Here is a 72,089-nt window from a genome sequence, read left to right on the forward strand (position 1 = left end):
GTAGGAAGAAACGGGAGGTAAAACGGATAAAAATTGAGCGAGTTATGATTAACTTTGTGAAAAATGGTTGTGCTGTGAACAATGTTGTAGAAGGCGCTAGGCGCTAGTCGGGCGGTGAGGTACCGCCTAGGGATTAATGGGGATTAATCTGAATGGGATTTGTATATGTATTTAACTATTTTTCCAAAATTATATATATATACCCAATAATATAAAAATAATACTTCAAAATTCACATAAATACTTCAAGTTTCAGATAGTATGGTTCGATTTTGACCGATTTTGACCAATTTTGACCGCCTTGTACCGCCTAGGACCGATTTTGACCGATTAATCCGATTTTTGACCGCCTAGGTACCGCCTTTGACCGACTTTGACCATGGCCGATTAATTGACCGACTAGCTCAAAATTAGGCAGTAAGTGGCCGCCTAGCACCTAGGCGCCGATTAATCGGCCGCCTAGGCCAATTTCTGCAACCATGGCTGTGAATATGCAGCTCCAGAAACCGAACCTTCTGTGAAAAGTGGGCCGTCGTGCCCCGTGACCGGTGAAGTCTTTTGGCGTCGCGCAACGCAACGGGCTTCGCGCCCCGCGAGAGTTAAGCTTAAATCCTGTCGCGGCCCACGACAGGCTAAAAAGCTGGCGAAAGCTTGTTTGTTGCTTGTTTTGTCTTACAGTCTTTTTTAGACATGTTATAAACTCCGTATAACTAACGCATTTCATGATTTATGAAATGTAGGTATATCTTGAAATGCCAGATGACGATCATACTCAATGAAGGACCTAACACGATGAAAGATTTAAGCTTCCGCATTACGTTTCATCGTTACACGATTAAATGTCGACTTAAAGTTGAAATGTTTTAAATTTCAAGAAGTTTTAAGAAACTCGTATTTTCAAATGTACGTGTATTTGTGTATATATATTTAGAAGCGAAACTTACATGAAAGTTTTGATAAATAAACTAAGGGTCTTGTCAACTTTCTTGTAGGTAGTCTATAGAATGTGCAGATGGCTGCTAGTTATAATGGTAATCTATAATGTGCAGATTTCAATTCAGTTTTTTTTTTTGGTAATCTGTAATGCACATGGCTACTAGTTACAATGGGTTATGTGTCAACTGCACATGGGTGCTGGTTGTAATAAACAATTGGTTCAAATGATTATAATGGGTCAACTGCTAAAGTGGGTGTGGTTTTGATGTGTGTATAGATGTATAAGACTAACAACACTGTATACAACTATACATGTATAAGGTTGTTTATTTTGTTATGCACATGGTGTTCTGCCTTTTAATGTTGGTAACAACAGCGTATCAGACTAACAACAGAGTATAGGCTAAAATAATGACAACATATTTGACTTTTTTAAGTCAAACTTGAAGTTACAGACTAACAGCAGCATAGCAGAAACAATTTGACTTTTTGAAGTCAAACTTGAAGCTACATAAGTCATTACGTTATTGAGTCTTGAAGTGTATAAGACTAACAACAGCGTGTACATGTGTATAGGATTTCTAAGCCAAGTTAAGTTTTATCGGCCCGTTTGAATAGATGTGATAAACCAAGTGTATAAGACTAACAACCACCTTTTTGTCGACCCGTTTGAATAGGTGTTATAAGCCAAGTTAAGTTTTGTCAACCCGTTCGAATAGGTGTATAAGCTAAGTTCCTCTTTGTCGACCCGTTCGAATAGGTGTTATAAATAAATAAATATGTGTGTCTCGCAATAGTTGACGAAAAAGGGCATACACAACATTACCGGGTAAAAGAATAGTGCACTAAATTCCAAACGGGTAAAAGAATAGTGCACTAAATTCCAAACGGGTCAGACGGTTATAATTATTGAATTAAGATAAGACACGTCAAACCAGGTAAAAAATAGTACTTAAAAATGAAATGGGCCAAACATGCCAAAATGCGGTCAGTTAATGTTAAGTGTGTCAAATGATAGCAATGTAAAAAGAAACAAGTCAAACATACCAAAATATGGTGAATTACATTTAAACGGGTCAAAAAATAGCAATGTAAAAAGAACTGGGTCAAACGTGCAAAAATATGGTGAATTAAAGTTAAACGGTAAAAAAATAGCAATGTAAAAAAAATAGCAATGTAAAAACAACAGGTTAAATGTCCCAAAACATGGTGAATTGAAGCTAAATGTGTCAAAAAATAGCAATGTAAAAGAAACAGGTCAAAGACGCCAAAATACGGTGAATTAAAGTTAAACGGGTAAAAATATTGCACCGTAAAAAAAACGGGTCAAATATGCCAAAATGTGGCGAATTAAAGTTAAACCAGTCAAAATAGAGCAATGTAAAGCGAAACGGGTCAAACGTGGCAATATGAGTCGAAAGAAAACTAAACTGGTTAAAACAGAGATGTAAAAATTTATATTATACAAGCATTTATATTATATAAGATATACCCACATATGTCTGAGAACAACTAATCAACCAACTAAACAACTAAAAATAATGGACTTTTTGTGGTCCAGTCTATATACATCGATTTAGGAGGTATGATTGTCACGAGACTTTTAGGAGCTTCTAGCTTTAAGCTTTTAAGAAAAAACTCCTATTCAATAAAAAGCCTTCTTTGGTTGAATGAGCTTGAAGCTTTTAGGTTAGGAGCTTGAAACTTTTGGTTGAACGCTCCTACCAGTAGCGTTTAGAATGAGCTACAAGCTTTTAGGGAAAAATGATTATTTTAACCTTTAAAGATAATGAACTTTTTAATGCACAAACTTTTTAAATTTTTAGTTATGTTCATTTTGATCATTTTATACATTTTATTAAGGGTTATTGGATTTTAATAATCCTAAGTTTCACCATTTGGCCGATAATAATCTCAACTTTAAAAATTCCCTCCAATAATCCCAACTTGTAAAAGTTTGGCCGCCATTGATCCTTTTCTAACATAGGTGCACTTAAATCAATTAACGAGTCTCTAGGTGTAATTGAATATATTGAGGAGACCAAATTCTTATATGTTTGAAAAGGATTAATGGCGACCAAACTTTTACAAGTTGGGATTATTGGAGGGAATTTTTAAAGTTGGGATTATTATCGGCCAACTGGTGAAACTTATGATTATTAAAATCCAATAACCCTTTTATTAAAAGCTCCAGCTACTCTACCAAACACCAAATATATCTAAAAAGCTACAGCTAGCTACCAACTAACAGCTTCCAACCACCAGCCATCAGTTACTTTTGCCAAACATACCCTTAATGTTTCTCTCATTCAAATGGGCTTCAAGTGTAGCAACTTTATAATCCATGAAACAAGGGCATCATTCAAGAAAATGTAGCAAAAAATCCATAATCGAACTTCAGTGGCTGCAACAAAAAAAAATACAATGAAACACGACAATGGATTACAAAGTATAGTACAAGAGTCACTAGCAACATTTACAAGAAAGGGTAAAAGTAACTGTAACTAAAAGTGTAAAATGACATAAAAGGGCACACACAACATTACCCCTTTTTCTAAAGCAACTTTGAGTAGCTTGTTTTTCCAAATTAAAAGGCCAAAGCTCTATCATTCAAACATACCATTTAAATTTGTAGAATTGCAGTCCATAAAGATGCAAAGTTTTGGTATATACGTTTTCGACCCTCACCGGGTCGGAAAGCTCAAGCTTCGCCAAGGAGTAATACAACCTCAAATGACAAGGGGTACAATGGTGAGGCTTGTAGGAGCATATGTAATGGTATTATCAATAAGCTTTCTTGCCTTGATCGCGTGCCATCGATGTAAGTTCTCGTTATCTAACCATTTTTATCATTTCTTACTTTCTAATAAACAATTTTATAACTCCTCCCACAAATTATTCTCCCTATTAATTAGGCAAAAGCATTTTATCATATACATTACGAAATTTATCCTACACATATCAATATTTATCCTAGACATATCGAAATTTATCATACACATATTGAAAATTATGATAATGTTTATTAGAAAGTAAGAAATGATAAAAAAAATGGTTAGATAACAAGAACTTACAACGATGACACGCGAACAATGCAAAAAAGCTTACTGATAATACCTTTACATGTGCTCCTACGAGCCTCACCGTTGTACTACTTGTCATTTGAGGTTGTATTACTCCTTTTAAATATAAAGAAAGATGAAGAGAACTTGTGTTATTTGTAATTTAGATCCAACTCTATTTTTATGCATATTTTGATAGCATGAATTATGTATGTATAAAAAAACAATGGCGTGTACGTTTATACCCACATGCATGTGGTGCTTATCTAGAATATATATATAAAAAACAACTCTATTTCAACAAAAAGGTTTAGATTTAAGGATATTGGATTTAAATAAGTTCAACTTTCACCATTTGTCCGATAACACTCTCAACTTACGAATTGTATCATGTCACTCTCAGCTTTCAACTTATTTTCCTCTGACACTTCAAAGCTAACTGAACCCTAATCCAATTAGCTGAAATCAAGTACAACATCACTAAACAAGTGCCACATCAGATGCCACATTAGCAAAAAACTGAGATAGGGTTCAATTATTTGTGAGTGCTAGAGGAAAATGAGTTGAAAGTTAGGAGTGACGTGGTATAATTTGTAAGTTAGAAGTGTTATCGATCAAATAGTGAAAGTTGAGGTTATTTAAATCCAATATTCTTTGGATTTAAACCAAACATTTGACTCACCTTTATTTTTTTATTAGTTAATGCAATTTTAATTTTCCTTTATTTATATTATGCCTTATATGTTTTAAAATTATCAATCCTTGTATTACATGAGTAACTAACCTAAGGCCAGGCGAGGCGGTCCGTGATGGACGCCCGGCCACGAGTGATGGTATCACGAACACCGCCGCCCCCATGTTGATAACGCATTATTTTTGAAACGCGTTGAAACCTTCACGCGTTGAAAAGTTTGAAAAATTCGAACGTTGCTTGCTTTTTGACCGTTATTCAACTGTTAAATTCAATAAAAAACCCTTTAAACCCTTTTATCTATTTATATATCCATTTTAAACCATTTTACACACACTAATCTACATCTTTAAACCATTTTAAATCCATTTCACACAATCTACATCTTTCTCGAATGGATTTCCCTACGGATTCGACGTTTCCGATGTCTAGTGATAGCGATACCGAGTCGTCTTCCGACAATGAGACGCTAAAATATTTTGTGTCGGTGTATAACGAACTTGATGCCGAGTCGTCCCGCTCAAAGTAGAAGATGGTAGACCGTGATCGTATACGTGCCAAAGAAGTGTTGATGAACGATTATTTTGTGGAAAATCCGCTCTACAATGCCGAAACGTTTAGAGATCAGTTTCGTTTACCCAAAGAATTATTTTTAAAGATTGTTATAGACATCGAAGCAAGCGAGGAATGGTTTCAAGAAGGTTACGATGCGAGAGGCAAACCAAGTTTCACGCCGATACAAAAATGCACGTCCGCCATTCGCCAACTAGCGACAGGTAACCCTCCCGATCAATATGATGAATACCTAGCTATGTCGGCCAGAACTTCACGTGAATGTTTGCAATTTTTTTGCAACGCGGTCATTAAGTTGTATGCTAAAGAGTTTTTACGTAAACCGACGAGCCACGACATCTCACGTATTTACGCCGCACATGATGCTAGATGACATTTTCCCGGGATGCTCGGTAGCATCGATTGTACACATATCGAGTGGAAAAATTTTCCAAGAGAGTTGCGAGGAGCGTATGTTATGGGAGACATCAAAAGACCAACCATCATACTAGAAGCGGTGGCGTCGAATGATTTATGGATTTGGCATTCGTATTTTGGTGTTCCAGGTTCAAACAACGACATCAATGTGTTGCACACGTCGCCGTTGTTTCAAACCGTAACAGATGGTACCGCACCTTCCTCTTCTTTCTATGTTAACGGGCGACATTACAAACGAGGCTTTTTTCTTGTGGATTGTATCTACCCGTCATGGTCTGTTTTTGTGAAAGCTCCCTCATTTCCTGTCGAGCTTAAAGAAATCGTGTTCAAAAAATTGCAAGAATCAGCAAGAAAAGATGTTGAGAGGGCATTTGGTGTTTTAAAGGGTAGATGGGGTATACTACACCGACCAGTTCGTGCGACGAACAAGAAAGCAATACATTACATAGTGTATGCATGTATCATATTGCACAATATGATAATCAAAGAAGACGGACGTGCAATATCCCCGGATTGAGTGCTGGATCCTCGTACACAAGTTCAAGTTTCACAAAATATCCATCTAGAATTGTGTAATGAAGAAACTCACTTTCGGTTGAGATACGATTTAATCGAACTAGTTGGTTCCCTAGGTTTGGAGTTTCATGAGTCGGACGAGGAGTAGGTTTTTTTTAATTTGTAGCCTAAAATATTTCTAGTATGTTAAATTGAAGTAGTATGTTTTAATTTAATGGAAATTTATAATTTTAGTGTTTTATTGTTAATTTCTAATTTAAAATAAAAAAATAAAAAAATTTGTGAGTGATGGAATTCTATCACTAGTGACCACCCCCGCTACATTTCTATCACTAGTGATAGAATATTGGGTGATGACATGACATGAGTTGATTGGATATTGGGAGTGATAGAATTCTATCACTAGTGACCACCCCCTCCCCTAATCTATACTATATTAAAATACATGAGGGAAGTATTCCCAAAAGTTAAGAACTTCTTCCCCCATTATTTATAAATAAACCCCTAGAATGAGGGTAAAGTGGTCTTTTAAACCATAATTATTTTTTAGTCTCTCAATCTATTACATTTAAATCCTTGACATTTAACATAATTATGGGTAATTAGTTACACTCCCCCCCCCCACTTTAATTCTTTAATGTATTCCTGCGACATCTTACAACCCGTAATGTTTTAAAAAAAAAATCTGAAGGAACCATGACGATCGGCACATTTTTTTTGACGTTTCGATAGTTGTCTTTTTTAGTTTCGTCGTGCGTTCATAAAGTACAAATAGCCGATGCGTAAATGTACAATTGATTAAAGCCAACATTTGTTTTTTACCCAAGCCAGCTTTGACCATTACCTAGCTACCGTGCATTAACATTTGTTTTTTACCCAAGTTTTTTTTTTTTTGAACGACATTAATAAACTAAAATATTCCCTAATTTTACTTGTACAGAGTGAGTTTGTTGTGACATGTTTAATATAGTAAGTATAGATAAAACTCACAACAAACTTCCTATTAAACATGCCACAACAAACTAAACAGGATATGTGCATCTTATTTTAAAAACGTAAAACTCACAACAAACTTCCTAAATAAATGAATGACCAATCTAAAACTAAACACTAATGGACTACTATAAATACATAGCAAACACTCACAATTCTACATTTCTGTTACTAAACAGATTTAAAATATGGAGCCAGTTCTGAATTCACTTGATGCGAAAAAACAAGCATGCGATATTGAAAAATCTAAGGTCGGTTCTATGATAAGTTTTGTTATATCGCAGTAATGAATAATTGTTTTCTTTTATTTACTTTTATGTGAATACTAACTTATTTGATTTTTCAGATTCAACACACCAATTTAAACACCCCAGTTGTCGAACAAGCTTTTGTTAGTTTTACGTAATATTTTCGCTTATAATCTTTCATATTAACAAGTTCGTTATGTTATTATTTGGTGTTTTATTGTAGGATGAAGGTGAAAATAGTGTTGAAATTATTTCTTATGGTGCAATGTTCAGTCATACAAGTCTAAGCTTCAACGTCAATTTAGTGAAGAGGTAATTTTAAAATTTATTTAATCTTTTTAAAAATTTTTTATTCAATATTTGTTCTTTTTTTAAATTTATTTAATCATTTTTTAACTTTTTTATTAAATTTTTGTTTTTTAAGGATCAGAAGTATGAGAATCAAAAGAAAAGATCTAAGAGACTCTCTGAATGGAAATGGATCGAGGTTATAAATTTAGATGATTCTGAGGACGATGAGAAAGAAGATGAATTAGATGATACTGCTGATTCGAGCACAAACAAGAAAAACAGATCAAAAAAGAAGAGATTTTAGATGAAATATATCAAGTGTTTTTATGTTTTTTTTTCATTTTCAGTTGTTTTTGTTTGATATAGACTATCCCATGAATAATAAAGTTTATTTTATATTTGAAGTTTATGTTTTGTGTTATTTTATTGCACTTATAATTTACATCTCGAATGAACTAATATACTTTAGTACTTAATCATGTTCGTATTATATAATTTACATGTTCGTACTTGATCATTTCCAAAGAGATAAATTCGATTACCAAGAATGGCCAACACATGAAAACTACCTCTTGGTTTGGAGTAAATTCAAGATTGTATTTACAAAGCACACTAAACTTATTCAATTTAACAGTCATGTTCCACGAGGATTTCGTATATATCCATTAGTGCCTTCTATAAAAAAAACTGGTGGACGACACGAGATATGAAAATATAATTATATAATATTATAGATTTTTCGAATAATTTGTATTTCTTAAACAAAAAGATAAAGTTAATAAAGATATAAACTTTTACATCCTATTTTTTTTTTATAAAAACTGTTTTATAAAAATATGATTTTTTAAATATTTATAAAAATGAAATTTAACATTAGTTAAAGGTGTTTAAAACGTACCTACAAGTCACCTACTATTTTTTACTTTTTACTTTTTCAAAAACGAAAATTTTAAAATTAAAGTTTATTGGATGAGTATGAATGTATGATGTGGATATTTAAAAAAGTTATGGACTTTAAACAATAAAATTATAAACTTTATCATTTCACCAACAAAATAAACTTACTTTATAACGATAGCAACTTATTTTTTATTTTTTGTCATTTGTTTAGTATTTTTTATTAACAAACGAATCTTTACATGTTTAAAACAGTTTTTCTATACTTTATTTATTATTAATTTTTATAACAAAACAAAACTTTGATATTTAGTAGATAGAAGATAAACTATGTTCCAAATTTTTAGGAATTATTTAATACTAATTTACGGATTAGTAGATAGATAGTAAACTATATCCCAAAATTTTAGGATTTATTTAATTCTAATTTACAATATTTAGTAGATAAATATTAAACTATGTCCCAAAATTTTAGGAATTATAAGTCAACTAATAAAAAAAATAATTATTGCAGTTATTCTTGGATATTAATCTAATAATTTGCATTTTTTAATTAAAAAGTAATAAAGTAATAAACTTTAAAGCTAAACTAAAAAACTGAACTTACTATGATATAAAGTTAATAAAAAAATAATTATTTTATAAACATTTTTATAACAAGTAATATAAATAAAATACTCCAGAAATTTACAATCTTTACTAGATAAATTCTAAATTGGGTTCCAAATTTTTAGAAATTATAAGTTCAACTATATTGTTATAGATAATATTAGTTAGTTCTAAAATAATTATTTACCAACTTGACTAGATACATAGTAGTAGATCGTGTTGCATATTTTTAGGAATTATTAGTTAAAAGTAGACTCATATAGATAAGATTAGTTAGGAACTAAAAATTTGAACTTAGTATGATATAAAGTTAATAAAGATATAAACTCTTATCATCCTATTTTTTATAAAAACAGTTTATGAAATCTTATAAAAATATAAATTTTTTATATTTGTAAAAACCCGAAATTTAACAATTTAAGTTAAAGCTCTAAAATGTACTTACGAGTCAAATACTATTTTTTGTTTTTATAAAAACGAAAATTTTAAACTTAAAGTTTATTGGATGAGTACTATGTGGATATTTATAAAAAGTTATGAACTTTAAAGAATAAAATTATACTTTATAGTTTAACCAATAAAATAAACAAACTTTACAATTATAACAACTTATCTTTTATTTTTTGTCTTTTGATTATTATTTTTTATAAAAAAACAATATTTTTTGTCTTTTGGTTATTATTTTTTATAAAGGAACAAAACTTTTACATATGTGTAAACTTATGACATATATCCACCACAATAATGTTATCATAAATATTATACGAATAAGAAAACTAACAGAAACGAGTGTTGCAATGCAAAGTGTCACCCCCGCCGCATCGCGCGGGCACCCTACTAGTTATAATACATGAGGGAAGGATTCCCAAAAGTTAAGAACTTCTTCCCCCATTATTTATAAATAAACCCCTAGAATGAGGGTAAAGTGGTCTTTTAAACCATAATTATTTTTTAGTCCCTCAATCTATTACATTTAAATCCTTGACATTTAACATAATTATGGGTAATTAGTTACACTCCTCCCCCCCCCCCTCTTTAATTCTTTAATTTATTCCTGCGATATCTTACAACCCGTAATGTTTTAAAAAAATCCAAAGGTACCATGACGATCGGCACATTTTTAAACGTTTCGAGAGTTGTCTTTTTTAGTTTCGTCGTGCGTTCATAAAGTACAAATAGCCGATGCATAAATGTACAATTGATTAAAGCCAACATTTGTTTTCTACCCAAGCCAGCTTTGACCATTATCTAGCCACCGTACATTAACATTTGTTTTTTACCCAAGTTTTTTATTTTGAAGTGCATTAATAAACTAAAATATTCCCTAATTTTACTTGTACAGAGTCAGTTTGTTGTGGCATGTTTAATATAGTAAGTATAGATAAAACTCACAACAAACTTTCTATTAAACATGCCACAACAAACTAAACAGGATATGTGCATCTTATTTTAAAAACTTAAAACTCACAACAAACTTCCTAAATAAATGGATGACCAATCTAAAACTAAACCCTAATGGACTACTATAAATACATAGCAAACACTCACAATTCTACATTTCTATTGCTAAACAGATTTAAAATATGGAGCCAGTTCTGAATTCACTTGATGCGAAAAAACAAGCATGCGATATTGAAAAATCTAAGGTCGGTTCTATGATAAGTTTTGTTATATCGCAGTAATGAATAATTGTTTTCTTTTATTTACTTTTATGTGAATACTAACTTATTTGATTTTTCAGATTCAACACACCAATTTAAACACCCCAGTTGTCGAACAAGCTTTTGTTAGTTTTTACGTAATATTTTCGCTTATAATCTTTCATATTAACAAGTTCGTTATATTATTATTTGGTGTTTTATTGTAGGATGATAGTGATAATAGTGTTGAAATTATTTCTTATGGTGCAATGTTTAGTCCATACAAGTCTAAGCTTCAACGTCAATTTAGTGAAGAGGTAATTTTAAATTTATTTAATCTTTTTTAAATTTTTTTATTCTATATTTGTTCTTTTTTTAGATTTATTTAATCATTTTTTAAATTTTTTATTAAATTTTTGTTTTTTAAGGATCGGAAATATGAGAATCAAAAGAAAAGATCTAAGAGACTCTCTGAATGGAAATGGGTCGAGGTTATAAATTTAGATGATTCTGAGGACGATGAGAAAGAAGATGAATTAGATGATACTGGTGATTCGAGCACAAACAAGAAAAACGGATCAAAAAAGTAGAGATTTTAGATGAAATATATCAAGTGTTTTTATGTTTTTTTTTTCATTTTCAGTTGTTTTTGTTTGATATAAACTATCACATGAATAATAAAGTTTATTTTATATTTGAAGTTTATGTTTTGTGTTATTTTATTGCACTTATAATTTACATCTCGATTGAACTAATATACTTTAGTACTTAATCATGTTCGTATTATATAATTTACATGTTCGTACTTGATCATTTCCAAAGAGATAAATTCGATTACCAAGAATGGCCAAAACATGAAAACTACCTCTTGGTTTGGAGTAAATTCAAGATTGTATTTACAAAGCACACTAAACTTATTCAATTTAACAGTCATGTTCCACGAGGATTTCGTATATATCCATTAGTGCCTTCTATAAAAAAAACCTATTGGACGACACGAGATATGAAAAAATAATTATATAATATTATAGATTTTTCGAATAATTTGTATTTCTTAAATAAAAAGATAAAGTTAACAAAGATATAAACTTTTACATCCTATTTTTTATAAAAACTGTTTTATAAAAATATGATTTTTTAAATATTTATAAAAATGAAATTTAACATTAGTTAAAGGTGTTTAAAACGTACCTACAATTCACCTACTATTTTTGACTTTTTACTTCTTCAAAAACGAAAATTTTAAAATTAAAGTTTATTGGATGAGTATGATGTGGATATTTAAAAAAGTTATGGACTTTAAACAATAAAATTATAAACTTTATCATTCCACCAACAAAATAAACTTACTTTATAACGATAGCAACTTATTTTTTATTTTTTGTCATTTGTTTAGTATTTTTTATTAACAAACGAATCTTTACATGTTTAAAACAGTTTTTCTATACTTTATTTATTATTAACTTTTATAACAAAACAAAACTTTGATATTTAGTAGATAGAAGATAAACTATGTTCCAAAATTTTAGGAATTATTTAATACTAATTTACGGATTAGTAGATAGATAGTAAACTATATCCCAAAATTTTAGGAATTATTTAATACTAATTACGATATTTAGTAGATAAATAGTAAACTATGTCCCAAAACTTTAGGAATTATAAGTCAACTAATAAAAAAATAATTATTGCAGTTATTCTTGAATATTAATCTAATAATTCGCATTTTTTAATTAAAAAGTAATAAAGTAATAAACTTTAAAGCTAAACTAAAAAACTGAACTTACTATGATATAAAGTTAATAAAAAATAATTATTTTATAAACATTTTTATAACAAGTAATATAAATAAAATACTCCAGAAATTTACAATCTTTACTAGATAAATTCTAAACTGGGTTCCAAATTTTTAGGAATTATAAATTCAACTATATTGTTATGGATAATATTAGTCAGTTCTAAAATAATTATTTACCAACTTGACTAGATACATAATAGTAGATTGTGTTGCATATTTTTAGGGATTATTAGTTAAAAGTAGACTCATATAGATAATATTAGTTAGGAACTAAAAATTTGAACTTAGTATGATATAAAGTTAATAAAGATATAAACTCTTATCATCCTATTTTTTTATAAAAATAGTTTATGAAATCTTATAAAAATATAAATTTTTTATATTTGTAAAAACCCGAAATTTAACAATTTAAGTTAAAGCTCTAAAATGTACTTACGAGTCAAATACTATTTTTTGTTTTTATAAAAACGAAAATTTTAAACTTAAAGTTTATTGGATGAGTACTATGTGGATATTTATAAAAAGTTATGAACTTTAAAGAATAAAATTATACTTTATAGTTTAACCAATAAAATAAACAAACTTTACAATTATAACAACTTATCTTTTATTTTTTATCTTTTAATTATTATTTTTTATAAAAAAAAAAACAATATTTTTTGTCTTTTGGTTATTATTTTTTATAAAGGAACAAAACTTTTACATATGTGTAAACTTATGACATATATCCACCACAATAATGTTATCATAAATATTATACGAATAAGAAAACTAACAGAAACGAGTGTTGCAATGCAAAGTGTCACCCCCGCCGCATCGCGCGGGCACCCTACTAGTTATAATACATGAGGGAAGGATTCCCAAAAGTTAAGAACTTCTTCCCCCATTATTTATAAATAAACCCCTAGAATGATGGTAAAGTGGTCTTTTAAACCATAATTATTTTTTAGTCCCTCAATCTATTACATTTAAATCCTTGACATTTAACATAATTATGGGTAATTAGTTACACTCCTCCCCCCCCTCTTTAATTCTTTAATTTATTCTTGCGATATCTTACAACCCGTAATGTTTTAAAAAAAAATCCAAAGGTACCATGACGATCGGCACATTTTTAAACGTTTCGATAGTTGTCTTTTTTAGTTTCGTCGTGCGTTCATAAAGTACAAATAGCCGATGCATAAATGTACAATTGATTAAAGCCAACATTTGTTTTCTACCCAAGCCAGCTTTGACCATTACCTAGCCACCGTACATTAACATTTGTTTTTTACCCAAGTTTTTTATTTTGAAGTGCATTAATAAACTAAAATATTCCCTAATTTTACTTGTACAGAGTCAGTTTGTTGTGGCATGTTTAATATAGTAAGTATAGATAAAACTCACAACAAACTTTCTATTAAACATGCCACAACAAACTAAACAGGATATGTGCATCTTATTTTAAAAACTTAAAACTCACAACAAACTTCCTAAATAAATGGATGACCAATCTAAAACTAAACCCTAATGGACTACTATAAATACATAGCAAACACTCACAATTCTACATTTCTATTGCTAAACAGATTTAAAATATGGAGCCAGTTCTGAATTCACTTGATGCGAAAAAACAAGCATGCGATATTGAAAAATCTAAGGTCGGTTCTATGATAAGTTTTGTTATATCGCAGTAATGAATAATTGTTTTCTTTTATTTACTTTTATGTGAATACTAACTTATTTGATTTTTCAGATTCAACACACCAATTTAAACACCCCAGTTGTCGAACAAGCTTTTGTTAGTTTTTACGTAATATTTTCGCTTATAATCTTTCATATTAACAAGTTCGTTATATTATTATTTGGTGTTTTATTGTAGGATGATGGTGATAATAGTGTTGAAATTATTTCTTATGGTGCAATGTTTAGTCCATACAAGTCTAAGCTTCAACGTCAATTTAGTGAAGAGGTAATTTTAAATTTATTTAATCTTTTTTAAATTTTTTTTATTCTATATCTGTTCTTTTTTTAAATTTATTTAATCATTTTTAAAATTTTTTATTAAATTTTTGTTTTTTAAGGATCGGAAGTATGAGAATCAAAAGAAAAGATCTAAGAGACTCTCTGAATGGAAATGGGTCGAGGTTATAAATTTAGATGATTCTGAGGACGATGAGAAAGAAGATGAATTAGATGATACTGGTGATTCGAGCACAAACAAGAAAAACGGATCAAAAAAGTAGAGATTTTAGATGAAATATATCAAGTGTTTTTATGTTTTTTTTTTTCATTTTCAGTTGTTTTTGTTTTATATAAACTATCACATGAATAATAAAGTTTATTTTATATTTGAAGTTTATGTTTTGTGTTATTTTATTGCACTTATAATTTAAATCTCGATTGAACTAATATACTTTAGTACTTAATCATGTTCGTATTATATAATTTACATGTTCGTACTTGATCATTTCCAAAGAGATAAATTCGATTACCAAGAATGGCCAAAACATGAAAACTACCTCTTGGTTTGGAGTAAATTCAAGATTGTATTTACAAAGCACACTAAACTTATTCAATTTAACAGTCATGTTCCACGAGGATTTCGTATATATCCATTAGTGCCTTCTATAAAAAAAAACCTATTGGACGACACGAGATATGAAAAAATAATTATATAATATTATAGATTTTTCGAATAATTTGTATTTCTTAAATAAAAAGATAAAGTTAACAAAGATATAAACTTTTACATCCTATTTTTTATAAAAACTGTTTTATAAAAATATGATTTTTTAAATATTTATAAAAATGAAATTTAACATTAGTTAAAGGTGTTTAAAACGTACCTACAATTCACCTACTATTTTTGACTTTTTACTTCTTCAAAAACGAAAATTTTAAAATTAAAGTTTATTGGATGAGTATGATGTGGATATTTAAAAAAGTTATGGACTTTAAACAATAAAATTATAAACTTTATCATTCCACCAACAAAATAAACTTACTTTATAACGATAGCAACTTATTTTTTATTTTTTGTCATTTGTTTAGTATTTTTTATTAACAAACGAATCTTTACATGTTTAAAACAGTTTTTCTATACTTTATTTATTATTAACTTTTATAACAAAACAAAACTTTGATATTTAGTAGATAGAAGATAAACTATGTTCCAAATTTTTAGGAATTATTTAATACTAATTTACGGATTAGTAGATAGATAGTAAACTATATCCCAAAATTTTAGGAATTATTTAATACTAATTACGATATTTAGTAGATAAATAGTAAACTATGTCCCAAAACTTTAGGAATTATAAGTCAACTAATAAAAAAATAATTATTGCAGTTATTCTTGAATATTAATCTAATAATTCGCATTTTTTAATTAAAAAGTAATAAAGTAATAAACTTTAAAGCTAAACTAAAAAACTGAACTTACTATGATATAAAGTTAATAAAAAATAATTATTTTATAAACATTTTTATAACAAGTAATATAAATAAAATACTCCAGAAATTTACAATCTTTACTAGATAAATTCTAAACTGGGTTCCAAATTTTTAGGAATTATAAATTCAACTATATTGTTATGGATAATATTAGTCAGTTCTAAAATAATTATTTACCAACTTGACTAGATACATAATAGTAGATTGTGTTGCATATTTTTAGGGATTATTAGTTAAAAGTAGACTCATATAGATAATATTAGTTAGGAACTAAAAATTTGAACTTTGTATGATATAAAGTTAATAAAGATATAAACTCTTATCATCCTATTTTTTTATAAAAACAGTTTATGAAATCTTATAAAAGTATAAATTTTTTATATTTGTAAAAACCCGAAATTTAACAATTTAAATTAAAGCTCTAAAACGTACTTACGAGTCAAATACTATTTTTTATTTTTATAAAAACGAAAATTTTAAACTTAAAGTTTATTGGATGAGTACTATGTGGATATTTATAAAAAGTTATGAACTTTAAATAATAAAATTATACTTTATAATTTAACCAATAAAATAAACAAACTTTACAATTATAACAACTTATCTTTTATTTTTTGTCTTTTGATTATTAATTTTTATACAAAAAGCCTATATTTTTTGTCTTTTGGTTATTATTTTTTATAAAAGAACAAAACTTTTACATATGTGTAAATTTAGGACATATATCCACCACAATAATGTTATCATAAATATTATACGAATAAGAAAACTACCAGAAACGAGTTTTGCAATGCAAAGTGTCGCCTCCGCCGCATCGCGCGGGCACCCTACTAGTAGCTATATAGATATAGATAACTTTCAAACAACTTTCAAACAAAGACAAGATTTACATAATTACAAAATACAACCACAGACCCTAATTTAATCTACTCGATGAGATGATCACACGGGACCTAACGGAACTTTTAACATTAACCTCAAAATATTGTAAGATAGGATTAGGACAACCAAGGAAAACCCACTAGTGCATGAAAATTACAATTTTATCCATCACATCTGTTGCATGTGAGAAGCATTTAACAGAGATATGGGTGGCTACTGATCAGTGGACTAAAATCACAACCAATATAAACCGGTGTGTGTTTTTATATATTTTTCAAATTTGTAAAATACTACAATCAGGTATAAACCAAAGTGACCAAAATTGCAATTAACTCTATTTATTAATTATTAACAAGTTGTAAGAACAATCACTAGAATGGTATACGTATTATATTAGGAAACATATGAAAAAATTATACAAACATTTTCATTTTGTCCAAGTAAATTTAAAACATATGTTTCATAAACAAGAGATAAGTGTTTACCTGGGTTTAATAAAGAAAATAAAGTAAAAAATTTTGGAAGATTGAAATAAAAAGAGATAGCCAACATGGACATTGGATACAGTTCTACTAAGACTCGTGTAATTAGGCCGGAGGGTGTGGGGGCGGCACCCTCGCCAAGTCATCAACTATAGCGCCTCAAGGCGCTATACTTCCAGAACCGAGAATTCAAGAGGGGGAGCCGTTGATGGGGCTCCATCATGATAATGAGGGAGAAGGGCTTTATCAGGTGGGGCCCACTTGATTTTAACCAATGAATTTTTTTTTTAATTTTTTTTTAATAGAGGGCTTCATCCACACCATGCATATTAAAGGGGGCGTGATAAAGCCCCATTGCTAAGGTGGATCCTAGGTGGCGCTGACGTGGCCTGATAAAACCCCTATGGGAGTTCAACTACACCCTCCAGCCTTATAAGTAGAGAACCTCGAAAACAGTATAATGCATATGTACAAAGTGTTTAGTAAATATAACGGAAAGAGCCGTTCAAAATATATATATATATATATATATATATATATATATATATATATATATATATATATATATATATATATATATAACGGAAAGAGTATGGTAAGCGATTACATAACCATTAAACAAATTTTACAAAGTATTTACTACCTCCGTCCCATTAAAAGTGGCATATTTTGAATTTTCAAAGTCTTTATTTATAAACTTTAACTTTAATTATATATTTTTTGTGTTATATAAAACTTGATGAAAATAAACCCGATAAAAACACTTGTAAAACATACTCAAATCATATAACTTTCATCACATATTATCTAACACAAACAAAATTATTTAAGATCAAAGTTTATAAATAAAGACTTTGAAAATTCAAAATAGGACACTTTTAATGGGACGTAGGGGGTATATATTCATTTCACTATAAGTATTTAGATCGACACGATAACTTCTAGGCCGACGACGGTTGTAGATCGACAATAGATCGGCAATGGCAACCCCTAAGCCGGTCTGGTAATGATGGTGTTGAGTGGTTATGGACTAAGCAGGGCGTCAGAGAGGGTTTTCGGTCGAGTTGAACTTCCGACGACCAAACATAGGGTTCCGGCAAAGTTCCGATGAACCTCCACCAACCGGCGAACCTACACTTCTCCGCGAACAGAATGCATCTGTATAGTCATATCTTATATTTTTTTATCGCTTTGCCTCATTAAGCTTCTTCAAGTTTCGTTTTGCATTTCTCAGTTTCATTTTTAATTTCAGTGATGTTATTTGTGAGTTTGTGCCCAATTTTGAATATGGATTTATTGCCTATTATAGTCTAGATTACTATCACAATGGATTCAATGTAAGCATGCAACTATCTTTATGTTCTTTACATTACGATGAATCAAGTAACAAGCTTTGAATTTAGTGTGTTTGCATTATGATCCACTAATGTTTTAATATATTGTTGGAATTGTATTTTACACTCCAGGCAGTGTTTCATACATTTAAATAGTGTCATTCTGCAGATTAGCTACCGGATGATTAGCTCATTTGTGTATATTTAGGGTGATTTGGGCTACCGAGCACTTTCTGCAGTCTTTGGCGGTGGGGTGACCTTTGGCCATTGGGTTACCAGGTAGCCGGGAGTTTAATCGTTGGCCGTTCAAAAAATACATGGAATGCTTTTATATATTCATAAATTGCTAGAAGTATGTTCGTTCTTAAAGTTAATGTTGTTGATGCTTGAATTGCTTACTAATGAAATCTGCATGTATCTACACTTTGATTTCCACATTACACCATCACTATACCCTTTGTAATTTCTTTTTAACAACTACAATTACATGCGGATATATATGAAGGGGTATGTCCCGATGGTTTATAGTGATTACTTGAAGAACATGGTCGAGTAACACTCCATCGTTACAGTATGCTGTGCTTCATCGGAGCAACAAATCGTAATACCCGCCGCAACGCGGCGGGGTGCTACTTCTAGTTACTTCATCATTTACAAATCTAGTGTACGGTGATGCCCAGTACACATCTACCCATAATTGTCAAAGGCGCAAAGGGTAAGCCTTGGGCCTCAATTCAAGGCGCTTAAAAAGCGAAGGCTTTTTTAGGCGAGTCGTTTAGCATAAAGTACAATTTTTAGGGATTTTAGACATGTTTTAGGCTTCTTTAAGGCTAGTTTAAGTTGTTTTAGGTTGTTTCCAACCAACTGGGGTTGCCCAGTTGGCCACTGACAGCCACCTCTTCCCAGAGGTATCGGGTTCGAGTCTTGGGAGTGGCACATGTCGCCCAGGGTAAGAACTCGGCATGGGGAAGTCACCGCGGAGCTAGCTTGGTCGGGTAGCGGCTCCCGGAGTGAGATCACTCTGGCGGTTGGGAGGACCGTGCACTATCCCCCCCCTCTTGTTTAGGGTCCTTATGTTTAAACCTGTTCAAACGATTTTGGACCGGAGTTTCGCTAGAATTTGGCCTGAAAATGCGCCTGGGGCCCTGAAAGTTGCGCTTTTGAAGCGAAGCGAGAAGGCTGTGATGGGCCTGAAAAGTGGGTCTAGGCACACACCTGGGTGAGCCTTGACAAGAGAGCATCTACCAAAGCCCATGTTTGAAAAATCCGTGTAAGTATGCAATGATGTCGTTGTTATTGCGGAGTCAAAAAACCACCCAAGAATTTCAAATTTTACATATTGAGAAACTAGGGTGAAGAAACAGTGATGCAATGATGCAATGATGTCGACTAAGAAAACCAAATTAGAAAATATCATAAGGGTGTTCACGTGATGCGGTAAAGAATATATACATTGATAATCACATAATATGTTAGTTTTCCAAATTAAAAAAAAAACTATAGTAATATCATACTCAAATTAAAGAGAATAAAATACTCGTTTTATGGTGTGATTTTTTTCACAAAAATATTAACGTATGAAAAAGTCTTGATCTTTTAGAAATCGTAGGAATTAAAGGATTATAAAAAATATTTTAAAAGTAGTACTAGTTAAAATCTTAAAATTTTGTTAAATTATATTTTTGTCCTTCTTATATGCATTATTACATGGTATAGATAAGTGAGTCGAAATACTTAAATCGATTAATAAATTAATGGTTCGATTATGATTATTTTGAAAATGATTTCTAGAGTTCGGTTATGGTTATATGTGTATATATATATAGCTGACTAATCAAGCCGAAACAACATTAAAACCAAGTTTTTCTTTCTTTTAAGAATTAATATGTTATATGTTGGAAAAACATTGTTACAATTTTTATTAAAACTGTTAGTTACCATTTCCTCTTTTATTGTAAACTCCCAAACTTTAAAAGTAATGAGTTAATTACACAAATGGGTCCTGTGGTTTATACATAATTTCGTCTTAGGGTACTAACTTATTTTTTTAACAGGTTTAGGTTCTATGGTTTCAATTTTGTAACACCTTTGGGTACTAACACCAAAATTAGTTAATTAATGACTAAAATACCCTTGCATTTTTTTAAGTTTATCAATGTAACACATTTGGGTACTAACTCCTAATTTTATTTAAGTTTAAATCAATTTTACAAAATCTATTTATTTTTTTATTTTCATTATTTTATTATATCTCTTAATTAACATAAACTCTATTTATTTTTTTTATTTTCATATTTTTATTAAATTTCTTATTTAACATAAATCTACTTGTTACACCAGTATTTTTTTAAATAGATTTTTTAAATAAAATCTACTAGCTATATAGTTTTATGTAAATTAAATTTTCATTTTCAATTTTGGATTGAAATGATTGATAATAATAAATATCTTTCATGTAAAAAAATTAAGCCTTTTTTTAACTCGTTTTTTTGTTCATTTACATTTTACTATTTTAGAAAGATATTTAATTTACATAAAACTACATAGCTAGGTATTTTAGATAAAACTATATAGCTAGGTATTTTAGATAAAACTAAAAAAAATTAAGCCTTTTTTTAACTCGTTTTTTTTTTTTTTTTTTGTAAAATAGATTTTTAATTTACATAAAACTATATAGCTAGTAGATTTTACTGGCGCAACTAGTAGATTTTATGTAAATTAAATATTTTCTAAAATAGTAAAATGTAAATGAACAAAAAACGAGTTAAAAATGGCTTAATTTTTTTACATGAAAAATATTTATTATTATCAATCATTTCAATCCAAAACTGAAAATTAAAATTTAATTTACATAAAACTATATAGCTAGTAGATTTTATTTAAAAAAATCTATTTAAAAAAAATACTGGTGTAACAAGTAGATTTTATGTTAAATAAGAAATTTAATAAAAATATGAAAATAAAAAAAATAAATAGAGTTTATGTTAATTAAGAGATATAATAAAATAATGAAAATAAAAAAATAAATAGATTTTGTAAAATTGATTTAAACTTAAATAAAATTAGGTGTTAGTACCCCAAATGTGTTACATTGATAAACTTAAAAAATTGCAAGGGTATTTTAGTCATTAATTAACTAATTTTGGTATTAGTACCCAAAGGTGTTACAAAATTGAAACCATAGAACCTAAACCTGTTAAAAAAATAAGTTAGTACCCAAAGGCGAAATTATGTATAAACCACATGACCCATTTTTGTAATTAACTCAAAAGTAATATACACATATAAGACCTTTGACATTTAAGAAAAAAATGTTCAAACTAAACGTAGGGTTGTTTAGAATTTGATGTTGGGATTTGAAAATTTTGAAATTCGACTTAACTCAATTCAATTATCAAGAACTCGTTTTGATTATCAAGAATTTGAAGTCGACTTAATTCAAGTCCAATAAATCGAATACGAATTTATAATTTTAAATCTGATTTGATTCGAAATTCTTGAATTCGAATAATATATAATTATTTATTATATTTATATATAATACACGCATATAACTTTAATTGGGCTATAGTATAAATCAATCTATAAGTTTAAATTTATCTTCAATATATTAGTGCTAGCCTAATTTATTTGCATCAGTCACCACCATAACTTAACCTACTAAGACAACGACACCACCATCACCCGTCGGCCATAAAGCCGCTGCCCAGCGACCATTCCCCGTCTCCCATCACCGCACCAGCCATCATTCCGCATCCCTCATCAGCGCACCGGCCACCAACCCCATCGTCGCACCAGCCACTATCACTTATCGCCACACCAATTTTGAACTTTTTAATGTGATATTGTGATTTGTGGCTACTTCAAAATCTATATTTGATGTTAAAGTTATGATTTTGGTAGTTTTTATGTATTTTTAATAAATTTGATTTAAAACGAATTTATCTGAATTCAATTCTTATTTGAATTTTTAATCGAATACGAAACCTGGTCTTCTTGAGATGATAGCAGGTTGTGAAGGAGTCTCAAAGTTAAATAGTATGTTATGTTGTTTTTTAAAGGATAAAAAAATGTTTCATTTTGCTACCCATATAAAACTGGACGTATATGAGATAACACAACTCTAAATCTTATAGTCTAGAAATCATATTTCTCCAATAATAATATTTTCCTGGTAACCGTTTCAATCCGTACATCAAAAACTTATTGGCCCAATCCATGCCAACTGAAACAGTTAGGGATCCGGTTCCATATCCAACCCGCTCGATTAAAAAATCAAAAGAACCATTGATTTTAGCTTGTGGGCAACGACCCCTCGTTTGTACCAAAAACGAGTTGTCCCGGTCAAAAGAACCTTTGGATACCTCAAGATTAAAAAATCATTAGAAAAAAAAAATCCAAAAAGAATGTTTTTTTTCTAAAAAATGTTTTTTTTTTAATTTATACTATTTATGTCCACAAGCCATAACAAAAAAACAACTTTACATGGAAGACGCATTGTTTATACTTTCATTTGATCTTGTAGTATAACTTAAGTGTTGTTTATAGAATCAACAGGGACGGACTTGGCGGTATCCATGTGATTCAACCGACATGTACCAAGAAGGGACTCGGGTAGTTCGTCTTGTGTGTTAGCCTGAAAAAGTTGCAAGTGAATGAAGGGTTTACACGCGTCAAAAGTATAAGTATTCGCATCGTATAGTACAAGAACATGAAGCTTACTTGTATCAAGAAGGCCATCTCTACAATCAAATTGTTCAAGTAACCAAGAACAAGATTGACCACACCTCGTGCCACAGTGGATGAACCCACATCAATGTCAAGCTCCAAGTAGTTCTCTCCACGAGAGTAATTGACTTCAAGTGCTTGACCAACCAAACACGCTTTCTTTCCAACACTTTGCTTTACCAACCATGATCCCTGGAAGACATAACCACCAGACACTAATTATGTATTCACGTTATTTAAAAAGACTGAGGGGTTCTTTGGCAACTTCTGAATGAGTAAATGTTGAACTAGTAAGAGGTCTGAATCATGTATAATGCTTAACCATTCAGAAAACAAATGTCTGAATCATTCAAACATCTGCTCGCGGAACAAATAGTGTGAACCATTAAGTTACCTTAGATATGTATGGTATGAGCTTAAATCTTGAGTTTCTAAAAGCATCGTCACCGTTGACAAACCGTTCTAGTGAAGGAGATTCTTTCAAAGGAGTTCTCGTCATGTAATAAAGAACAAGATTAGATGCAGTGGAACCCGGAACCTAACCCAACCACCATTATTAGTTTAGTTAGAAATCTCCAATAGTTTAGTCAACATCAATAAAAACACAAACTCAAACCTGTATGTTGATCACAACGAAAAACTCAGGTCCGCCTTGTGCTGCATATTTCTGAAAAAAAAAAAATAACAGCCTAATATTAAGCGTTCTTTATCTTTGGGGTTAATGGAACCTAATTGTTTTATTTTTTTTTTTATAATTTCTGTTAGTTACTTTCTTTAAAAAAAATACGTATTATGGTTCTTTTAGAAACGGACAGACTCGGTGCCCACCGAATAAACTTGTTAATCTTTTCACAAAAACCAAATACGTTGCCGACCGCCAGGGCTGGTTTTGGGCCTGTGCAAATCGGGCAATGGTACGAGGCCCAAATTTTCAGGGGACCGATGTTTTTTGAAATTTTTTATTATATATATATATATAGAGGTCAATTATTGTACAAATAGCGTACGAGATTCAGTATCAACATGCGAAAATTGGTTTATAACATGCGAGTTTCGTTTTTCGAACATGTGATTTTTGTTGTTTTTTATAACATGCGATTTTTATTTAACATGCGAACTTTTGTTTTTACAACATGCGACTTTTTGTTATAACGTGCGAATTTGACATTGTGTACGCTCGTACGTTAAGGCAAAATGTACGATACACTTTCACTATATATATATACTAGGTTATTGCCCCGTGTAATACACGGGGTGAATCATAATTATAATGTAAAAAAATATGTTCATAATATGATCTAAGTATATATAATATAGAGTAATATGCAGATCAGATACGAAATAAATATTGAAGTTTGTATAGCCATTCATAATAATATGATCTGTTATTTGTTTTAGTATTCGTCATAGGAACTTAAAATTTTGTACCATTACTAATATTTATTGTGACATTTTCTTGTTCAAAGGTAACGTGTCTGATTTTATCTGATAATAGATTATTCTGACGGGTTAATGTTGGCATAATATTATATTTTCTACCATCCAAATATAGTTTCCTCACTTTGGCTATCATTAACATTAATATAAGTATGCTCATATTCAAAGCTATAAACCAATATGAAATATACGAAATAATTACTTTTATCACAATTAGTAAGGAAACCAATAAAAACTATTGATAATGTAATATGTCTTATACCATTTGAAAGGTCTGAAAAGAGACTTCTAGACAGATAAAAGTAATGTAAATGAATAGACAAGAATGGAATCAATAAAACCAATTAACTATAGTTGAGAAAATATTATGTATAGTGTAATACTTTACATGAAGTAAATAAATAAAAATAAAGACATGAAACACCATACGACAACCAAGGGCATAGCTTTCAAGGGGCCGGGAGAGGCGCCCGACCTTCCGAACTTTTCGCTCAATTGTGTTATGTATGTACGTTTCGTGTAAAATTTTTCAGGTTTATACGTTTTTGACCCCCCCGGTTTTATAATTTTTTTACTTATATAGAATTTTTAGGTTCGGTGAATTGCGACCCCCCGGTGGAAATTTTTTCAAGCTTCGCCACTAACGACAACTAAGTAAATCTAAATTAAAAAAAAGTTATGACATTCTGAATGTGAAGATACTTTTCACAGACCTCTACATCTTGGTTACAATAGGAAAAAATATGTATGTTAACAGTTTACCTTGTTTTAAAACACATATATCTAACTTATCTAAAAATACATGATGTTTTCTATGTGACATAGATAATATGCATATTACTTATTTGACATGGTAAACTTATCTAAAAAAACATGATGTTTTTTATGTGACACAGATAATATGCATAGCATATGAAAAGTAAAAAAACATACCTAGTATTTAGAATGAAGTGGAGTTTAATTCTAAACATTTGATGTAATATATTGAATATTAAATAATGATTTTTTATATTCTTGACAAAACTTTAATTATCACAAAAATCTAATTTGATTCTAGAAGGGAAAGTAAAACTTACGAAATTGATTAAATGGTTACTAATTTTATGGGTTTTTGTTTAATAATTTCAAATCAAAATTAAATCCATAAATTATAGATTAGATTTAAAACACACTTTAGACTTTAGATTTACAATCAAAATAAAATTCTAATATAATATTTAAATCTTTTTAATTTAAAACTTAAAATTTATCAATAAATTATTGATGCCCTCATTGAACGACATATGTCCCAAATTAGGTTTCTTTTATTATATAGTATAGATATAGATACGTTCATTACAGAATAATTTTTTACCAGAGAGCTCAGGAATTCGAGAACCATGTCAACTTTAATGTATGCTTAACGGATATAATAAGATTTAGAGAGTATAAAATCCGATTCCATAATAGTAAGTTTTATTCGTTACATCTATCTATTTATCTATACGGCATACCTAAGTAAATTAAAAGCATTTTTGAATTAGTCACGTATCATATGAGTCTAAGTTTCTTTTGTGCACTTATTTTATTTTTCTTCTTGGTATTATATTTCTTAGTTTAATTAGATAATTATTTAGTTTCGATCGTATCTTATCTTATAATATTGTTTAATAAATTATTAAATTTTTATTTACCTTAGTGTAAAATAGAATACTTTAATTATTCTCGCAGTTATCAAATTAAAAGCATCTTTGAATGATTTTATATATGTTAACGTCAAAATGGAGTAGTTAGAAGTTGGGATTAATACATCATCTCGAAGAAAATATAGCTACAGGTTTAACTATTCTTTATTCTTGCCGTTATGGGTTTTTTAATAATTTCAAATCAAAATTAAATCTATAAATTATAGATTAGATTTAAAATATATTTTAGACTTTAGATTTACAATCAAAATAAAACTCTAATATAATATTTAAATCTTTTTAATTTAAAATTTAAAATTTATCAATAAATTATTGATGCTCTCATTGAATGACATGTGTCCCAAATCAGGTTTCTTTTATTATATAGTATAGATATATATAAAGAGAAACCTATATATTTACATTTATAAACACAAAAAAGCCCAAGTTTTAAACCTTTTTACCCAAATCAGATTTGAAACTGGATAGCCCAAAAGAAAACCATATAACTTCCCGAATCAGATTTGGGCCCCAATGCCAAAGGCCCAGAAACCTTATAATTGCCCAAATCAGATTTGTTTAATTTATTTTATAACGATTAACGAATCATGGTCGTATTGTGATTTTTGGATATATTATCGATAACTTTATACTATAGAGGGGGGGGGGGGGGGATTTAATCATTTCGCATGAGGCTCAAAAGTTTTTTTATCATTCTTGGGGATGGCACTGCCGACCACAACTGCAAGCGTCGGTAATGGTGGTTATTGCAGGTTGGTAATCTCTGGCATGTCGGGTCGCAACATCACGTCATAGGTACCGCGTTACCAATTTTTCTTCTATTTATTACATTTTATTTCATTTTTAGTTGTTTTATACATATTTATATATTACAGCTTAGCTTCATTCATACTAGGTTTGTTTTTTCGTTTAGTTCGTACATGGATTCCGCGATTATACCTGAACAATGCCACCTGGACGGCTTGCAAGATCATCTTCCCGCGTATCAGATTGTAACCAGTCAGCACCAACCATTTCCATCATGGTTCCTTTCGCCTTGTTCTGTAACATTTACACTGTCGTAAATTCATAATCACACGCGACATACACATTATTCGTTTAAAAACAGAAAAATAAGGTAACCTTTTGATTATCTTCGAGATAATTTGATCCTCGAATAAGGAATAAAGAAGGATCAGAAGCTGCCCAAGTGCAAGGCATGTTACACGTCGAATCTTTTGGCAAAGTTGACCCATAACAAAGTTGATCCTTCTTTTGATATGTAAGATCATGCAACTTTTTCACAAAGTTAGCAGCTGTTGATAATGCAGGCTGCAGAAAAAAAAAAAACAATTTAAATTCTTAAAAGCTAAAGAAATATACAGTTTATTGAATATTATATGAACTTAAGAAGGAATACCACAGGAGTTTGTTGTGGTTGTTCGTCTTGTGAGTTTGTATCTCGTTTCTCTTCGGAAGGTTCTGGGAAGTCGTAGAATTCATCAGAGTTGTCGTTTAATCCAATGAGACTGGATGAAGTAGAAACGGGTGCATCATTCGCGTCTTCCATTTTATCTTCTTCCGCTTGCGTGAAATCGCCTTCTTGTTTGATTTGTTCTTCACTTGTTTGAATGGATTCAACTTCTCCGGTTAAAAATTCGGAAGGAAATTGGTCTCCCCCTTTTGCTTTAAATAGTTCTTTCAGTGCTGAATAACACAAAAAGAACATGTAATTTTTTTTACATTTTTAGTTGAATGTTGATGATTTTACAATATTTTTACTACCTGAAACTCGGCCCAACATACGAATAGTCATGGATCGAGCGGGTGTTTTTGGTAAATATGTTCTCCATAACTTCCAATCAATCGAAAGCATGTGTTTCACCACGCATTCTTTTCCTTCGTTCAAAGGACTCATCACAAAACCGCCACCTGAAAAATAATAATAATTGTAAAACACATTATGATGACGAATAAAAACTTGTGTTAATTAAAATCATGCATTACTTAGAAGACAAGCTCGAACATATCCCTGTTGCGGCGGACACTTGCTATGGATCACAGAATGGCATAGTATTACTAAAGGAAAAAAAAAAACAGTTCAGATTAAATTGAGAAAATGGCGAAATTTAGATCAAGATTTACCATAAGTCCCATCATCTTCCCTTCTCCAGTATCGTCTCAAAACTAAATCTCTTCGACTCATTCCCCTAATAACAATGAGTCAGCAAGGTATCTACGTACATATGTATGGATGCATGTAATTCAGTGGCGGATCTAGAAAAAAAGTTCAGGGGTAGCTTAAAAAAAAAATTGGACTTAGGGGTATCCTAGTATTTGCTAAGAAGTATCCAAATACATAAAGCGGTTTTTTTACAATAATTTTACACTTCGCCAACAAAGTTGAGGGGTAGTGCATGACTGCATGCTAGCCCTGCGTTTAAGCTAGATCCGCCCTTGCATGTATATAGGGATGTTCAATACGTAACCACTTTTATATTAAAAAGAACATCTGTTTATGTTCAATATCTCTTCTGGAAATACAATATGTACCATGGTAGCCAGTCCCGACATAGCTGAATGTGTATGATGTCGGTATGACCATCAAGGTGCTCAACGACGCTGCCATTATGAAAACAGAAATCCCATCTGCATTTCGACTATTTGTTAAATGACTAAAATACCGTTCAATAATAACAAATGATAAAGATTCTTGTGTATCTTACTCGGATCTAGAGAGGCCAAGTGACATGAAAGTTCTGAAAACAGCCTCACAAGTCCCCTCAATTACACCGACTGCCATTATAGCCGGATAATCACTCGAAGTCTGTTAACGGCAACTTAAAAAGTTCAAAAAACTATGTTTTAGCAAGCAATAAAAGTGTAAAATGTACCGGTACCCGTTCACTTGAACTACAATCTTTCGCTTCTTTGAATAGCCTCAACCCTGCAAGAAAAATGTCATTAAATTCGCGAGTAGCGAAGGATATTTTAGACATTTGATGAATCGTTTATACCATTTTTGCAACCGAAAATCTTCCATTGCGAAGGTGCAATCACATCAGATGTCATAGCATCGACATGCATGTTTGCAGATGATGTCCAATCCACAGAATGTTTGCGAGTAACACTCTTTGAGTCATTTAATCTGTCAAACAAATTCTTTTATTTTAATTAGATTCAAATTACGAAACATTTACTTATAACATATTATCCACCTTGGCTACCTATACGGCTGCCATCTTCGTTTTGAATTCGATCCTGATCCTGCTTCCACCGCAACGTCCTGCAAAGAATGTATCCACCTTGCAGCTTCTTCGGGGTTGCTTGCTCCCAACTGTGAAATCAAAATCTTAAGATATGATCATGACACAAAAAGAGTTCAAAATCGGATAAAACTCTTTGCAAGAATATTCGTGTACCTTAAGACAATCATTGTGATTTGAAGCATTATAAAGGGAGAAAATGAAGAACACCTGCTTATTGTAAACAATAACATAAAAAACAATTGCAAATATGATTAATAACAAAAGAAAACGTTAAACGCGTAGGATCATACTTTTCTACTGAAGCTCTCTCTTCCATTGTCTGTAACTCGAATGCAAGAATCTATGACCGCGCTTCTTAGCGGCTCCTGAAGACAATTCAGAGCTTTGTATAATAAGTTATTAACAAGTTAATCTTCTTCCTTATAACTTTGTCATGCATTTTGATGAGATATCCTCATAATTGGACCAAAGCCAACATGTCAGGCCCAAATTTAGTAAGCCCAAGTCAAGTCTGGCCTGTTACGGTTAAAGCCCAATAGCCTTCTATAAATAGTAGACTCACCCACAAGTCCAAAACAATAAGAAGGTTGTTCTCTCTTTCTCTAAAGTCTCCCTCTTTTTACATATAATTATTACATACATATGATTTTACAAGGGGGGCTCGACTGAGTTGAGCGTCAGGGTGCCCATGAAGCTTCAAGCCCATGGGCCCTCTAACAGGTTTCTTGCGGTTGTAACTTGCATTGTGACCCGACAAAAAGAGAAAAAAACATACACATCATCCAAAAGGCGGATATCAGCAAAAGGAGAAAAAACATATCACATCATCTAACACATTTCAAGAAAAACAAAAGAAATTAATGTTTAGTGAATCTTAGCATTTTGAGTTCTTAAATTTTCTATATGAATGCATTGAAATCAAGATAAAACACCAAGTTATTATACAGTTACAAACAAATTTTGGTCCCAAATGCAAATAAAAAAAATATCAAAAGCAATAATATATGATGCAAAACTTTCCAATTGTGACCAAAAAAAAAAACAACTGAAAGAATTAACAAACCTCTGAAACTGATGAGGGTTGTGATTTAAAGCTCTTGAGGCAACTTTGTTCAAGAATAAAATACCGTTTTCGAGCGTATTGTAAGCCGAAGCGGTTAGATCGTATGAGATACAACCATCCCTCCATTCTTCCATGAGATTTTTCCATATCCATTTGTCTAGTTTCCATTTTAATCTTAATGCCTATATATAACTAACGCCTAAAACTATTATAATTTGCATGCAAACCACTTGAATCGAATGATTACTAATATTATTATTATGATGATCCTCTGATTCCACAAACGGGAATCAGAGAAATGAAAAACTCAAACAACGGATCAAAACCAGTTGTTAGAGGTTCCAGCAAATTGACAAAAAAAAAATCTATTTTGAATATGTTCCCTCTTATTATTGATATACTATCCAATCGTACATTACGTATGTGTGTATAGGTGCATATATATATGAGGACAATAACCGTTGATGAGTATTTATAACAAAAATATCGGGATGCTAAATAACTGTCTAGTCACCACAGTTGCTGATGGTTTGACGATGAGGATGTATAAATAATTAAATTAGATATAACAATTTTCAGGAAAAGAGGTTTTAAATGAAAAAGAAAAATATTACGCCATCCGTGGGACTCGAACCCACGACCACGTGGTTAAAAGCCACGCGCTCTACCAACTGAGCTAGAACGGCTTTTTGTCTCTTTATAGACAAAGGATTTTATAAAACATTTCAAGAATAACATTCTGTCACCTTCGACTGTAAGAAAAGTCATTTATGCAGCATTATGCTTATGTTATGTAGTCTTAGATGTGTTCAAAGTTTAATTTTGATGGTTTGTAGGTTAAAATGTTGGTGGTAACGATTTAATTGATTGTAAATCAGACCGGTTTTGTGTTTTGTTTTTTCAAGTTTTTCAACTCTTATAATTTTATAGTTTTGCAAGCTCAAACGAGCTAAAAGCTCGGTTCGAACTCGCTTCAACATCGTTTAAGCGAGCCAAAACTCGGCTCGAGCTCGGCTCACCAATGTTGTCATCATTATTATTATATTACATATAAAAAACTAAAATTTTGTTTCGGCTCGTTTAGGCTCGCGAGCCTAAACGAGCTTTGTATTTCAGGCTCAAGCTCGGCCTCGCTAAGGCTCGGCTCGTTTGAGCTTTTAACTGAGTCAATCACAAATAGCTCTCGAGCCTTTGGGCTTGTTTACACCCCTAGAATATTCTTAAACATATGCCACTCTTTCTTAAACTTCTTGTGCGACAACCTAGCGTGCTTGTTTATGAAAGTATGGTTTAGCAAAATCTTACTAGTAGTTACGTTTAACCATCGTCGTGGACAATGGCTGGGTACATCAAAGGTGGCCGACACCATTCTTTTCCGCAATTTGATAAAGAACGTATAAGAAAACTTTGAGCAACCACAATGTTTTTTTTTTTTGCTTTTCTACTACTGGCCTCCGAGGAAAAAATTAAACATTTGAAACCATTTGTTACGTGTCTTATTTTTATTTTCTATTGTCAAGGGATTAGGATGCTATTTTGGTTTAGTGGGGGTGTCTTATGTAAGTTTTTTATCTATTTATGTGGATGTTACCTATCGAATGAGAATAAGCAGAATTTGAGTCAAGATTATTCCCTATCTCTTAGCTTCTTTCTCTACAATTTAGTTATATCCCTATCAAGGGTATCAGAGCTCCAGTCGATTCCTCATCGGAATTCCTTGCCGCCGCCATGACTAACACCCGCAATAATGAAATCGACAACACCCTCAAGTCCCATGGTAAGGCAATCAGCGACATCCAAACTGCGTTAGCGGCCCTGATGAAGCAACAGGAACAATCTTCGAAGCAGCAGGAAGAGATTTTGAAGGCGGTGCGTGATAAAGCCGTGCAGTCGTCGGGTAGTTCCTTCGGGTCCTTCTCCGGCCCAGATGGTGATTCACGACATCCAAACCATTCCGTATCGGTAAGATCGACTTCCCTAAATTTTCAAGGGACGATGTTGAGGGGTGGGTCTATCGCTGCGAACATTTTTTTTCGATGGATGACACTCCTGATGACTCAAAATTACGTTGTGCTGCGGTTCACTTGGAAGGTGATGCCCTCCAATGGCACCGTGCCTACTTGAAGACCCGTAATGCCGCCGAGGTCCCATGGGCGGACTATGTTCGTTCGATCTCTGCCCGTTTTTCTGATGCAATGTTTGAAGACCCTATGAAAGAGATTGCTTCTCTCGTTCAACTTACTGATGACGCCAAGGGTCTACAAGAATATAATTCAGGTTTCGATCGTTTGCTTAACAAGGTTACCGTTAGCGAACTTTATGTCGTTAGCCTATATTTGAAGGGTTTGAAGCCGGAAATAAAAGGGCCGGTAAAGATGTTCAAGCCTCAAACACTACGTGAGGCGTATGGGTTAGCAAGAATTCAAACTATGAACAACACATGCTTGATGAAGCGTTTCAACGCTGTGGAGGATGGGCTGCAACCCGAAGATGTCAAAATAACACCTCCCGTTAATGGTTCAAAACTACCCTTGCTGCCAAGTCCAACAACCGAGCCATCAAGTTCTACACCAGGAATCCTTAGATCGAGGCGTTTGACGAGTGATGAACTTGAGCAAAAAAAGGGCAAAGGGGGAATGTTTCTGGTGTACCGAAAGGTTCGTTCCGAGGCACAAGTGTAAGAAAAAACAACTCTACATACTTGAAGTGGTAGATGATGAAAAACAAGCAACGGAAGAGGATGAAGACAAGGTTTCTTGAAATACTTTTTGAGGGCAAAAAGTAGGTTAAGGGGGGAGTATTGTTACGTGTCTTATTTTTATTTTCTATTGTCAAGGGATTAGGATGCTATTTTGGCTTAGTGGGGGGGGGGGGGTGTCTTATGTAAGTTTTTTATCTATTTATGTGGATGTTACGTATGGAATGAGAATAAGCAGAATTTGAGTCAAGATTATTCCCTATCTCTTAGCTTCTTTCTCTACAATTTAGTTATATCCCTATCACCATTCCACAGTTATATGAAAAATTTAGATGCCTTTAACCAAAATTAAAAAAAATAATAATAAAAAAAACTATAATTTAGTAATGAGTAAAATGCCAAAATCGTCCCTGAGGTTTGTTCACTTTTGTCACTTTAGTCCAAAAATGAAACTTTTTGTAACTGGACCCCGAGGTTCCATTTTTGTTGTCATTCCCATCCAAATCACCAATTCCGTTAAAACATATCGTCAACTCCCATGGATGATTTTGACAATTCTTAAACCTCAGGTACGATTTTGGCACTTTCCCATTTATTCTTTTGTTTTTTAGTTTTATAAATTCTATATTTATCTTTAAGTAAAAAACAATAAAAATAATTATAATTAGTGTATTTGTGAACTGAATGAACAAATCCTAACCATTGATTTACATCATCAAATCGTAAAACACACTAGTGTATTTTCATTATCAAATCCTGACCATTGATTTACACTTGTGTATTGATAATCAAGAGCTAGGATTAGTTCACTAGTGTTCACAATCAAGCATGTTGTTCACTAATAAACCTAACCCTGTATAAACATTTATGTACTTGTTTTCTTTTAATTTTTTTATTTACCTTTAAACAAAATATAATAATAATAATAAATTTATGATGTTTTGTATGACTGGAGAGATGAGTGGTACTTATATTTGCTACGATGGGTCGACGAGGGGAGAAAAGGTGCGAGTGCCAAAATCGACAGGGTGGTTGTGGCAGCAACATAGGTGGTGGTGATGGAGGTGAAGAAGAGAAAATAATAGAAAATAAATAGTGTATGGTGTTTGTATACAATGGCGGAGCTTGAACGAAAAACCAGTGAGGATCACTCTCAAAATCTAAATCAATGGGGCCAGACTCTTATAAACAAAATCTAATATCTTACACTACAAAAAAGAAATTCAGAAATTTTTGGTAAGATTATCAATACGAGCAAATGTTTCATTTTTTGGTCTAAAGTGACCAAACCTCAGAGACGATTTTAACATTTTTACAGTAATTAAACTAAATTTCCTAATCTCAATTTAAACATAGCCCATTAAATAGAAAAAAGAAGGCCAACGATTTGAATTAAACGAGGGGAGGCAGTTTAAAACATACAAACGAGAATTTGACTTTCCAAGTAGCATAATTAAACAAACACCAAAAGTAAAACAAATCCATGGTAACAGGAATAGTATTTCATACATTGTAATCTATCCCATTATCCTCCACCAAATGCAGTCACCTGCACAAGAAAAAAGTCAACTCATCATCATGGGTTGACTAAAAACGATCCACAAGCTCGCGTGTTGTGATCGACAGTTACACATACCCGGGATTATACTGATTAAAGAAAAGATAGATCACTTGTCATCTTCTTTCGGCGCTTTCTCATCATCATCTTTCTTCTGATCAGATTGATGAAAAGAAAAAACTCAAAAACTATCCTTCTTGGGAAAAGATAAGAATACTAAGCTGACCTCAGGCTGATTTTGCATAGACGCAAGCAAATCTTTGACCGATGGATCATTCGGGTCAACTCCAGGGAGCTGAAAAACAAACAATTGACAGGAATGAAATTCTAGAAAGATTGATTATATCGTGATTCGTTTTAAATAAAGTAAAATGAAGATGAAAGAGACGTACGGAAGTAAGAATTGATGACACGAATGATTGATCTGCCAACAGTTTGCCCATATCCGATTGATCTTTTGCACCTTCTTGCATAGAATATTGTAGAGCTGCCGAAAAATACAAAATAAACAACACAAAAAGATCCCAATTTTCAACACGCGAGCGGTAACTTACCGAGAGCCAAGTCTTGATCATCGGCAGCCGCCTCTGACATATCAGTGTCCCTTGTTGTAACGGTGGCAGAAGGGTCATCCATTGACATGGCAAGAGCCTGCTGTAGCAGCGCATTCTCGTCATCCTGGTAGGAACATACAAGAAAGATATTGTGGTAATTAAGGGTACACTGCCTAAATAACCATTGAGCACAAGTCATAAGTGTTACAGAATTTCTAATTGGTTGCATTGTCGGTCTTTTTTATAGATGACATCTTGTGCCATCGGCTCTAAACAATCTTCTTTCTTAATATACAAAGAAAACGAATGAATATAGATGACATCTTGTGCAATTGGCTCTAAACAATCTTCTTTCTCAAAAGAAGAAGCCAGTGTGATTGTCAGGTATACTAGGCATACTAAAGGATTTTTATAAAGAACAGATTCATAAACAAATTGAAGTTGGACACAAACGGCAAGTGAAACCACACCTGGTGAATATTGGAACGACTGTATGCTTGGTGAACGTACAAACTATGCAGTTAATATCGGTGATATATCGGTCATAGGTCCCCATGTAAAATATTGGTCTGAATATCGGTACCGATATCATCACCGATTTTCCCGATCATAGTTATCGATAGCGAATAGCGACAACGTACCTATATGCTACGTAGCGATAGCGATGAAATGGCGCCCGCTATTTCGTGTTTAGCGATAAGGTAGTTAAAAATTTAAGAAATAAAAAATAGCTATCTACATAACTTTTTTTATATATATAACGTTAGTTTTATACCTTTTATGTATAAATTTATAAGTTTAAGGACCAAATAATGTTAAAATACACAACTAATTTTACACTTTTTATGTAAATTTTACAAGTTTTAATGACTAAATGTAACCTATTGAAAAATAAAGGGGTTAAATGTTAAAATCCACAAACTTAATTAACCCTAGAAAGGCTCAGCCGCAACAAAAACAGAAAAGGCAGCCGCTCTTCTCTTCTTCTTCTTCTTCTTCATAGCTTCCAGCAAGTTTCCGGCAGAAATTGCAGGTTTCTGGCCGGAGCAACAAAAACAAAAATGCAGCCGCTCTTCTCTCCTTCTTCATAGTTTCCAGCAAGTTTCCAGCAGGTTTCCGGCAGAAATTGCAGGTTTCCGACCGCTATTTTCATGCTATTCAGCGCTATACACCATATAGCGACCATGTCTCGCCTCGCCACGCTACTCGCAATAGCGGTCGCTATGGCCGCTATCGATAACTATGTTCCCGATATCAGTACCGTTCTTAGTTCTACCATTCGTCTTTCTTCTTATTGCTGCTATTAGTGTTTTAAGTCTTAACCAGTTCCTACGTGCTACAATTGTTAGTGTTTTGCAAGTTGCAAAAGGTTAATTTGTTAATGGTAGGAGAGTGTACTGAATTGTTAGTGTTAAATTGCTATATATATAAATTCTGCATGAAATTAAAATTACCGATATCCCACTGCGATAACCTATATTCCAAATGTCGGTCCTTGACCAGTATCCGGTTTCTTTACCACATTAACCGCATAGTGTAAAAATTCCTTTGGAAGAATAGTTATCAATTTACAAATATAACATGAATATTTTGACAACTAACCGCATCACAGATTACAAAAAAGTTGTACAAGGAAATAGAGGCATATACAGGCGAAAAAAGGATGCATGCAAGATGGCTAATAAAAGAGAAAAAAGAGCGCATGATAATTCAGTGCATCAAAAAAGAAACTGAAGATGTAAAAGTAAAATGAAACTCACCATTAAATCATCCTTTTTATTCTCAGATTCAGAAACCGAAGTCCCGACATTTTCCGACATAGTTGCATCTTGTGAAGTCGACTCCCCTTCTTTCCCTTGCTTTGAAGAATCGTCCGCAGCCTTTTTCGCAGCCGCTTCTTGCCTCGCTCTCTCTTCCTCCATTGAAACCCGAAGCGCAAGTGCAAGTTCAGGATCCAGATTCGGGTCAACACCAAAATCAAAACCGGATACACCGCCAGCTGCAGCCGCTGCAGCCGCCGCTGCAAAACCACTTCCACCTTCTCCATCACCAGTAAAGATAGGAGTACTAACAGCAAACAATAAAAAAATCAGCCACAACAATAGCATTATATATATATATTAAGAGGTGTGGATTTATGAATATTAAATAGCATCCACACTTTTTTTTACCCTCAACTTTCAATATTGACACTTACACCCCCCTTCACTTTCTAAAAGCTTTATAATATGTCGTTTTGACCCCCCTTGAGTTTCTAAAGTTTCAAGTTTACCTACCCCCTGTACTTTCATTCTTTGACTTAAAAACTACACTATTTTCTTGCGTGCTTACTTTATGTATGTGTCAATATAATTCCAAGTTGGCTTATGTTTTAATGTAGAAAAAATTTGGAGACGAGTCAGGTCGAATATCATACTTTCTTATGCTTATTTTTATGCACGTACGTATTTTTTTGGAAAACGAGGCGGGTTAAATATAATACATTTTCATGCTTATTTTTATGTACGTTTTTAGTTCGTCTACTTTTTGACGTAAATTTTGTTCGGAAAGAAGTCTGGTCAAATATAATACGTTTTCAGCCTACGGTAATTCGAGTTATTATACGCTTTAACGCCGCAACGCACGACAGTTAAAGTTACTAGTTTAATATAAACGAGCCCATAAACAAACAGTATGAACCTCAAAAGGACGTCAGAGAGTGCATTTGCTCCAGCTGGAACATGAACAATGTGACTGCTGTCGTTATTGTTTACAGCCGCAACAAGAGCCTCGAGCTTTTCTGTCTTCGATTCATCTTCTTCACCAAAGTTCACAACGTCAAGAGCGACACTGTTCTTTTTTAACTTCTTCCCGATCATCTCCAATACTTTCTTATCATATTTTACAGGACTGAAAGCCGAAAAAAAGATCATAAAAACAAACAAATCAAATTATACTAGAAGCTTCAGATAATATAAGAGTACATAACTACATACCCTCCAGCAAACACAATTATTCTCTGTTGCTGCTTTTTGTTTTGACGATGCTTCAATGCCAACTGAGCAACTTGAATCCCGGCTGCCAAGTTCATCTCACCGCCTATTTCTAAACCTGCGTAACCGTAAAATAAATTTCAACGCTTCATAATCTATACGAAGTGACACGTTAAAAACTTTTCGATATGTAGAGTCAATTAAAAACGCTAACCATGCATGCAAGCTAGGATCTTGCCAAGATCGCTAGTAGGAGTGACAAGAACACGAACACCTTTGCCGGCCATTGTCAATACGCCCACAGTATTCTCCGGATTAGACTGTAACAAAGAACCAACAACAATATATCAACTTCGATATTAGCATACATAAATATATAATGTATACAATAGAACCCACACTAAACACATCATCATGAACCATCAACGTGCACCTTTAAACTTTAAAGTGCCCAAGACTACTACTCGTACTAACTAAACAAAAAAACACATCATGTTTACTGCCACCTAACAACACTGTAACATCCGGCCTCTCCTACCACCAATATTGTCTGTTGTGCCCACAAGGAGCTCACGAGTTTGTTTTTGGTTGCGCTAGTGGCATAGTTGTCAATAGTGATCGTAGCGATCGCTATAGCGCGCTACATAGCGTATAGGAATAGTGGCGCTATCAGGGTTGTAGGGATAGATAGATAGCGATAATAGCGACAATTTTTTTAATATAAATAGCTATAAAATAGCTGGATTTTAGGTTTTTGTTAAATATACATGTAAAATAGCATATATACCTGTTGGGCGAATTGGTTTGGGGATCAAGTTTCCTAACCCTAGATTAGTCTATATATTGATATCATTGTACTTGTAATATCTTGAGCACCTATAAAGAAACCCTAGTTGCAGCCATAGTTATTAAAGGCGCTAGGCGTGCTCAAGGCACATAGGCCTCGCCTGGGGCCTAGGCGCAAAGCGCAAAAAAAGCAAGGGCTGAGAAAAATAAAGCGCATAATGAAAAAAATTAAAAATATATTATGTATTAGAAAAAGAATACTATTCTTTAAATAAAATAAACAAAATCTATTATGTAACACTTTATATCATTTAATTAGTACTAAAAGTTCTAAAATATTAGTATATTAGTGTAGAAAAGTAGTTTTCCTTAGATAAAAGTACGGATCTGGCTAAAATCTTGCCGGAATTTAGAAAATTTGGCCGGAAACTCTCCGGAATCTAGGAATCTTGTCGGAATGTGCACCTGAACCATCACCTGGAGAATTAAAGCGCAATTTCCTCGACTTAAGGCGCAACTGCCTCGCCTCGCCTGAAAAATGGGCCTAGGCGCAAGAGGCGATGGCTTTTAACAACTATGGTTGCAGCACAGTGGAGGTAGGTCAGCTGACCGAACCGAACCACTTTAAATTTTCGTGTCGTTTATTGCTTTCGTGTGTGTGTGTGTTCAGTGTCATGTGTTTGGTCAATCCTAACGATCCTAACAATACCAGGTATTTTGATATAATATACATATCAATTTTTTTAAAAAATCTAGTGCATCGCTATTTATAAAATAGCCGCCCGCTATTTATCGCTATTCGCTATGTAACATATAGGATTATAGGTACCTTATCGCTATTTGTCGTTATTCGCCATTAACAATAACAACTATGGCTAGTGGAGACTTCCCAGGATGTTACCCATCCTAGTACTACCCCAACTTGAGCACGCTTAACTAGTGGAGTTCTCTCATCCCCTATCATTAAGCACAAAACGCACCGGTGATATTTGAGGCGGACATATCTTATGAACCAAGAAACTCTCCTGGCCAAAGCCAATTATGGGATTTGCCTAGAGTGTCACAAACACCAACTCAACAAATCCTCCAATGCTCCATAGTCTCATGCATATCGTCAACGGTGCTCTAATAGCGGCCACGTACAAAGACTATTCATTTTACGACCCACCCCGAAAAAAACCAACTAATTTTGCACTAATCATTCTACTACAATCTAATCTACTGAACTTATAATCATCAATTAAGCAAACTACAACTCAAACTTTCCACAATTAATAAAATTACATCTCCATATAGAACTTGCGTGAATAAATATATACATGCCTATCAAATTACCTGAGTTTTAGCGCCACAAATCAGATTAACAGCGTCGGCTTGAGCCTGAAACCTAGTAGGTGAATAATCACCGTTTCGCATCCATTCTGAATTGTCGATGCAGATCATGGTAGCCTGATTTCAGATAATAACATTAAACCCTAGATTTCGAATATTAGGGGTAAATGTATAAGTGAGAATTGATAGAAGATTGAAAAACGTACCTCGAGCACCATTGTTGACGATTAAAGAAGAACGGGTGTGAATCGTACGAGCGATTACAGAGTTTTGAAGATGAATGGGGGGTTTTCTTGCTCACGACGATAACTGTTTGGTATTTGATGGCTAGATCACTTGAACACATAAAAGCCCCTTAGGTTTGTGAAAGTAAACAAACTATATTTTTCATTTTTATTTTTAGAGTAAAATGCAATTTGCGTTTTTGTGGTTTGATGACCGGGGATTATTGATCGATTATCCAATCAAAGTCTCTGTGGTTAATCAATTTTTTTCTTTGCATCTCGCGTTTTCTCTCTGTTAAATGAATGTTGAATAACACTTAAAATTACAACTTTACCCAAGGTAAATTGCAACCGTATAATAAATTTCAAACACCATAATAACAACAAACACATCATTACGTACAAACTACCAATTAGGCAATTATAACCACAGAACAGATTCGGCAACTCGAAGCAGATGCGTCATTTTTAACCTGAAATTGTTCAAAATTTTCTCAAAATTGAGGGTTCAATCTAAAAATGCATGTACTTCAAAAGGTGAATCTCAAATAGATTGATCAAAACTTGAATTTGTTAAAAACTGCAAGATTAATCAACATGTATGTCTACTTCAAGCGGTGGATTTCAAATCGATTGAATCACAACTCGAAATTATATAAAAAAAACCCGTGAGATTAATCGACTAATGAGTCTGCTTCAAGAAGTGTGTTTCAAATGAGTTGAATCACAAAAGTTTGAGCGTCGTTTTGAACGTGATATCGTTGAAAAAACTGTGAGTTTAATCTGCATATGTGCTTTCTTCAAGAGGTGGATTGCAATTTGAAGATGAAGAAAACCAGATTTGTCGAGTGATTTGGGGGATTTTGAGTGCAAATGAAAAGCATGAGAGTTTTTACGTAGTGAATGTTTGGGTGGTGAGATTACATATCAACACGATTGCAATTTGCGTCCTTGGTGGTAAAATTGTAATTTCATATGTTGTTTAACATTCATTAAGCAAAGAGATAACGGGAGGCACGCAAAAAAGTTGGTAAACCCCACATGGACTTAGATTATGAAAAACAAAAGGGAGGTATGAATAGTGATCTCCCCACTAAATCACAGAAACACAAATTGCAGTTTAGTCGTTATTTAATCAAGAGGTTTTTTAATGGCACATAAGAATTTAATAATCTATTGACTTTTAGTTTTTCTTTTCTTTTTTTAAATATTAACAACAATTTTTAACACATAAATACCACATAATATTATACTTGCAAAATTTTGAACACACATCACTCACCACTCATGTATACCACAATACCAGTTGACACTTTTAAGTTTTAACTTTTATTTTCATTATCAAAACAATCTTTCTCTAACGGAGAAGCAATTTCACCACATCGGGTTCCAATAATCTCTAATGGAGAAGCAATTTCACCACATCAGTTAGGGTTCCAATAAGCAATGTATTGTTGCAAAGTCTAGTACAAAGACAGAACTGGATTATGTCTCTTTTGTCCGAGTTATGTTTCATCCACTAATCTACACTCATTGGTGTGAAAACCTTGCTGCTACTTATGTGGTGTTTGCATCAACAAACCGTGAAACATCCAAAACTAGAGCATTCGTTATATCCGTGATATGGTGCTAGCTAAGAGTCTTTGAGTTCTTAATATTTCAACTACTATATCTCTTGCAGGGCTGGCCTGGAGGGGGTGCGGGGTGGGCCACCGCTCAAAGACCAAACTTGTTTTTTTAATTAGTGTGTTTATAAACATTATGTTTCAAGTTTGTTACAATTAGAAACTTGCACCGGTGGTCTATGTGGTCCACTTAAAAGAGTCGTATCAATTTGCTCAAGTTCGATTATTGCATAACGCATTTCAGTCTATTTTATTTCTTTTTTCAATTTTATTTCTTTTTTCTTCCCATTTCTTTCCCACCTAATATTTTCGTTTTTCTTTTTGTTTTTTTTTACTGTTTTTTCGTTTTCTTACTGTATTTTTGTTTTCTCCCTGTTTCAAATCTAGATTTTCTTTTTCAATTAGAAACTGAAATCTTTTGTTTATTATTAACAAATTAACAAAGTATAAATAAACAATGTTTCTATGCATATAGGTGTTTACTTTCGCTTAGGGTGATTTTCAAAAAAAAAAAATGATGTTTCATTTTTAACCCAAAGCTATTTGTTTTTCTACTTATAACACAAAAAGTTTTCATCTCTTACAATTCAACCGTACAACTTTTGTACTTTCAACTTTGGTCCCCACACTTTTCATATTTCGCCGATTTTTCGTTTTAAATTTTGCGAGTTAACACGACGTAACGTGTGTGTGGTTCAACGTTTTAACATTTCGTTTTACGCTTCTTATTAGATTTTGCGAATTAACACGACTCAACGTGCGTGTGTGGTTCAATGTTTATACGTCGTCTATCTTTTCCCTGTTTGACAGGTTTGTTTCAACATGTGGGGTCCTAAATCGACTTAATTATTATTTTCTATGTTTTACGTTGCAGTCTAATTTCTTTACATTAATACACCGTAACTTTAGTATTGGTTGTTGTTGGCGGTGGTGTGGTATTGGTGCTATTCGGCACGGTTTTATGCCCCCGCCGCATTGCGGCGAGTGATAAATCTAGTTTAAATTAAACACAACTAAACAATTTTTTAAATGATTTTTTCTTTTTATTTTACAAAAACTAATAAAGCGAACACGTATTATGATTAATTTTTTTTTGGATTTTTTATTTTGTTTGTTATAACGAGGGTAAAAAAACATACAAAGTTTTCCCCTTGTGCAACGTGCAGGTTTGATCCCACTAACTTTATACATATACATACTTTTTTTAAAAAGAAATTATATTTTTGCGGCCATTTTTTTATTTATTCTTTTGTTTTCTAGTATATACATATTTACTGATTCACTTATATATTTATCTTCTCTTTATACATATGTACTAATTCAATTATATATTTATCTTCTCTTTTTAAATCTGAGTTATTGACTTTATATTATAAGGGCCCGCTTTCTTCTATTCGCACAGGGTCATAAATTTTTTACGGATTTTCGGAGACGGCCCTTATATCTTGTGATATGTTGACAAATATATTGTTTTACAGTAGGTTTGGCATTCTTCGATTTAAGCTTCCAGGTTATTTCACTTAATTATCTTTCATATACTTTGCATATATTGTGTTCTTTTAACATTCACTTAGTTAATAATCTTTCATATACCTTGTATATAATAGGGAACTCGCACGTTGTAGTTGAGTCGACAATATAGGCCGAGAACATAATTCACATCTGAAAATGTTAAAAGATCGTATACACGTTGTATGTGTGTATATATAAAAGCACTTGCGTTTCGCAGTTGCAACGCATGAGAAACCCTTATGATAAACATTATATAGTATACTGCAACATTTTTTATTAGAGGGAAACTCGCGTGTTGCAGCTGAGTCGACAATTTACATCTAAATTTTTAACTAACTTCGCTAAAATTACAAAACACATTTTATGTTAATTTTTTTTTTATTATTTTTGGTTCACTGATTAGTCCTTTAGTCCAAATACACAAATAGAATAGAATGTATTTTTGAATATATGTTTTTTATGAATGTAATGAGTTTATTATCCATAAGCTTATTTTTTATTATTTATAACTAATCTAATATATAGTATAGATTTATTAGACATAAATGTCATTATCAAGAGAAGAGGGATATGAATGAAAGAAAATGACAAAAAATAGACATTTTAACTTGACCTTCATATGTCATCTTAAAATTTGATAAGAATTTATAGAAAACGTGAAAATGCTTTATAGAGTAACTAGGTTAGAACCCCGTGTATTACACGGGTTAAATAAATGTAATTTTATATATTAAATAATAAAAACTTATATCTTTATGAACCTTATATATTGTACGGGTTAAATAAATGTAATTTTATATATCAAATAATCAAAAAGTTATATCCTAAATAAATGTAATTTTGTATATTAAATACTAAAAACGTCGTATCTTTAAAAAAAATCCGTGTATAGTCGGGTTGAAAAATCTACCAAATAATAAAAAATTATATCGGCCTTAAAAACCTCGTGTTTTACACGAGTTTAATAAACATAATTTTGTATACTTAATAATAAAAAAAAGTTATGTTTTTAAATAATTAGGATAACATTTAATATTAATTTATTATTTATATATTTAACATAAGATAAGTAGATAAGAGAGGTATTTGTTTTAAAAATATATATTAAATTAACAATTTAGATTTGAGGATAATATTTTATTAAAGTATGATAAGATTTAATATTAATTTATTATTTATTTAGATAAATATAAATTTGAGGATACCCTCAATGAATGACACGTGTCCAAAAGTTAGTTTCTTTTATTATATTAGTTAGATTATATTATATTATATTATAAAAGTTTATGATATATATTAGTAAAAATGATGATATTAATTTATTATTTATTATTTATATATTAAATAATAAAAACTTATATCTTTATGAACCTTGTATATTGTACGGGTTAAATAAATGTAATTTTATATATCAAATAATCAAAAAGTTATATCCTAAATAAATGTAATTTTGTATATTAAATACTAAAAACGTCGTATCTTTAAAAAAAAAATCCGTGTATAGTCGGGTTGAAAAATCTACCAAATAATAAAAAAATTATATCCTTAAAAACCTCGCGTTTTACTCGAGTTTAATAAACATAATTTTGTATACTTAATAATAAAAAAAGTTATGTTTTTAAGTAATTAGGATAACATTTAATATTAATTTATTATTTATATATTTAACATAAGATAAGTAGATAAGAGAGGTATTTGTTTTAAAAATATATATTAAATTAACAATTTAGATTTGAGGATAATATTTTATTAAAGTATGATAAGATTTAATATTAATTTATTATTTATTTAGATAAATATAAATTTGAGGATACCCTCAATAAATGACACGTGTCCAAATGTTAGTTTCTTTTATTATAGTAGTTAGATTAGATAATATAAGTATATAACATAATATAGATATTGTAGTCTTTTAACATACGTTAGTAACCTATAGATGAGTAAAGAGAGACTTAGGCATCATTTGGAGAGGCAACTACACTGATTCATCTTTAACAAGCTTATATTTGGTAAAATCAAATAATTGGTCGCCCAAAAACACTACAAAAGAATACAAAAATACATCATGTTGACTATACCACCCCCCTTTGACTCCGACATCATAGAAAAACAAACATCAAGTCATGTCTCTCTCCATCGAAGTTCAACATGGACCAAACCGTTCCTAGAATCTATGAGATGATACTTATTATTAATCCGCCCATTGTGCACTACATCACCAAGGTTAATGTCCACATGACCTAGTGATTCCTGCACATTTTACAAAACCGTAACTCAATCAGCGGCGGATCTTGAACTTTTAAATAGGGGGGCCGAAAGCTTTGTAGAACAAAAATTAATAATTTCTTTTTTTTTTTTTGGGGGGGGGGGGTCGATACTTGTAAACTTTCCGGGAATTCTCAGTAAAATTTACACTTCGAAGCGAAAAAACAGGGGCCCCAACTAAGATCATCCCCTGAACTCGATGTACCCGCAATAGGGTCTTTCGAGGGGATCGACAAACTCGAAATTCAATTCGATTCAAATTCAGTTTTTGAATTTTCGAATTCAGATATCGATATTCGACTGGATTCGAAATTCGAATTTGAGTTATGCATATAACTTATTTTATTTTATTTTTAGAGTAAGTTACTTTTTGAGTCTCTGTGTTTTAGTGGTTTTGACCACTGGAGTCCAAAATCAAAAAGTTTAACGCCCGGAGTCCCTAACCACTCATTTTATAACGTTTTGAGTCCAATTTATAACACTTGTACTTTTTATTTTGGACTCAAGTGGTTAAAAGCACTAAAACACAGAGACTCAAAACGTTATAAAATGAGCGGTTAGGGACTCAGGGCGTTAAACTTTTTAATTTTGGACTCAACTGCTTGAATTTCGAAGTTGATATGAATTCGAATCTCACATTTAACTCACCATATTCGAATCTAATTCGAATTTGAATCGAACTCGAATTCAGCTTCAAAATTTGAATAACTTGGTTGGATTAACTCCCTACTTAAAAACCATATAATAAATGCATGAAAAGATCAAAACAACAACCTTTGAGTAGAAGCTCATGTGCATTCTCCTGCTCATAATCTGGATGTGTATCTTATCTTGTATCGGTGGTTCCTCAAGCATGAACTGGAATTCTTCATTCCACTTGGGATCTCGAGTTCGTTTAATAACCTGTTGACAAAAGTTGAAGATCACGAGCCCCAAGAAACCGATATCAAATATGAATTTGACCCGAAAAGTCAAAGGTCTCACCTTTGTTCTCTTTGTTTCTCCTCTAAATATTACCATGGCATATGGATTATTGTGATGATCCCCCTCTACATCCTCAGCCCCTTGAACAGTCACCAAAAGCACACCGGCCCCACTTGGGGTTCCGCCTCCGGGCCCCACGTCATGTTCTCCGTTAACAACAGACGAAAGGGGCCCGCTTAAAACATCATTATCCTCCTTGAATGGTGCGTAAGTCATCTCCAACATAATCTGCCCTCTTTGCTGCTTCTTATGAGGGTCGGCTATGTTGGTGTTCTTTAGCAAATCAAGCCTTAGTTCTTTAGTCTCATTTGGTTGTAACAGTTTCAACGGCACCATTTGCATCCCGAGCCGGTCATGGCTCCCTACCTAACAAAGAACAAGGTATTGATGGGGTCCCGTGAGTTTTACAGTAACGGGGTCTCATGGTTACCAACCAATAAAAGAATCATATATCTATCTACCCAAGGGTATTTTGGTCATTTACCTTGTCCCAATCGTAGACATTAACTAGAAGAGTTTGAGCTTGAGGGTCCTTAACGACAAGCTTGAAGGTTTCATTCCACACGGGATTTAAAGTCTTTTTCTTGATTGTTGTTTTCTTTGAAGGCAACATCTCTCCACTTAGTTTAAGTTTAACATACGGGTCGGATAATCCCAAAAGGTCCATTTTCATGAGCTTTGTTGCTTGTACAACCTTCACGTGTAGTACTCCAACGGGCTTCTTCACAACACAACTGGCGAGAAAATATTGTAAAAAAAAATAGTTTTTAAAAAGATGTCTATGTACAAAACACACTTACAGGGAAGAATCAAGAATGGGTATTTCAAGAGTTTGTGGCCAAAGGTAAAGTTTCGAAACTTCTTTTATAATGATATCCTGCAAAAAAAAAAAAAAAAAAAAAGAAGACGATTTCATTTTCCCTCCGCGTATTTGCAAATAAAAGAATTCAAAATCTTTTAAAAGACCCGAAAAATATGAACCTGCACTAGTCGATAAAGTCCAGGAATGGACATAACATCACCACCAAGTATTTTTAGCCCAAAGTCCACATAAGGCTATAAAAAAAAGTTAAACAAAAGAATTACAAACATATAATTAAAAAAATGTAACAACCAACAATTTAGCGGTAATGGGTACCTTCTCCATCAAAGATACAACGACATTCGAAAAACATGGAAAAGCCGGTACAAGAGGCTTTAGTGTTATCCTTGGAACAGCAAACACTTGTAAATCCACCAACTGCATATAAAAAAACACCTTTTTTAATAATCGTGAGAACACGTCAACAAAAACCCATGTCACCCCACCGATACCCTGCTAACCAATGGGACCATGTAAAACGCAAACGCAACTTACCTGAATCTTGATACGCAAAGACCATATTTTCACAGCTATGACTATATTTGGATTTCCGGCCCATTTAACTGGCGATTCCATCACTAGCTCGTTCTCATTGGTCTCGTAGACTTTTACGCCTGCCAATCAATTGTCCGAGAAGCACTACTTAGCTCACATTAAGATTTAAAAATGACGAAAGTACCCAAGCTACACTAACCTTGAAATGTAGGTGGAAGGGTCCCAAGGCTCAATGTCTCAAAAGTGATGGCTTCTATAGGCCGGTGCCCAACTCCGATATAATCAGCAAACATCGGTTCGGTTGTCTGCTTTATTGCAGCACAAATTGCCTGTACATTCAAGTTGATGCGGGTCAAGTTCCACAGCGTTGACCGTTTCCTCCCAAAAATGAAAAAATATAAAATGACTCGGTTTCTTACAATGTACCTTGTCGAGATAAGGCCACATGTTTAAAACAAATGTGTTTAGCCAGTCAAGCTGTAACAGGATAATAAACGAGAATACGAGTTAAAGAATTCTACAGGAAACGTTTGTTTTTATGGAATGTTACAACGGAAATACATACACGATCATGATCAGGATTCTTTAACCAAAGTGGAATCTCGGGTATTAGATCGTGTAGACTCGCTTTTTCAAGCTCAGAAATCGGCCTTACAACTGGCTCCTGAAGTAGCATACATATGCATTAGCCTTCGATTAAATCAACAATATATATATATATATATATCTATATAGGGGAGGGTTATCTTGAGAACGCTAAATATTGCGAGAACCGTGAGAACGAATGGAAAAAGCAATCAAAACCAATTTTTTTAATACAAACCTCATTGTAATTAAGATAAATCATCAAAACAAGAATTTATAACATCAAATAATTCATTTCTCCTTTCAAAATCACTCTTTTTAGATTTTTTACACATGTGTAAATATAACAGATTTACACATGTGTAAATGGCAAACTTACACATGTGTAAATTTTCTTTATTTACGAATTCACGTAAATTTAAACGTGTAAATTGAATTTCTAACATTGTATTCGAATAATAATGATAAGTGTAGAAAAAAAATTTGAATTTGAATTGTTTTTGACCAAGTTCTCATGGTTTTTTTATTTGTTCTCACGGTTCTCACAATATTTAGCGTTCTCATTTAAATCCTCCCCTATATATATATATATATATATATATATATATATATATATATATATATATATATATATAGGGTAAGGTTCATGCGAGAACCACCTTTATTGCGAGAACCGCGAGAACCAATGTGAACACAAGCTAAAATAGCTAAAAAAACCTAAAAAAACCCTAAAAAAACCTAACCCCCACCCCCCAAAAACCTAAACCCCCCACCCCCCCCCCCCAAAAAAAAACCTAACCCCCCCCCCCCCCCCAAAAAACCTACCCCCCCCCCCCGAAGCTAAATGCTAAAAACTAAAACCCTCAAAAAACCTAAAAAAAACCTAACCCCCACCCCCCCACCCCCCAAAAACCTAAACCCCCCACCCCCCCCCCCAAAAAAAAAAACCTAACCCCCCCCCCCCCCAAGCTAAATGCTAAAAACTAAAACCCTCAAAAAAACCTAAAAAAAACCTAACCCCCCCCCACCCCACCCCACCCCCAAAAACCTAAACCCCCCTCCCCCACCCCCCAAAAACCTAAACCCTCCCCCCCCCCAAGCTAAAATGCTAAAAACTAAACCCCCAAAAAACCTAAAAAATCTAAAAAAATCAAAAAAAAATCTAAATTTTTTTTTTTATTTTTTTACTATTTTTTATGTTCAAATCGCTACTTTTTGTAGCCAAAAAAAAAAATTTTTTTTTTTTTAAAAAAAAAATTTTTAAAAAAAAAAATTTTTTTTTTTTTGGATACTAAAAGTAGCGATTTTTATATAAAAAATAGTAAAAAAATAAAAAAAATTTTTTTTGGGTGTTTTTTAGATTTTTTAGCTATTACTGTTTGTGTTCACACTGGTTCTCGCGGTTCTCGCAATAAAGGGTGGTTCCTAACGGATCTTTGTCCTATATATATATATATATATATATATATATATATATATGTATATATATATATTAAATTAAAAAAGAAACAAAAATTTATACTAGGTACTATTAAGTATTGAATTGAATCTCCAGAATGTAAATTCAACAAAAAAAAACCCATAAAAATCAACATATTAAAATTAAAAAAAAACTACTCTATGCACAGTTGAATTGAATGTCCAGATTGCAAATTTAACAAAAAAAAAAAAAATCCCATAAAAATCAAGATATTAAAATTAAAAAAAAAAAAAAAAACTCTATGCACAGTTGAATTGAATGTCCAGACTGCAAATTTAACAAAAAAAAACCCATAAAATCAACATATTAAAATTAAAAAAAAAAAAAACTCTATGCACAGTTGAATTGAATGTCCAGACTGCAAATTTAACAAAAAAAAACCCATAAAAATCAACATATTAAAATTTAAAAAAAAAACTCTATGCACAGTTGAATTGAATGTCCAGGCTGCAAATTTAACAAAAAAAAAAAAAAAACCCATAAAAATCAACATATTAAAATTAAAAAATAAATAAATAAACTCTATGCACAGTTGAATTGAATGTCCAGACTGCAAATTTAACAAAAAAAAAACCCATAAAAATCAACATATTAAAAAAAAAAAAAAAACTCTATGCACAGTTGAATTGAATTCCAGACTGCAAATTTAACAAAAAAAAAAAACCAAAAAAATCAACATATTAAATTTAAAAAAAAATCAACAACAACAACAGAAAAAAAAACATAGCATATAATCAATTATATATAAACTTGCATGTTGATGAAATCATAGCAGAAACAATCAAGAACAAACTATCATCACAACCTAAATTACAAAACCAAACGGATTCATCTTTAAGTATCAAAATCACCCAAATCGCCCAAATCCATAATTCTTTTAAAACATTCAGCAGTTGATACCCACATGCAGGCGCCAAAACTGAACAAATTTCAGATTAAAGATTACCTTAAAGTCTTCAAAATTGGGGTCAGAATAGATGAAGAAGTAAAACCCAAGACAAACACCAAGAAATAACCCAATTCCAAGACCAATGAATCCAAGAAAAATGCCAAGAAACCCCATTCAGGTGAAGTAAAACAGAGGAAATACAGAAACAGAATGTTTAAAGAATCAAAAAGGAAGATTCTTGGTAATCGAATGGGTGATAAAACCTGCAAAATATTAAAGATTACTCAAGAACCTTACGAACGAAAGAGATGAAACCCACTTTAAAAATTTGTATATACACGCACACAGACAACTTGGGAAAAGGACGAATGGGGGGGGGGGGGGGTAGGGTAGGGGGGTTTTGAGGTGGGAGTGATATCTTCCAATTGTTGAATGTTTATTACTTGTACAAAACGGAAAAGAAAAATCAAATTTGCATTTGCCACGCATTTGGTGTTGGTTTAAATATAAGTTACCATCCAAGACCCTTGGGTTTAGCATAATGACAACAAGCTCCTTTAAGTAAGAAGTTGTGTATTTTAAAATCCAAATGAAGGATGGATAATTAATGAGTCCAGCGGTTTATAAGCTCAAATTGAGCTAAGCTTAAACGAGATCGAGTCTAGTCCCAAGCTTCACTAATTGAAGTCGAGCTAGTTTGTGAGTTTAAACTAACTTATTATTGATATAAGTTTTATTAATGTATGAAATGTCTTTAAAAATAAAAATTATAATAAGTATTATTGTAATATTTAAAACTTTACAATAAAACAACTAAATAATATATATATATATATAGGGTCGGGATTTAGAGAAAACGGTAGAAAGTGTGAGAACGGTGAGAACGTTTATCGATCGTCAGATCAAAACAATTTATGTACTAGATTGGTGCGGTGGCATTTTCGTAAATAACATCAATTTTATTACGTGGACGCGCTTCATTAAGGGTAAAAGCGTCTTTTGACTACTCCAAACAAAACGCCATCTCATGAAAATAAAACGCCAAAACAAAAATCACACAATATTCTACTAAAAACACCATTAGATATAAAACGCCAAACTTAATTATAGTAAAATCCCGCCTAAAAAAACCGCCAAAAAAATCCTATATATACAACAACTCAGATCTTAATTAAAAAACACAAACAAAAACCCCAAACGTCATATTTAATATATACCATTCGACTGATAAACGCCAGAAAACCCAAACATCAAATATATTGCTGTCAATAAAGTGTAGCTGTATGGTGTGGACAACACTGTCAGTTATCTTTCTTAACTGAGGATTAACAATGTTATCCAACACCATACAACACCACTTTATTGATTTTAGCATGATCAAATTTACAGTTTTAAGATTGTTTATTTTGTGGCGTTCTTTTTCTCGGTAAAACGCCAAAAAAGATAACATTTTGGCTGAAAGGGTGTAAAGTCAATAACATTTTGCTGCATGAGATAGACAAAAATTATAGAAAAAGAGGCTGATTTCATATGAAAGTCGAAACAGCCAGTGAAGATGCTTCAAAAGAAGAAAGAGACCGGTGCCAGTGAAGATTTGAAAGATCAATATTTATTTTATTTAATTTTCTTTTTCAGTTGATTGTTATTTAATAAACAATGTCATATCTAATAAAAACACCAAAAAGGCAAATGTCTTACACCTTTGACGTTTATCAAACCATCATAAAATTACTTTAGAAAAGTATTATAAATTTTTTTTTTTATGTATTCTTTTTTTATTTTCCTTTTCAGTTGATTGTTGTATAATAAAAACGCCATATATAATAAAACGCCAAAACAACCAAAATGCTTGTTTAAACGATATCATCCCGTTAAACGCCCCCAAAAACTACCAAACTATAATAAAAATTAGGTTGAAAAAGTATTATAAAAAACCCAAAAAAAAAAAAAAAATAAAATAAAAACTAAAAAACAAACTTGAAAATGTAAGTAGAAACAGTAACTTCAAATCAGAAAAACTGAAGATAAGGAAAATTTATTATATTAGAATCTAAAACTCCAAACTTGAAAGATGAGACGTGTTACAGACTTCAGAGATAAAGCTTGTCAAAAACAATAATTACAAATAGTAACTGAAAATACGAATACTTTATTATAATAACGCACCGCCTAACTTAGGCGCCAAAAAGAGATCCTATAAAATGATACATCTCAGCAACTTCCATTTGATCAAACCAAAAAAAAAAAAAAAAAACGCCAATACTACTAGATACCACTCACTGTAAAACGCCAAAAAAAAAAAAAATCAAAGATGGCTAATATGCTTTCTTGGATATTAAGTATTGTTATTCGTCAAGTTTCACTGAATGAATTATTAGCGGAGGCGAGTAACTCAGTAAGATTTTGCTGCATGATATGGACAAAAATTCAAGAAAAAGATACTGATGTCAGTCATATGTCATTTTGTATTTTTTGTTCTTGAAGAAGGCTTGGATGAGGAGAAGAGATCAATGACACTGAAGAGTGAGATGATTATAAAGATGAAGATCAACATGAAGAAAAAGCGAAAAACCCACCCACACGTCATAGATCTATGTCCCCAAACATCCACAAAAAAGCCACTTCAACAGACGAGCAGGCAAAATAATCAAACCGATGAGTTTGTTAAATTTTACATAAAACGCCAATTTTTTTGTGTCAGTTCTTGTACTATTAAAGAACAGAGAGACAGATGAAAGTGAATATTGTGAAGAGAGATCCGATTAGGATTTTTAATTTATTTTCTTCGCTTGTATTTTTTTTACTGTGGCTGAAATATAATCCAACAATTGTAAAACGCCAAGATAACCCAAACGCCAAAATGTTTATAAAATAATAGAACAATGGGCCAACTTGTTTAAAACGCCTTGAAAAACGCCATTCAAATAGATTTCCTGACCCCCTAGGTTACAATGGCATACGATTTGAATAAACGCCAAAATGTTAACACGATGAAACCATTAAACGTCATTAATTATTAAATTTGGTTAACGCCAAAAATCTTAAACCCCAAAAATTCAAACAATATTCGAAAAAGCGCAACTGAAAAAGTAGAAGATGAAAGGACAAAAAAGACCCTCCGCCCTTCTCTATGCCGCGTGACACGTGTTGGGTCAAGAAGCGTTCTCACCGTTCTCACACTTTTGAGCGTTTTCTCCTGATCCCGTTTCTCTCTCTCTCTCTCTCTATATATATATATATATATGTATATATATATATATAGGTAGAGGATCCTGTAAAAAGTCCAACTTTTGTGAGAAGTGTGAGAAATAATTTGGGAATGACAAGTGTCCCTTATTTTAATTAATTCAAAAGGGTATATTAGTAATTGTCCATTCTTATTAATTAATTGATTTCCAAAGATAACTGCCAAAAATATCAGGCGATATATTAGGGATGTGATTCAAATTCGATTTGTTCTATACATTTAATTGTTTACGGTAAGTTCTTGTTGTAGTGTTATATTCCCTAGTCAATAGTGTTATATTATTTACAGGTATCTTTAGTCTCCTTTTCATAGTGTTTTATCCCCATCAATAGTGTTTTATTCTGTATAGTGTCTTACAGTAAACAGATAGTGTTATATCTTTCTATAGTGTTTTATCATGTAATATACTGTTCCTTTTCATAGTGTTTTACCCCCCATCAACAGTGTTTTATTTATGTATAGTCTCTTACAGTAAACAGATAGTGTTATATCTTCCTATAGTGTTTTATCATGTAATATAATGTTTTTATAGTGTTATAAAAAGTTGTTGCGAAGGAAATCGAATAATTTATTTCAATATGAGAAATTCGCTGATTTTTTAGGAGATTGATGGGGGGTTTTGAAACAGTTACCATAAATTCGCTGATTTATAGGAGATTGATGGGGATTTTGAAACGGTTACCATATTTGAAACGTTGGAAAAGTCACTATTGCCCTTTAATTTTACATAAGGTCCTTCTAATTAAAACACAATTTACATTTTATACCCTATTGATCTCAACCATTAGATTAGATATCCAATTGTTTAAAACACTTCTTACCCTTCTCACATTTTAAACACTTTTTACCATATCCCTACCCTATATATATATATATATATATATATATATATATATATATATATATATATATATATATATATATATATATATATATATATATATATTCTAACACCCCTATTTATCTTGAATGATAAAAGTTATGTTGGCTACATTTTCTAATCCAACTTTGGCATGTTATAGAAACAAATTACTCATAATGATCAATAGGTTGATGTTAAACAATGTAATAATCAATAAGGGTGAGAGTGTATATACTTAGAAATATGTGGGGTGAATTGATTATTAACAAAACCTAGAGGAATCGTTTGTAATTTCTACTTAGACCATCCGTAGTGGGGTATTTTTGGCGTTTTTCCCCAAAAAAAAAACGCCCAACAACGCCCCTAGACCGCCCTGCGGGCGTTTTTTTTTCAAAAAAACTTCCGGAGCGTCCTTTTTTCCATGCTTTCTTCCTTATACGGTTATACTTGGCCAATAGCATTTTTTCTTTGTTTTTAGTTTTATTTTTTTATAAAATTCTATTAGATTATAATGTCGCACAAGATTTCAAGCCTCACTACACCCTTTTTAACATAATGTTTCACAATATCCACATGCTGACTGTACTGCCACATGACACAAAACGCTCAAAGGTCTTCCCCCTCCCACTACACATGTTCTTAGCGTCAGAATAAAGTCCTATTTAAACTTTTTGATTGCTAATCAAACCCTTTTACATTTTTAGTTTTTAATTTCTTAGGTTTATATTTATTTACAGTTTTTTATAGGTTTTAATAGATATTAAATCATTTAATTAAGATTCCAATTATTTTTATTTTTAAAACCAAATTTTTAAGGATTTGATTTTCTATGTCCCATTAATATATATTATTCAGTCAATTGTAAAATTATAAAAAAAAAACCAAACAGCGTCACCATGACTACCAAAATTTATGAAAAAGTTAATAATGCAATTGTATGTTTTTGTGATCACTAAACTTATGAGAAAGTTTATAATGCAGATTCTCTAATCGATTGAGCAACTGCTTTCATATATATAAACTTGGCGTAATCACACATTTTGATTATACACAACACAAAATTTATTCGTGCATTTGAAAAGCGACTTAAGAACATCGGTTTATAATTCTTAAACCTTTATTCTCAACAATTTATTTTTTTCTTTATTTAACCCTTGTAAGAAGACACAAGATTATAACCTAGTTTGTAAATAACAAACAACTTATTACATAATAGAATTTATATGAGAATTTGGATAAAAATAAATCTATCATAAAAAGGAATTTGAATTTATATTTAGATAAACATTATACATGAAGAGTTATAAAAAAACAAGTTATACCTTTCAACAAAAATGATGTCATGTTGTACTTTTATTTGGTGTTGAATAAAGAAAATGTTACTCATATAATACCATACGCGTATTTGAATTTTGAAAACTAAAACATAACCCATTAATTGTTTTTAAAATCATATAAAATAGTCTTTGGAAAAACTAAAGATATCTTCTTATTAATTAATGCAAATAAATAGATCGATATCCTAGTAATAAATGTTAACAAGCATGGATTTGCTTTCTATTTTGTCTTAAATAAAATCAAGGTCGGTCTAACTTCGAAAGAATTGTTTTTGAAGTTTGAACATCCAACGATCCATTAAATATATTTGGCCTCTTCAATTTTTTTAACGGTAAATTTAGATCACTGATACACCACTAGAGTATTATCGTGTCACTAGCAAAACAATCGATCATATCCATCTCCGTTAGATAATAATTTGATTTAATGTATTGCGTTGTTGAGTAGAGTTACCGGTATGGTACAAAGAAGCCAAGCCAAGCCTCTCCTTCGATAAAACTTGAATCAAACTGAGTTTAAACGATTCAGGTCTAAATTGAAACTTGTTTAGTAAGTAAGTGGGTCCGAACTTCATATACCAAGTTTGTTATTTATATAAATAAAATAATTTTAATTCAATATATATAAATATTACATAATAAGGGGAAGGTTTAAATGAAAACCACTAGCTATTGTGAAAACTCGAAAACTAATTAAAAAAGCCAAAAAAACATACCAATTTTTTTTGCATAATAATTTTCGCCATTTTTTATATATAAAAAAATTTTCAAAAAAAAAAAAAATAGTTTTTTGTACTGCACATGTGTAATACTACACATGTGTATGTGTACTACAATTTTTTTTTTGAAAAAAAAAATTTATATATAAAAACCTGCGATTTTTATAAAAAAAATTTGGTGTGTTTTTTAGGCTTTTTTTAGTTAGTTTTCGAGTTTTCGCGTTAAAAGTGGTTTTCATTTGAACCATCCCCTACATAATAATTACTATTATATATAATTATGATAAGAGTAAATTATGATTTTGGCCTCTGTGGTTGTTTTACTTTAACCCTATCAGCCCAAAAAAGAATATTTTGACATCTGAGCCCTCAACGTTATGTTTTCTAACTATTTTAGCCCCTATCACTAACCCTATACATTTACTTGGTTAAAAAATGCTCACGTGTCCCTCACATGATGGGTATTTATGTCAATTCACTTTCTGGTTTTACAGCATAATCTGAGATACGAAATAGAGAGAAATATCTAGAGAGAAGCAACAGGGAGAGAGAGAGAGTTAGATGGAGAGAACTGATTGAGAGAGATTAGATCGACGAAGATGAAAGATCGGCCATAGACTCCAACCGGCCAATCTGTTCTGTTCTAGAGACGATAAAGATGATGGTAAGGATTTCGGCGATAACGTCAGTGATACAACTTTAGGCGACGACAAAGGACGACGGTGTTAGAGTTGTGATGATCGATGGTGTTGCAGGGAAGACGGTGATGACGCCGGTGGTTTGGGTTCGAAGATGGGGAAACAGAGGCCGGTTCCGATTATGAGGTCAACTATGGTTCGATAACCGGTGATGCAACAAGGTTTCTTGTAACACCCCAAATTTCGTATGTCATAATATAAAATTTTAATTGTAAGGTTTTGATGAAAAGAAATGGTAAATATAGATTTTTACTATTTTTAAAGTTTTATAAGTTTTAGTAAATCTAAATCTTATGTATACATGAAAGTTAATTAGGTTAGTATGTAAATGTGAGGAAAGTGGCATGTTCTAAAAGAATAAGGGGTGGAAATGAAAATTTTGGAATTAAAACACTTAACAAAAATTTTGGTTAGTATGTGAATGTGGGTGTGTGTGCGATCGAGAGAAAGGGGTAGGGGAGAAACCCTTCATCCAAAAATCCTACAAATTGACCAAATTAAGAAGGTTCAGAGCTGAATTCTAAATACATGAGTTTGGAATGTTGATCCCCTAAGTGAATTTGATATCAAGTAAGTTTAATTTTATGTTTTTGGTAAAGTTTGATAAAGTGGGTTGTGGAAGTTGTGATCATGTATGGAATTAAACATGTATGTTAGATGATATGAACAATTATGAATGTAAATTATGCTTGAAATTGTCTATAATGATGATTTGGGGTAAAACCCATTTGAATGAACATGATGATGGAACTTGAAATTGTCAAGAACTTAGTTTAGGTTAATGTATAGTATAATAAATGGTAGATTTTGGTAATTAATCATGATGTAGATGCAATGGTAAAGCGATTTTGTTGGTTATAATGGTTCTTGATATAAATTGGGAAAAAGTATGCTTTAATTGCTTGTACCCATGGCTGGAAATCTTGTACGCACGCCATGTGTCCGATGAAATGTCTAAATAGTGATGAAATAGTTATGCATACATAATGCTTTTCAAAAATGTGTAGTATATGAAATGGATGAATAAAAATGATATAAATTAAGAATGATCATTTAAGAATGTTGGTTGGGAATTGTAGGATTTAAAGAAGGTGGCTCGAGTCAACCGAGACGCAAACAAGACAAGACAAAGGTAAGTTTAATACTTACTCAACTAGTAGGAAATACAGATTTTAAAGTTTGATTGTGTATTGATGTATAACAGCCCTAACGTAAACCGACACCCTTATAATCTTTCCGACGCCCTAATATATGTTAAAATATCCCAATATGTCTTTAATTATTTCCCGTATGTGAAAACCGAGCTCAAAATAAATCATAACATATAAAATAAATTAAAAACAATAAATATTAAGCTGAGGCGGGCCACGTAGACCCACCCCAACCATTCACGCGGGCGGTATCAGGGTTGAACCTGGTATCGTTGATTTATTTAGTTCAAGCGGGCCGCGTAAAAGTTTATGTTAGTTAACGCGGGCCGCTAGAGATCTTAAACGCGGAGACACCCTGAGCCGACACGTGTCGACATCGTGGCAGACCTATACGCTGACCCAGCTAAGCTATATGTTGACCGGGTGTTGACGCGGGCCGCGTAAGGCTTCGCCTTACCTTACGCGGGCCGCCTGAAAGTCGAATTCAGCAAGTATAAATAGATGGCATCAGATTTCATTTCAGTTCGCTCACAATTTCAATCTTGAATCACAATTTCTGTAGGAAAGTTATAATACTCGGGTATTATACCCCTAATTAGCGAGGTTCTGCTACGATGTAAGTATTATAACCCCTGGATACGTATTAGATACGCTGCCCGATTGATCTAGGGTTCCGTAACGGCTGTCGTGGTTCTGCCCGACGTAGTCGTTGGAATGCCGTCTCGGGGAGGGTATTACTAATGTTAAAATGGGTTATTATACTAACACGTGCATTTGTGTAATTTATAGATTATTCCCAGGAAATCCTTACTGAAAACCCTAAAACAACAATGTGAGTTGGTCCACCTTTTGTAAACCTTTTTGTTTACTGTTTTTACAAAACCTCACTAAATTAAATATATACAAAGCAGTTATTGAGTATTTGTAAAGAATACAATTATAGTGGGTATGTTGGGGTTTTGTATACAAAATTTGTTACTGGCGTGGTAACATTCCACAAGTTGAGTATGACAGTACCACTGATGTTAATTGTTATTTCTTGGAAACAAATGTAATTGCGGATGTGCCCTCAATACTGTAAAATGATTGATATTTCAACTTGATTAAACTGGGATTCACTCACCAGTATTTCCCACTGACAAAATGTTTTTAAAACGCGTTTCAGGTAACAAAATGTGAAAGCCAAATAGAAGCCAGCTGGACAACACTGAAGGCTTGGAAAAGTGGCAATAAAGTTACCTAAAAAGAAATAGATGTTTTTCTTAAATAAAATAGGGTGTATCCCTATGAAATTATGTACTGAAAACTTGGGTTTTACCCATGTGTTTAATATTATAAAAATGTGGTGGTTTACTCTGATAAAATATTTCCTAACTACGGTCCTGATGAAAATTTCTGCTGCCAAATTGAATAAATAACGTGATACCACCGAAACTGGCTCGCGGCCGCCCGTTCCCGGGGATTTGGGATCAGGGGCTGTGACATGATGTTGTTTTGGGATATTGATGGTATGTTGGTATGATCATTCCGTATGGAGGAGTCGTATTAATGGAATGTATGTTAGAATGTTATGTAGTCGAACCGTATGAACGGTTCGTACTAATGGAATGTCTGTTGGAATGTTATGTAGTCGAACCGTATGAACGGGTCGTACTAATGGAATGTATGTTGGAATGTCATATAGTCGAACCTTGTGAATTGATCGAATTAATGGAGAATGTTATAAAGTTAGACGGGTCTTAGATCAAGTCTTAGTGTGTGAACTTGGTTTGATCATAATGACCCGTTAGATGGAAAAACATGTATGATTAAAAACAAAAGAACGATAATTGTTGAAATAAAAGAATGAATATGTTAGATTATTGTTTTGCATATTTAGTTGACTTGTTAAGAATGTTGTAGGTAAATAGTCCTTTGGAGCAAATCTTGGACCGGAGGAACGAACACATATCGCGCGTTTAATTGCTTCCGCTCATCAAGTTCTAAAGGGTGATAGTGTCTTTTTGTTAATAGATGTTTTTTTTTATTATGATGTAATGGTTACAATTTTTTTGTCTTTTGGAACGTGTCGTAGAATTTAGTATTTGAATGATGATTGTTAAAAGCGGGGAATCACTTATAGTATGAACGGGTCATGCCCAATTTTTGTTAAAATTAATATGTCATTGTTATTATATTCGAATGTGAATTAAGGGCATTTCATTTCTGATAAGGGTTCCGACGATGACGGTGATGTTGTGGTGATGGTGTTCTGACGAAAAGGTGAGATCCAATTGCTTAATATTGTTTTACATATTGCATCCTGTTTTGGTGATTTGTTGTATTATGATTTACAGCAAGTATTGGCACTATTTGTATCTGTCTGAATTTTAATCTAGATAAAATACATTTGAATTTTATTGTTTGTTTGCATCTAGGTTCGAATTAGGGTTTTTGGATGCTTAAATGATGAAGATGAAGGAGGGATTCATCCATATTTTTTTTGTTAAAGGGTTTATAAGTGGGTGGTGAATTGACATAAATACTCATCATGTGAGGGGCACATGACCATTTTTTAACCAAGTAAATAGATAGGGTTAGTGATGGGGGCCATAAGGGTTAGAAAACATGACGTTGAGGGCTCGGATGTCAAAAGATTCTTTTTCGAGCTGATAGAGTTAAAGTGAAAAAAGCATAGGGCCAAAATCGTAATTTACTCTTATGATAAAATAAACATATAATATTGGGTATGTATGTATGTTTGTATGTATGTATGTATGTATGTATGTATGTATGTATGTATGTATGTATGTATGTATGTATGTATGTATGTATGTATGTATGTATGTATGTATGTATGTATGTATGTATGTATGTATGTATGTATGTATGTATGTATGTATGTATGTATGTATGTATGTGTGTATGTATGTATGTGTGTATGTATGTATGTGTGTATGTATGTATGTGTGTATGTATGTATGTGTGTATGTATGTGTGTGTGTATGTATGTGTGTGTGTATGTATGTGTGTGTGTATGTATGTGTGTGTGTATGTATGTGTGTGTGTATGTATGTGTGTATGTATGTATGTGTGTATGTATGTATGTGTGTATGTAGGTATGTGTGTATGTATGTATGTGTGTATGTGTGTATGTGTGTATGTGTGTATGTATGTGTGTATGTATGTGTGTATGTGTGTATGCATGTATGTATGTATGTGTGTATGTATGTGTGTATGTGTGTATGTATGTGGAAAAATCAAAACTAATTGACAGATGAAAATTGAAAGAAACATAAAGAGACGGTATCATTATTGCCAAACATTATAGTTATATTAATACAACTACATGGAAAGTTGAAATTTATTTATCTTTTCAAAACGCCATAATTGCTTGTCACATTATAGGCCTGTATCCTAAATGGCAAAACACTTGATATAATAAAATCAAGAAAATTATTGATGTTTTTTTACATTAAACGCCTGCATCCTGATCTAAAAAATAATAAAAACGCCAAAACAATACTTAAAACGCCAAAATGTTTACTATGATTCTGATCTAAAAACAATAAAAACGCCGCGTATTTATTAAACGCCCAAAAAATGAAAAGATGAAGTGACACGCGTTAAAAAAAAAGAAATATGAAAGGAAAAAAAGCCCCTCCGCCCTTCTCTAAGCGGCGTGACACGTGTTGGGCCAGGAAGCGTTCTCACCGTTCTCACACTTTTGAGTGTTTTCTCCTGGTCCCGTTTATATATATATATGTATATATATATATGTATACATGTATATATATATATGTATACATATATATATATATATATATATATATATATATGTATACATATATATATATATATATGTATACATATATATATATATGTATACATAGAGTAGGGTTCCTATGGAAAGTGTGTTTTTCCTAGAAAGTCTAGGAAGCAATAAGAGCGCGACATGTGGCATTGAAGGATTTTAACTAAAAGGGCAATTGTGTAATTTGAATATTATTTTAATTATGGATTATTTTATTAGGATAACTAACTAACCAGAAAATTATGGAAACTAAATATTCCATTAAATCAAATTGACAGTTTCAATTTAAATCACACAAGACGCTGTGTTTCTTGACAATGTGTTTTAACAGCAAGCAGATTTCTTGACGATGTGTTTTAACAGCAAGCAGATTTCTTGACGCTGTGTTTTAACAGCAAGCAGATTGCTGGAGTATTCTTGACACCGTGTTTTAACAGCAAGTAGATTGCTGGAGGATTTCTTGACACTGTGTTTTAACAGCAAGCTGATTTCTTGACATTGTGTTTTAACAGCAAGCAGATTTCCTTGACACTGTGTTTTAACAACAAGCATATTTCTTGACGCTGTGTTTTAACAGCAAGCAGATTGCTGGAGGATTCTTGACACTGTGTTTTAACAGCAAGCTGATTTCTTGACATTGTGTTTTAACAGCAAGCAGATTTCCTTGACACTGTGTTTTAACAGCAAGCAGATTTTTTGACGCTGTGTTTTAACAGCAAGCAGATTGCTGGAGGATTCTTGACACTGTGTTTTAATAGCAAGCATATTTCTTGACATTGTGTTTTAACAGCAAGCAGATTGCTGGACACACTGTCAGTGTCTTCGTCTTCAACACAACTGTTTTGGTCAAAAATTACCGAAGCAATTTAGTGATCAAATTAGTTAAGTGAGGTAGTGTGCTGAAAAGTGTGTTGAAAATATGCTTGTTAGGTTCTTTGGAAAAACAGTGTTCAGGATACGGCTCAGGATATTGAGCTGTATCTATGATCAAACAATGAGCAATAAAGTAAAGTAAATGACACGAGATGTACGAGGAAAGCCCTTGATCAATCTAGATCGCCGGCATAAAACCTCGGGAGCTGACAATCGCAGCTGCCTAGTTCTTCTTATTGCTTTAAACTTCAGGATACAGTGCAGGATATAGATCAGATCGCTAAGTGTTACAATGAATTTTGTGAAAGTTGCGAGAGAGCAAGTGTTGAGTGTGTAGGGAGTGTGATTGTGATGTCCTAGTTGATCTGATATACCCACTATTTATAGTAACGAATTACAAACTAAAATTCCTATAAACATGGGATGCTCCGAATATTCCAATGTGAACGTTGTAGACCGAGTAATGCGGCTTCAACGGCTTCTTGTGAACGACTTGGACCGAGTCTTCAGTAGAAAAGGTCTTCATGAACGTTGCTAGCTTCTAACCCACGTACCTGCATTTAATTCCGTTAGTGATCCTGAGGATACCATTCAGGATGTTACCAATATCCTGAGTCAGCATCCCGGATGTAAACAGATACAATAAACAAGATATATATCAAGATATTTTCCAGGATATAGGCTCAGAATTTCACCCATAACAATTGTCCCCAAAAAATGTTACCGTTAAGTATCCTGGTCACTAACGGTTATATTTTTTCCCGAAGAACGAGGCAATTAAGTGATAAGACCCATGATGTGACTACTTGTAACCGATCAGCCTATATTTACTCATTGCTCCCTATATCTTCTCATGTATATCTCCATTTAGCTTTTACCAAAGAGAAAAAGGTAAAGACTTCTCTCTCAACTTCTTTTCTTATTCTCTCTAATATTCCGGCCACAATATGACAAGGCAGACCAGGTCTAGTTCCGACGACTCCGCTCCCACGTTCATCCACCAAAATATTCTCCAGGATCCGGAGAAAGAAATTTGCACCTTCGACGGTGCACACTTATCGGCCCTTAAAACCTCCGGCATTTTCCCAAAAGGGACAGTGTTCCGGCCGTTTGATCGGGAAATCCGATCAGACATGGTTTCCGACGAGTGGTTGTGTTTCAATGCTTTCCCCTTTACTCTAGGGCTACAATTTCCTTTTTCTGAATTTATCACCGAGTTCTTTGACGTCACAAAAATCTGTTTTAGTCAAACGATGCCAATGCTTTGGCGAGTCTTGTCCATTCTTGATCAAATCAAGAACAACCACATCCCTGATCTCTCTGTTCATGATCTCCCACTAGCCTACCGACTTAGGTGCCACGGTTCTTGTCGATTCTTGTTTTATTCTACTTCCAGTGACCCACTAATCCTCCGAGCCACCAGGAATGAAGAGGAATGGAAATCCAAATTCTTTTTCGTAAAAAGAGATTCAATCCCTGGTGGAGCGGATTATCCGGTGCATTGGTTGAAGAAGGGTAGGATTTAGGGTTTAAAGATGATCCTGCTTGTTATCCTGCTTTATATCCTGAACTGACTTTGTCGTTTTCTTGTACAGCTGATTTTAGGAAGCTAGCACCTCCCCTTGCAGATTCTCAGAAAAGAATAGACGCTATCAGGCTCCTTCCGGAAGCAGAGAGAAGTTTCAACCCATCTCCAGCAACTCCAAGCCCTCTTTCAAGCGCAACCATGTCTGGTAAGGATCCTGCAAGATATCCCGTAGACACATGTTTTTTTATTTGATATCTTTAGGAAAGGTTTAGAATTTTACTCCCTGTGTGCAGATTCCAGCAAAGTTCCAGTCTATCTAGACCTTGACGAACTCGACAGCTATCCAACTCCAACCTTAGTCAAGAAGGAGGCTCCTATTGCCACCAGCTCCAAGCCACTTCCAGCTCCCAAGGCCAACCCAAGGACTCGTGCTACCACAGCGAAAAAGAGGAAGGGCCTTGAGGTCAGTGCTCCAAGCTCAGGAGGGTTCTCCTATGACGATCTCAGCTTCACCGATTCCTTAGAGCCGATGACATCCTTCCTTAACAAGGTAATATCCTGACGCATACCCTGCATATATATCCTGCACACATATCCTGCCTGGATATCCTAACAGGATATCCTGATAGGATATCTAGGTCATTATAGATATATAGATTCTAACTCGTACCTGTTACTGATGCACAGGGCCTCCAGCATTTGCTCCATTTGTACAACGATGCATGTGGTACTGTCGCCCTTCATGAAACCAGGATTAAGCAGCTTGAAACCACTGTTGCCGACCAAGGTGCCATCGCCGAGGCAAAGAGCCGGCACTATGAGGATAAGCTGAAAAAGATCACCCAGGATGCTGAGCTCAAATTGGCCACCATGCAAATGGATCATGATCAGGCCATGATCAATTTCCGGGAAGGAATCAAGGCTTCCGCTATTGTCTCCCTGCTACAAGCACGCATCAAGATGGCCTATGAGGCCAAGGAGACAGGTCTTGTTTGTCCATCCTGGCCAATTGAATCCTGGGTAGCCAAGCTGAAGGAGCTCGGAGGCAAGGCTGTGCCACTCCCATCTGAAGCCGGTGAATCTTCCAAGTCAGCAGAGGTGGCGGATCAGGCTGGAGACAAGAAGGATGCTGGAGCGGATGCTGGTGAGGATGCTGGACAGGATGCTGGAGAGGATGCCGGTGCTGAGAGGCCGGGGAAAGCAGGAGAGGATGCCGCTGTGTGAGGGCAGCTGAGTGGGCGATGATGGATATTGATGCCTAGGCCGGAGCCCACTTTTTTTGTTAGGTTTGATGGTTGATGTGTTGAACAACTTACTTTTCTTGTCTGTTAAACAATTTTAATTTCCTGCACGTAGACAATATGATGGCCAAAGGTGGAGGGATCCTGAGTTTCAGGACGAAGCCCTTGGTCATCAGTTAGTATGGTTTATTTTGGACAATACAACAGTTGGAGGTGGATGGGTCTCGGTTTGAGATGAAGCCTTCAACTGTTGGGTAAATATGGTGATGAACTATTAGTGCTCTTAGTGGATGGGCCTTGTTATTAGGTGAAACTAAGAGCACATCTTTTGGTATGTTAATAATATAACTCTTCCTTAGACTTTATTATTATTGTTATAAATTTCTCTTGTGAAAATTGTTTTGTTCAAACATTTTTGAGAACATATCACAGATATATCCTGGTAGATATCCTGAAAGATATGCTGATAAAGATATCAAAATACAACCTATTAATTGTCTAAGTAAAAAGGAGAGATCATACCAGAGATTCTTAGTGAATCGATTTCAATTCCTCGTTATAGGCTTGTCCCCAGTGCACACTTATAAACTCGAATCCATCTTCAGAATAGTATGACGTATGTCCCCTGTACTTAACATAGAAACACAAATGTATTCATATTCTTGACTCGAATGAATTCCACATACCTCAAGGTAAAACCCTTGATATCCTGAAATGAACCCTTAGTATACTGGGAATAAACCCTGAGTTTCATGTGCTACAGGCGGGAGTGTATAAACTCCAAGACTTAGAAAGGTGAAAACCTTTAAACCTTAGAGAGTATGAAAATACCCTTTCGTGAGAGAGGGTGATCAATCCTCATATACCTTTAGAATTCCGGATATAGCCAACAGTAACGGAATTGTCAGCCACTTTTACATGGACTGGTCCCGCCACCTTGAACTATCCCTGAATAACTTGCGCTCCAGGCGGGGTGTTTAAACCCAATTCGGGAGAAAGGTGAATACCTTTAAACCTGTGAAGGGATCAGTATCCCTTAAACGTGAGAGAGGGGGCCAATCCTCTAATCTTCTGAGTTATCCTGAGTACACATCCTGGAGCTATATCCTGGAGCATATTCTGCAAAACAATTGTAAACTAAGGTGGGTGTTAGCTTGGCTAACACCCCTCCGACGCCTAAGTCAGTATTGGGTTCAAGATAATAAACATATATATTTAAAAGAGATAGGATACATACCATTCTGAGACAGGAATTAAATTCTATTCTTACTTGAAATAGAGTTTTAAGTGTACAGCATTCCAAGACCTTGGTAGCATATCCCCTTCCATATTCTTGAGTCTATATGCTCCTTTCCCTGCTTCTGATTCAACTTCGTATGGTCCTTCCCATTTTGGAGCTAACTTGCCATCGGCAGGATTAGTAGTATTCTGAAAAGCCTTCCTTAGCACCCAATCACCCACTTGAAATCTCCTAGTCCTTATATTCTTGTTGTATGCTCTGGATATTCTTTGTTGATATGCTGCCATCCTTAGCCTTGCTGCGTCTCTTCTTTCGTCTATGGTATCCAAATCTTGACATAAGGCTTCAGGATTCTGTTCAGGATTCTGTAGGATAGATCTTGCAGTAGGTATCACCATTTCCGTTGGAATTACTGCTTCTGCTCCGAATACTAAGGAGAATGGGGTTTGGCCGGTTGCATTTTTTACCGTTGTCCTGTCAGCCCATAACACAAAGGGTAATTCCTCTGCCCATCTTCCTTTTTTGGCTCCAAGTCTCTTCTTTAAGTTGTTCACTATTATCTTGTTTGAAGACTCAGCTTGCCCATTCGCTTGAGGATGCACCGGAGTTGACGTTATCATCTTGATTCCCCAACTCTTGCAAAAGTCAGTAGTCCTTTTGCTTATAAACTGAGACCCATTATCACAAATTATTTCAGCTGGTACTCCAAACCTGGTCAGGATATTCCTCTTGATGAAGGAAACTACTTCCTGGTCTCTAACTTGCACAAATGCTTCAGCTTCAACCCACTTAGAGAAATAATCCGTCATTGCCAGCATAAAGACTTTTCCTCCCGGAGCTTTCGGTAACTTCCCTACTATATCCATCCCCCATTTCATGAACGGCCAAGGGGATGCTACAGGATATAGTGGTTCAGCTGGTTGATGCAATATGTTACTATGCCTCTGACATGCATCACATCTTCGAGCATATTCTGCAGCATCTTTTCTCATTGTTGGCCAATAATATCCTGCCCTCAACACTTTTGAAAATAATGACCTGCCCCCGGTATGGTTACCACAATCCCCTTCATGTATATCCTGAAGTACTTCTTTGGCTTCAGGATCCTTCAAGCATCTCAAGTATGGTCCTGCAAGAGATTTCTTGTATAAAATATTATTTATAATAGTGAATCGTGATACCTTCATCCTAAATGCCTTAGGATTTTCATTTTCGGGGATATGTCCTTCCTTGAGATATCTCATAATTGGAGTTGTCCAGGATTTAGGATCCTCTTCAGGATACACCACTTCAGGATCTTGAATACTTGCTACTTCCTTATGCTGAGGATCCGTTGCAGGATACAGGATATGTAATATCGGTATTGGGATTCCTTCCGGTATCCTGATTGATGATCCCAAATTTGCCAATGCATCTGCTTCAGCGTTATCCTCTCTTGGTACCTGTTCAAGCGTAAAAAACATCGAAATATCCTGCTAATTTTTTAAGAATACCGAGGTATTCCATTAGTTTCTCACCCTTGACTGCATAGGATCCATTAAAATGATTAGTAATTAACAGAGAATCAACATATACTTGCAAATTCTTGATATTCATACTCTTAGCCAATTCTAATCCTGCAATTAAAGCTTCATATTCTGCCTCATTATTAGTAGCAGGTGTTTTAGTCAAAAATCATACAAGGATAATGTAACCAAACTTTATGTAAACGGGGTATGATGCTTGGTTAATTATGAAAGTAAAGGATCACTTCTGTGATAAAAGATGCAAAGACACAATGATTTATACGAGGAAAAAGCCCTTGATCAATGAATGATCTCCGGCATAAAAAACCTCGGGTGATGGCAACCACCGATCACCAACTTCAATATAACAAAAATATGATTACAACTTTGGATGATAATGAGCTGAGTACAAGGATCACTATTGCTTTTGGTGTCTAAGTGTGTGAGAGTTGCGTTGTATGTCGTGTGTGTCCTTCCGAATGAGGAAGAGTGGTATTTATACATGTGTAGGTGACCTATTTTAGGTAGCTAAACTAATATTCAGCTCATTACCCCTTTAGAAATGAGATACAATCTAGCCTAAATAGCCGCCCATAAATCAAGCCAAGTTTCCATATCCTGTGCAACGTCTATCTTCAATTAAGCTCTTGCCATAATTGTGAAGACGCGTCCCTGGATCATGATGTCTAGAGCATATCCTGCTAGATGTTCCTGCAAAACAATATTGTATTGAGCGGAAGTAGCCGTTAGTATAAGGATCACTATAATGTCCCATGATCCTGATCCTGAAGTCCTCCTGAGGATCACTGTCTGCCAAAGGAACAAGGATCACTGGTTAGGATCACTTATAAGGATCACGTATAATAAAAATCCAGCCCTAACAATTGCCCCCAAAATATAAGGAGTTAATTGTAAATAGACGAGTTATATTTTGTTTTGATCTTATCTCTAACGGGCGACTCCAAGAAACTAGCCGTTATGCTCGGACTAGCCGTTGTGATCATTACGTCAGAGATGTGACAATCCCTGCAAATCATGATTATAAATAGGAGATAGGGTGAGGATCAGTTTGTATTTAAATTCGAGATATACTCCCTTTATATTCTACACCGAAGATCGATCAGGTACTCTCCTCTTCTCTTTTTCTTCTCTCTACTCTCTTTGCTCTGTTTTCCGTTTCTACTCTGTTTCTGTTCCAAACATGTTGCTCCGGAATTCTCCGCATAAGGATTCCAAGAAGGATAGTCCCTTAAAAAGCCAGGGGATTATCAAGGATTCTCCTACGGAGAGGTGTTGCTTTAGTGATGCTCACGTAGACAAAATTCGTCATTGCTTTCCGGCGAATGCCGTTTTTAAATCCTTTGATCCTACTGCTTTGAGCGACTTTGTCTCGGATGTCTGGGTGGCTTTTCCTGCTACCCCGTTTGCTATAGGGTACTCGTATCCTTTTCCAGACTTTACCCAGTCTTTCTTTTCCTTAACCGGCATCTCTTACATCCAAGCTATGCCGATGATCTGGAGGGTTCTTTATACATTCGAGAGGATCATCGAGCAGGAAGGGATTGATCTGGGGATGGCGGAGTTAGCTGAGTTTTACGATCTCACCACCTTCGGTTCTCACCGGTATTTGTTGAAACGGAAAGCTGGGGAGGATCACCCAATCTTCAAAGTTACCAAGAATGATACAAACTGGAAACGTCGGTTTTTCTTTGTTAAGAGGGATTCCATCCCGGATGGGAAGGATCTGCCCAAGGAATGGGCCACTCATGGTAGGGTAGAGGATCCTCGAAGGATCACTATCAGTCCTGTCTCATATGATGAGGATCACTGATGTCTTTTTTTTCCTTTGTCTTTTATGCAGCTATTTCCATTGCTCATCTGAAATTAACCCCCGCTGCAAAAGAGAGAGTGTTAGCTTTTAAAAAGCTTGATCCTGAAGTTAGAAGCTTCCAAATCACTATCCAAGATTCTCAAGAGATATCCTCTGCATCTGCCACAATGTCAAGTAAGTATCCTTATAGGAAATGAGTTATATGTAAAGTTGTTCAATTAGTAAAGGAACTTATCTTGTTTTTTTGATTATGTAGGTGCTGGAAAGTCTGCCAGGTC

At 33.1% G+C, this 72,089-nt stretch overlaps 3 protein-coding genes and 1 non-coding gene across 6 annotated transcripts; all 4 read right to left on the bottom strand.

Moving 5' to 3' along the window:
• Positions 1-23,266: 23,266 nt before the first annotated feature.
• On the bottom strand, positions 23,267-31,118 carry LOC110894826 (protein ENHANCED DISEASE RESISTANCE 2-like). The gene is made up of 18 exons (XM_035981264.1): positions 30,966-31,118; positions 30,193-30,267; positions 30,056-30,109; positions 29,867-29,970; positions 29,651-29,781; positions 29,534-29,580; positions 29,360-29,460; positions 29,187-29,282; positions 28,779-28,843; positions 28,641-28,712; positions 28,419-28,565; positions 28,054-28,340; positions 27,777-27,965; positions 27,594-27,695; positions 24,149-24,199; positions 23,927-24,070; positions 23,527-23,724; positions 23,267-23,440 (listed from the first exon to the last, which is right to left on the bottom strand). Exons 1-18 carry the CDS (start codon positions 31,116-31,118, stop codon positions 23,336-23,338), a joined length of 2,121 nt encoding a protein of 706 aa, XP_035837157.1. The 3' UTR covers positions 23,267-23,335.
• A 460-nt stretch (positions 31,119-31,578) lies between these two features.
• On the bottom strand, positions 31,579-31,651 carry TRNAK-UUU. The gene has a single exon. It is a non-coding gene; the product is annotated as a tRNA-Lys (tRNA).
• Positions 31,652-35,023: 3,372 nt separating this feature from the next.
• On the bottom strand, positions 35,024-41,220 carry LOC110894827 (26S proteasome non-ATPase regulatory subunit 4 homolog). 2 transcript variants are annotated; one of them, XM_022142058.2, is made up of 11 exons: positions 41,072-41,220; positions 40,869-40,982; positions 38,962-39,067; positions 38,751-38,865; positions 38,455-38,664; positions 37,536-37,842; positions 35,776-35,899; positions 35,614-35,708; positions 35,448-35,516; positions 35,300-35,375; positions 35,024-35,212 (listed from the first exon to the last, which is right to left on the bottom strand). In XM_022142058.2, exons 1-10 carry the CDS (start codon positions 41,081-41,083, stop codon positions 35,331-35,333), a joined length of 1,197 nt encoding a protein of 398 aa, XP_021997750.1. In that variant the 5' UTR covers positions 41,084-41,220; the 3' UTR covers positions 35,024-35,212; positions 35,300-35,330. The 2 variants fall into 2 exon arrangements, with proteins under 2 accessions (XP_021997750.1, XP_021997752.1); XM_022142060.2 differs by having other exon boundaries at positions 35,031-35,212; positions 35,300-35,372.
• Positions 41,221-46,185: 4,965 nt separating this feature from the next.
• On the bottom strand, positions 46,186-52,148 carry LOC110894825 (synaptotagmin-3). 2 transcript variants are annotated; one of them, XM_022142055.2, is made up of 12 exons: positions 51,844-52,148; positions 49,398-49,496; positions 49,259-49,309; positions 49,032-49,161; positions 48,833-48,951; positions 48,614-48,715; positions 48,457-48,531; positions 48,276-48,352; positions 47,960-48,209; positions 47,476-47,841; positions 47,266-47,394; positions 46,186-46,476 (listed from the first exon to the last, which is right to left on the bottom strand). In XM_022142055.2, exons 1-12 carry the CDS (start codon positions 51,958-51,960, stop codon positions 46,348-46,350), a joined length of 1,644 nt encoding a protein of 547 aa, XP_021997747.1. In that variant the 5' UTR covers positions 51,961-52,148; the 3' UTR covers positions 46,186-46,347. The 2 variants fall into 2 exon arrangements, with proteins under 2 accessions (XP_021997747.1, XP_021997748.1); XM_022142056.2 differs by lacking the exon at positions 51,844-52,148 and having other exon boundaries at positions 46,208-46,476; positions 49,252-49,309; positions 49,398-49,498.
• Between the last annotated feature and the right edge of the window lie 19,941 nt (positions 52,149-72,089).

Source organism: Helianthus annuus, chromosome 12, assembly GCF_002127325.2.
Source record: "Helianthus annuus cultivar XRQ/B chromosome 12, HanXRQr2.0-SUNRISE, whole genome shotgun sequence".
Lineage (NCBI taxonomy): Eukaryota > Viridiplantae > Streptophyta > Magnoliopsida > Asterales > Asteraceae > Helianthus > Helianthus annuus.

Bases quoted from the DNA above. Each gene is read 5' to 3' on its own strand.
- LOC110894826 (XM_035981264.1), bottom strand. From the start codon at position 31,118: ATGGATATGGAAAAATCTCATGGAAGAATGGAGGGATGGTTGTATCTC. The intron at 30,268-30,965 runs GTTTGTTAATTC...AATTGTCTTCAG, and splicing joins AACCCTCATCAGTTTCAGAG to GAGCCGCTAAGAAGCGCGGT. The intron at 30,110-30,192 runs GTATGATCCTAC...TACAATAAGCAG, and splicing joins GAGAGAGCTTCAGTAGAAAA to GTGTTCTTCATTTTCTCCCT.
- LOC110894825 (XM_022142055.2), bottom strand. From the start codon at position 51,960: ATGGGGTTTCTTGGCATTTTTCTTGGATTCATTGGTCTTGGAATTGGG. The intron at 49,497-51,843 runs GTAATCTTTAAT...ATGCTACTTCAG, and splicing joins CCAATTTTGAAGACTTTAAG to GAGCCAGTTGTAAGGCCGAT. The intron at 49,310-49,397 runs GTATGTATTTCC...ATCCTGTTACAG, and splicing joins AGAATCCTGATCATGATCGT to CTTGACTGGCTAAACACATT.
- LOC110894827 (XM_022142058.2), bottom strand. The intron at 37,843-38,454 runs GTTCATACTGTT...GTTTGCTGTTAG, and splicing joins CTCTCTGACGTCCTTTTGAG to TACTCCTATCTTTACTGGTG. The intron at 35,376-35,447 runs GTCAGCTTAGTA...CAATCTGATCAG, and splicing joins CTATGCAAAATCAGCCTGAG to AAGAAAGATGATGATGAGAA.